This window comes from Hypomesus nipponensis, chromosome 8 (assembly GCF_054491055.1).
Source record: "Hypomesus nipponensis isolate SF chromosome 8, ASM5449105v1, whole genome shotgun sequence".
NCBI lineage: Eukaryota > Metazoa > Chordata > Actinopteri > Osmeriformes > Osmeridae > Hypomesus > Hypomesus nipponensis.
The window spans coordinates 1,265,123-1,326,070 of NC_140368.1; the positions used below are offsets into that span (position 1 = coordinate 1,265,123).

The 60,948-nt window shown below is 48.4% G+C and overlaps 3 protein-coding genes across 7 annotated transcripts in view; 1 reads left to right on the forward strand and 2 right to left on the reverse strand.

Moving 5' to 3' along the window:
- The window catches only part of pkd1l1 (polycystin 1 like 1, transient receptor potential channel interacting), a 17,688-nt gene extending 13,495 nt beyond the window's left edge, over positions 1-4,193 (reverse strand). Inside the window, exons 1-8 of the mRNA XM_084703676.1 lie at positions 4,154-4,193; positions 3,422-3,590; positions 2,763-3,002; positions 1,586-1,718; positions 1,276-1,479; positions 947-1,128; positions 576-779; positions 1-83 (exon numbers count right to left, since the gene is read on the reverse strand). The exon at positions 1-83 is cut by the window's left edge and continues 75 nt beyond it. Of these exons, the coding sequence (XP_084559802.1) occupies positions 1-83; positions 576-779; positions 947-1,128; positions 1,276-1,479; positions 1,586-1,718; positions 2,763-3,002; positions 3,422-3,590; positions 4,154-4,193 (1,255 nt within the window). The remainder of the gene's footprint in view (positions 84-575; positions 780-946; positions 1,129-1,275; positions 1,480-1,585; positions 1,719-2,762; positions 3,003-3,421; positions 3,591-4,153) is intronic.
- An 8,957-nt stretch (positions 4,194-13,150) lies between these two features.
- skida1 (SKI/DACH domain containing 1) lies at positions 13,151-21,217 on the reverse strand. 2 transcript variants are annotated; one of them, XM_084703851.1, is made up of 2 exons: positions 18,991-21,217; positions 13,151-13,279 (listed from the first exon to the last, which is right to left on the reverse strand). In XM_084703851.1, exons 1-2 carry the CDS (start codon positions 21,215-21,217, stop codon positions 13,230-13,232), a joined length of 2,277 nt encoding a protein of 758 aa, XP_084559977.1. In that variant the 3' UTR covers positions 13,151-13,229. The 2 variants fall into 2 exon arrangements, with proteins under 2 accessions (XP_084559977.1, XP_084559976.1); XM_084703850.1 differs by lacking the exon at positions 13,151-13,279 and having other exon boundaries at positions 15,862-21,217.
- A 9,241-nt stretch (positions 21,218-30,458) lies between these two features.
- mllt10 (MLLT10 histone lysine methyltransferase DOT1L cofactor) lies at positions 30,459-59,465 on the forward strand. 4 transcript variants are annotated; one of them, XM_084702919.1, is made up of 19 exons: positions 30,459-30,823; positions 32,132-32,211; positions 33,297-33,351; positions 35,572-35,681; positions 35,782-35,885; positions 36,001-36,094; positions 42,691-42,783; positions 43,131-43,437; positions 44,409-45,017; positions 48,114-48,268; positions 50,005-50,128; positions 50,367-50,439; positions 51,582-51,784; positions 51,946-52,092; positions 52,190-52,218; positions 53,101-53,327; positions 53,648-53,671; positions 53,793-53,871; positions 54,903-59,465. In XM_084702919.1, exons 1-19 carry the CDS (start codon positions 30,661-30,663, stop codon positions 55,137-55,139), a joined length of 2,913 nt encoding a protein of 970 aa, XP_084559045.1. In that variant the 5' UTR covers positions 30,459-30,660; the 3' UTR covers positions 55,140-59,465. The 4 variants fall into 4 exon arrangements, with proteins under 4 accessions (XP_084559045.1, XP_084559046.1, XP_084559047.1 ...); XM_084702920.1 differs by having other exon boundaries at positions 53,651-53,671; XM_084702921.1 differs by lacking the exon at positions 53,648-53,671.
- Positions 59,466-60,948: the final 1,483 nt, after the last annotated feature.

Here is a 60,948-nt window from a genome sequence, read left to right on the forward strand (position 1 = left end):
CTTCACACCCCGCCCGGACAGACAGCGCCTGGTCCCAGTTCAGCCGGTCTCCCTGACGCAGGGAACAGTTCATCCACACTCTCCTGGGAGCAGAGGAACATGTCTGTTCACAACAGTCAGAGTCAGGATCACATTTCTCTAAGAAAAATCCTGTGACAAAATGGTCCAAACTATATTGCAACTTAATATTGCCCTTCTACTGATATTTGTAAGCATTTACTAGTACTCATATTGCATTTCATTAGAAAGAAACTCCTTCCACTTTGTGTGACAAAAATGTTTAGAATTTTTTTTTCGAAAGGTTGAAAAAATGACTTATATTTTATTTACATTTTTTAAGGTTTTGTAAAACACATTTCTAAAGGTTTAAAAAATATTTTTGACAAAAAGTTTCAAAAGGTTGAAAGAAATAGAAAAAGAATCATTGATGAGTACTTGATGAGGACTCTACTAAACTCTACTGTACTAAATCTAATTGTTTTTGGAAAAAAAAATCTAAGATAAGACACAATAACAATAAGACACGAAGGGCTTCAGGATGTGTTCAGGAACATTCTTCTCTGCATCACCCTCACCTGGACAGGTGTGGTGTTACCGTGACGAAGGTGTCCGAGGAGGCAGAGCGTTCCCCGCTGCTAACCGTGAGGGTGAACCGGAACTGGTCAAAGCTTTGCTTCAAAGCTCCGTCCGGCAACAGCAGCACGGGCAAGGAGGTGTCCACCGGTTGGTCGAAACAGGAGCTGTCAATGGAGCTGATTGGCTTACAGCTCCAGCTGTAGCTGAGAAGGCGGGGTTAAGTGACAATGAAGGGTTTATGTTTGAGACATGAACAATATTACTATATTAGAATATTAATGACTAAAATTGGATATAAAATGATATCTTGCAGAAGCTTTTAGTAAAGATGACCAGCAACATAGCAGAAACCGGCCTGCAGGCCCAGTACCTGAGAGGTCCAGCAGGCTGGTCAGGGTCGTAGGAGCGGTGTCCGTCCAGGGCGAGAGCACTGACATTCCCGCGGGCCAGAAAGACGTTGGTGCCCCCCAGGATGAAGGCCACTGGGGGGGAGGGCAGCACCTCCACACGCACGCTGTAGTTGCTGTACACCACGCTGCCCACAACACTCACCTACCAGGCTCACAGGAGGAGGCCAATTTTGTTTGGGGAATTTGACCCTCCAACCTCTTGACCTGCAGTCAAATGTTCGAACCACTAAGCTGTACCCATCCCCATGTATAAAGCTCATGAATTGTGACTGGTAAAGCTCTGTCTCACCCTCGCTACAGCGGTGTAGGTGCCGTACAGCAGGGTGTGTGTGGGCAGCGTCAGACTCTGCCGGTGAGTGTCCACGCCTGGCAGGGGGACGACCAGCCCCCGGGGGTCACGCACCGTCCAGTGGTACCCGAGACCCCGGGACACGTCACACTGCACCTCCGTCTCCAACGTCACACTCAGACGCAACTTCTGATCCCTCCTCACCTGGGCGGCGGAGAGGAGAGAGGGAGAGATAGAGGGGGGGGGGGGGGAGAATATATATAATCCCCTTTGTGTCCCTCTCTCCTCCATCCCTCAGGTAGAGTCTCACCTGTGTGTTGAGAGGACCCATGTTCTTCACAGGCGGGGGCTGGCAGGGCCGGACCACCACGAACACCTCCCCCAGCAGGGAGGTGGAGCTGACCAGGTTGGACAGGGTCAGCTCCACCCTGAACACTCCCGTCCTGCACGGACACGCAACACACGGAGCTCTGTCAGTTTTTTAATGTCTTAACCTGTTCATTAGTAGCGTCACACATATGTGATCGTTTGAAAGCGGGCCCCACAGAGTACCGTCACACGTGTGATCCTGAACATTCCAACTGACTATTTTCCGATGGACAAAAACTACATGACAAACGCCATGGTATGGCTTCAAAATTTACAATTAGAAGGCTGACAAGTAACACTAGCAGGTAGTAGCATTGCTACGAGTATTATGCTAGGTTGCTAGGTTGCTAGGTAATGGAAGCTAACTAAAGCTAGCTAGCTTCCGTTTTGAAAAAAATAACTCACTCTGGTGGAAGCGTCGGTAATATTTAGAACTCAATTTAACATTTAAATATGCACAACTCAACGTTTCATTTAGCTGTCACTTTCATAGGTGTGCTGTTCGACCTGTTCTACCCTCTCACCTGTAGAAGGTGTGCTGTGTTATACCCTCTCACCTGTAGAAGGTGTGCTGTGTTCTACCCTCTCACCTGTAGAAGGTGTGCTGTGTTCTACCCTCTCACCTGTAGAAGGTGTGCTGTGTTCTACCCTCTCACCTGTAGAAGGTGTGCTGTGTTCTACCCTCTCACCTGTAGAAGGTGTGCTGTGTTCTACCCTCTCACCTGTAGAAGGTGTGCTGTGTTCTACCCTCTCACCTGTAGAAGGTGTGCTGTGTTCTACCCTCTCACCTGTAGAAGGTGTGCTGTGTTCTACCCTCTCACCTGTAGAAGGTGTGCTGTGTCCTACCCTCTCACCTGTAGAAGGTGTGCTGTGTTCTACCCTCTCACCTGTAGAAGGTGTGCTGTGTCCTACCCTCTCACCTGTAGAAGGTGTGCTGTGTTCTACCCTCTCACCTGTAGAAGGTGTGCTGTGTTCTACCCTCTCACCTGTAGAAGGTGTGCTGTGTTCTACCCTCTCACCTGTAGAAGGTGTGCTGTGTTCTACCCTCTCACCTGTAGAAGGTGTGCTGTGTTCTACCCTCTCACCTGTAGAAGGTGTGCTGTGTTCTACCCTCTCACCTGTAGAAGGTGTGCTGTTCTGTGCTCTGTCCCGTCCTGCTCTCCCCGTCCCCGAAGCTCCAGCTGTAGGTGATGTTGGTGCCGGCGCGGGTCCTGCAGCTGAAGACCAGGCTGTGGTTCTGGACCACCGAGGGCAGATGCACCAGCCTGCTGGGACTCACGGCTGTCTGGACCACCAGGTGGAGAGGCTCAGAGGTCACGGAGGTCACACCGTCGCTTGCCGTCACCACCACGATGTACCTGCACACAGGTGAGGGAGAGGAGAGGGCCATGATGGAGAGAAGCCATGAGGGTCACGATAGGTGTGTTGATTGAAGACGAGAACAAACACTCGCAAATGCAGTAATACTACAACAGTGCAGTCTTAATCTTCAGTGTGATTACTGTACGAAGTGTTGTGTATGTGCTGTCACTAGCTTTACCTTCTCTATGATTAAGAAGTAAGTGCTTTAATATCACTGGGAACAGAAATGGTTGTGTTGATTATTTGGTTTAAATCTTGCTTGTGTCATACATTGATATTATTTACCCTTTCTCCAGCCTCTTCACACCCCCTGCTGTGTGACATGTGTGGATGTTACCTGCCAGGTGTACTGCTTTGTGACGTGTGTAGATGTTACCTGCCAGGTGTACTGCTTTGTGACGTGTGTAGATGTTACCTGCCAGGTGTGCGGTATCTCCTGGAGACGGTAGGCGAGGTCGTTCTGATGGGGCGAGAATCTCCGAAGCGCCACAGGAACTCCCGAGGACCACCCTCCGACGGCAGGGCCAGGAACGTGACAACCTCGTCCGTGGGATACGCTTCCTTATCCGTGTGAATCCTCACCACTGGGAAACACAGGATAGACGGCACCGTAAACACACGGCTAAACTCTGACATACCACACACAAGACCACAGTTTAACTCTGACATAGCCCTACCACACACAAGACTGCAAGTAGGGTAGGCTACATGTGTTACATGTGGTTAGTAGTTTACATTAGTCAAACATACACAAGTTCTTACCTCTGCCCCAAAACGTAAGCGGGACTACACAGATCAATAGGTTGATATAAGACTAAATGTTAACTTCTAAATTAACACAATGTTATAAATCTTTATACCATCAGGCCTGAAGACTGGCTCGTGACGCCTTCGCTGGGTTACAGTTGCAACGTTACCCCTGTGTTCCCTGTCAGAAATCCTTAGAAAAATAAAATAAACCACATCATTAAGAAACATTTACGAAACATTGACAAAATACTAAACTTTAATTTACATTAAAGTTTTTACATTGACGACGCCTACGTGCAAAAAATATTTACAGGAAGTGATACAAAGTCTAACAAGTATATACCCGCGAATGTTAATAAAAAAGGGAAAGTAAAATGACCGGTGACCGGCAGCTCACCTCTGCCCGGCGGGGTCTGACCCAACAAGGACGGTGCCATGAAGACACTTCCTCGTCACCAGTCGGTCAACCAGTTCACTGCAGTTAGGCCTACGCCTCCGCCTGGATAACGCTCCAGTCTGGGATCTTTGACGTAAAAGCGCCCAACAACAGGAATTGTCCCTTTCGTTATCTATTACTGACAAAACACCTACCAGGCTGTGGTTTTAAGCACATAGGTGAATATTTTAGTGGATAAAACGCCAAGTTCCCCATAGGCTCTAAAAGGGAATATAGGTCGAGCAATCGAGTTTATTAACAGAATGCGGCTTTACAAATTATGTGTGAGGGTCTGTGTTTTTTCGCCAAGAGCACCGTAGTTGTAGTTAGATTAGAAGTTCCATGAATACACCCCCCCCCCCACACACACACACACACACACAAAAAATTGTAAGCATTAAATAATTGTCTAGAAAATCTTCCCATTTGGCTGTAGGCTATTGCCTCGGAAGGCGTATTTAGGCGTATATCGCACAACTATTACCCCAACAGCATCTTAAACACCTTTCTTCTTCTTTCAAACAGCTTCATTTGAACACTCACCCCTGAGCGAGACACGGGAGACAGCGGGCGGCAGGGGTCACTTCTTCAGCATACGGTGTTTTGTAAAAACGGTCCCAAACCGGGGTCGCGTAAACGCACAGACAACCCCACGTCGACCCTGTGAAACCCAGAGTACATTTTGGATTTTTTATGTAGCCTTTTATTAGAACTTTTTTTTATGATTATATTTTGTTCAATTTGCGATTGTTAGCCGAAAGGGGTAGCCTAGTCCATGCCACCGATAGCCTAATAGACTATAGTCTAAATTGAATAAACTGGTTACAAACCGATCAGCATGCCTGTTCCTGAAGAGCGTTTTCTAGCAGCGCTGCAGATGTCGACCATCACAAGACTCACGAGTAGTAGTCTTAGCGAACACGAACGATGCATTTGTCTGGTTAAATTGCACCGTAGAACACAGTCGACTCCAATGCAGTGTTACAAGCGACGTAGTGGCTATGAATATTAGAGGCAGGCAGGTTTCAAGGGACAATCTGATGAGGGAGAGTGGTGTTTTCAAAATATCACACCATCACCCCCCGAAAAGGTGGAATACGTCGGCAGACTATAGGCTACTGTATGCAAAGCCGGACTTCAATTCACTTGAGAAGAATGGGGTAATAACATGCCCCATGCACACACACCTACGCGCACACGCAGACCCTATAGCCTATGATAGGTCTATGGAAAGATGTTTTATTTTATTTATTTTATAGGCCAATAGCCTGTCTACAGCTTGCATGGCTGTTTGAGTAACCAATGACCTAAAGTGAAATTAAATTGAATTAAAATTAAAACATAAATAAATGGGACAGGTCTAAACTACGTTCATTTTATGACCTTGGGAAGAATCCAAACAATGGTGACTTGAGCAGGGAGAGAGCAGAGGTGACGACATGGTCACACTGGACCCGAACGCGTCACATATGGGTGGTCAACACGCGACACGTTCTGGTTTAAGATAGACTATAACATGGCTTTAGGCCTACGTTTTTCCATTAATTCCATTTGTTTTCACAGTCTGACCTCATTTTCAGATATCATCCCAAAAATGTCCCAGAAAATCAAATAGGCTATCTTAAATGCCAGTCGTCAGGCTAATCACAATCGTTACAACAATAAATACGTGCATCCTCTTGAGATATGGGCAGACTGCAATAAAGATGTTTCGCCAATCCATTCTCTTTTTGTAAATAAAGTAGGCCTAAGAGCGCACCACAAGTCACAGCCTATTTAAACGCTAAAGATCTTTAAATTCAACTCGGTCAACTTGTTATACTGTATTCCACCAATCTCATTTAGTTGCTTAGCTTTTTTTTAAGGATATAGCACTTCATTGAAAACATTGTGATATGGTATGAAGTTAATTATGTTGTTTTATGGCACTGGCTATAATATTTTTTACCTATACTTATTAGCAACAGTAGGAAAATAAACGGTTAACCGGCCATGAAATATTCCTACATAAGAATGTAGCCTAATGGTTGGACAATTGTCCACCCCAACTTAGAAAGAAAAATGAATGATTCTCTTTATAATCATCATATTTTTCTGATTAATTACCCCGTAGCCAAGCTTACTTTTTATTATATATTTGCCACTGACCTTTACTAAAGATGAGGGGAGAAAGTATAGCCTGCTGCAGGCATTAGGCTATACTGTTCCACTAGCAGTTTATTATTTATTAGAGGTTATGCTAATCTTATTATAGAGAAGCCATAATTTGCTTGTAGCGTTCAGGCTAAATATAGAAGCGTAATTAGACTTAAACCTCAAGGATGTTATTGGAGAGATATACAACTACGTATCGTTTCAAATGAAAAGAGATATGGATTGGCTGGTCAGTGAAGTAGCCTAAACTATGCATATTTGCCGTATTTATAGCCTGCCTAACCATTAACCATAAAGCAAAACATTCATATCCCAACCACAACATGAAAAATTAATAAATCCCGTTTCTGCATAGCTTTTCGGTTACGTCGTGTTAACTGATGACTCCATCGTGAGTGATCTACTGCTGCAGTAGGCAACGTCCTCATCGTTCTCATCGTCTTTAATGTTTAACAGGGGTTTAGGCTACTGTGTTGTTTCTGAATGAGAGTAAGGAACCAAATTAAAAGCAGGCAAACATACCTGCTACATGTTGGGTTTATAGCCTACACGTTTCTGAAATAAAAATCACATCTTGTAATGTAGCCTATAGACCAAAGGGAAAACGGTTTCTTTTTGTAGGCTACGTCTTACTTTTTCTATTTCTATATCTATTTCATTCAATTTCCATACATTTCCATAATTCCAACATAGTTTACCGTAGCACATTAGGTTATTATCAGCTATAGGGCAGTTAGCCCCTGAGACGAAAATGAAATGTCAACATAGTGATATTTTATGACCAATAATATCGTTAAAACATTACAAACTGACATGGCTTTCAAACAGGCCAGGCGCGTGCCCCATGGGTCACTTCTAAGTTCTAGGATGCTGCCTCAGTATCTCTGTAGATCCACCTTAAATTTTCTTTCCGGTTTCCTTGACATCCCCTTTAAGACCGCTCATCACTACTCTAAGTGACCGGAGGACGGCGACAATAGACTGCAAAATCGCTTAGAGGCTTTGACCAGGAGCTGAAAGACGAACAAGCGTCCGTATTTTTTTTAGTTCATCTCTGTCTTTCAGTGTGCTAGCCTAAGCTAGCCTACTCTTAACTCTTAACATGGACATTTTCCAAGTTTAGTTGTTTAGCATGGGATATTATAAAGGGCGAAATCGTCGCCTAAATCTTGATAGGACCGGCATTGGCCATCAGCGTTGAAAGCTGTTGGAGAAGGCAACATAGTCTCCAAATTCGTTGGCTTCATGTCATTTAGCCTAATTCCACAAATGGAAAAAGTTATACAAATCCTCGATGATGATCCATACACGGCCATCATATAGCCTAGTAAAAGCAATATAGTGCTGCATAAACACCTCTGAATAATTAATTCACACCGATATGCTAGGCCTATTGCAATTCAACAGCCGATTCCTGCAGAAAATGTTACAGTGGATGTTAGCCTACCTATTATGTAAGCATATGATTTACGCCAAACTAGGCACGCACATCTAGCCAACCAACCAATATCCAACAACAGATGTTTTCGAGATTTTTATTTACGAATTTAAAACATATTTGAACATTAATTTTATTCCCGCGATGTTTGTCATTTTAGAATGATGTTTTGTGTATAGAGGCTACACATTGTCTTTCAGTCGTCTTGATAGACGGGCCACCGTTAAGATTAGGCTACCTTTGACTTTGTTTTAGGAAAAGAGTTAACAGATATTTTAATAAACTATACTCTACAGTATTGGTCGCCTTTGTTTTTTCAACTTAGGCTCTACATGGTCAGATTTCTAATTATAATGTGGCCTAACTTTCTTTATTTTTATTTTTTTTTGTCCTTCGAAACGCAAAACAAACGTTTAATATCCATCTTATATTGTTGGTTTCCCTCCGCGATTTGTTGATTTCGATTGCCATGACTGCTTATTAACCCATAAATGTTTTTTTAGGCTATTAAACATAGGTCCATAATCATTCTAAAGATAAGACCAAGACCATCACCATGTCTTAATACAAACTCCACACTATTAAAGTTTGTTAGGTCTCAAATAAGTTGTTTATTGGGAAATGATTACTATAGTTAATGTATACCTACGCAGTTTATCTTAATACAGATAGGCCGACAATTTAGGCTCGCCCCAAATTGCGCAATTGGACACAAGATTAATTATAAATTTAACGACTGGTGGGTGCAATAAAGTCACCTATTACATTTAAGTGTCGGATAGTCCGTCCAATTAGATAAAATAAATAAAATAAAATAATGAGCATTGGCCCAACTCAGCGTTGACCACAGCTCTCATTTGCCAGACGATTTATACTTTTCCAATTAATCCTCGAGGTGCTTTCGGTGTAGCTGAGGAACAAAACGGACAACACAATTTTAAACACTGTATGCCATAGAATTAGCTACACATCTATTTAATTGTAATTATTTATGGTGTAAAGGGCTCGCAATTTAAAGCCAATTGAAGTAACATTTAAGTCATATCTGAAGGTCAAAGGGCTCACAATGCAAAAATCTGTGCTTTAGACTAACACATTCAGGCCTCTTAGGCTAATTATACAGAAGGGTTGACTGAAGAAATGACTATAGCTTTGACTAATTATCTACTTACTGAAATTGTTGGAGACAGTTTCCATGTTGGTGTGAATATTCACACCAAACACCAACATGGACACTTTTCAGAGAATATTCTCTGACCATGAAGAAGAGAGATACTTCATAAACATTCAACTCACACCAACGCAACGAGCATCAACTGTTGCATCCTGCAGCGATGGATGAATTTTCAGCTTCTATAAAATAACTCAATGGATGCGTCGAAATATACAGACCTTTGCCTACAGGAAAAGGTCGAGCAGTCTATGAAGAATGGTGTTATTTAGACTAATGATGTATTCCTAAAATACTTAATGCTTGCTTAACAAACAAAAGGACATCTGAACGCCAAAATGTCAAAGTGTGAAGAACATGTTTCCATAAAAGGCAACATTGGTAAAAAGATATATAGGCCCGTGCCCTAATGATAAGTTCACACTGGTCTACCATGTAGGCTGTGTGATTGTAGAGTGATAGTGACAAGTTACAACGTGATAGTCTAGTTAGAAGGTTAGGCTATATATTTGTTCTCCTTAATTGCACCCGGAACCCCTGCTGACACGAATAGAAGACCATTTAACGCATTATCGTAGTAAACCCACCAAATAATTTGCTCGACCACCCCCCTAAAATATTTTAACATTTGACAGTTTACAATCTTAAATCCCAAAGTCACAAACGAGCAATAGACTATCACTTATTTTATAGCTTCAAGTAGGAATCATTCAACAGCATACTTTGAGTCTTATTCCCAGGGGAATTGTGTGGATCCAATTACTTTGCAAACAAGCTTCACTCCAACTAAACTAGAAACGAACAGACAGCGTAACGTAAAGATCTGATTAAAACCGGAAATCCGGGCACGGGATGGGGGGTCATTTTATATATAAGGGTTTTATTAATAATTTTTGATTTTGTGAAGCGTAAATTAGATGGTCGTCTAAAGGGAAAAAAAACGTTCCATGGCTTATTGAAGGCTTGACATAGCCGCGAGGGGTTGGAACAATGATGCTTGAATCTCTTTGCTTTTACCTTTTGTCCCTTTAGATGAATGCCCAATTTAAAGAAGTGGTCGAAAAAATTGTCTGAAACCTGAGTTGGAGATGTTCCAGACGGCCAAGTGCCCTATTATATTTCTAACTGCAATTTACGAAAGAAAAAGGTCTTCTAATAACAATCGACTCGTCTCCATTGTTATATCCTGCAGGTATGGGAATTATTGTAGCTGAACTGACGTTACAGGCATATATAAAAGCATTGAAAAAATGTGAATATTAGACCCTTCATTTGTTCTGTATCTGATGACGTGCAGACTGGAGGCTTTCAAAAGTTTCTCGTCAAACGTTTTCCCGGAGACATCACCCCATATAAACCTCAGACAATACATTCCTATAATAACAGCGCTTATAGACCTACCGATGTATCTAGCCTATAGATTATACTTCACAATTTCATATAGATTACGTGTAGATCAATGAACGTCTACGCCGTCAGGCTACACGTTAAAAGGTGTGTGTGGCGATTTCGTGTTTCAGTTTGAGATTTAAAATGAAATTAATATGTTGGTCCCATGTTGAGAGGTATTTAAACGTTAGACTGTTGTTTTTGTTCCGTGGCTTCCATCCAGCTTCCGCAGCGCCATAAGCCTGTTTCTGTGGTATGAGAGGGCAAAGGTCAACCCAGGACCCGATTGTTCCTAAATGCCCGTAGGCGGGCACGCGGACGCGGACACGTCCCTCCCTTCAAACAATGGCGTGTACGCTATTAATTGATGAGAACTCAGGCGTTGGAGCTATTACAATGAACCACAACCCTGATAACCGAAATATAGTAGAAGAAGCCCACGTTTTCTTCTAGAATATTTCTTAAAATACACATTGAATAGTTTTGAAAAAAAACGGTCTGGTCTATGTAGGGGAGAGAGGGGTTTATAAATCCTGTACAATTGAGGCTACCTTGGTCTGCACCTCTCTGTATCACCAACCGTCTCTGAGGAGGGGAGCTCTTGTTGAACTGATCCTCCCAAGTATCTTTTTTTTGTTTCCTTGAGGGTTTAGGTTGGTTTCGGTGCTCCGTGTTCTATGGGTGTATGTGATACAGCTTGTAAAAAATGTTTGATTTAATTTTGATTTGATATGCAATAATGTGCCATGTTGGAAATTTGCCTACATGCACAGATTGTAGGTCTAGTCGCCTCTACAATGTCCTCCAGAGACATTGTATAAACTTCTATGTTAAGTCAACACAGCAGAGTCTGAGGTTATTTACGTAAGCCTATTAGTAACATTTTGCATTTTTATTAAATTACCAGACGCTTTTATCCAAAGACATTGCAGAAGATCAATGGTCAGAAGTGCATATCTATCCCTTTACCACTCTGACCACCATTTCAGTACAAAGTAACGACTTCACAACTATGCAACACTAACAAAAGCAACCTATTTTAACTAGATTGCATCAATAACTTAGAGGAAGCATTTTAAGAGACGTTTTTAATTTTGTGAAATAAAAAATAAAAAATGACAGACAAATATTCTACACTTCCAGCTGTTTCTAGATACCAATCCTTTATGCTTCACGAGACTGTTTCAGAATAACTTCTTTCAAATTGCTTTCAAAGAAGAATTAAACATAAAAAATAAAAAATGAATACCCCAAATATAAGATAGTATTATAATAATAAATAGTATTTATCGTCAAATAATTTTCTATGATTATTCAAATAAACTCCACTTATATTAATATTAATAATCATACAGCAAAAACAATTGCTCCAGCCAGTATAGTGCTACCTTTTCAGAGCTAGCTCGAGTCCCTTAAACTTTAGGTCACTCATAACTCCAAGATGTTGACTGATTCAGAAATGCAACTGTTGGAAAGTTATTGAAGATATCTACACTTAAGTAAAGTGAACTGCGACTGCAACCTGAACTTTGGCCGTGTGGTAGGCTACAGATTGAATAGTGTCTCATGACAAGCAACACAAATAATATTTCACAGCTATGGCCATTTCACCAGCCTAAAGCACTTCATCAGTTACAATGTCGGCCTGTATGAATAAAATCGATTTAATTGTTATTTGTCAGTAAATGTTAAATAAGCACACATAACACATATTAAATCCTGTCCATGTTCCTTCAGATCATCTCCAAAATCGCGCTGAGCTCCGTGACGAGCCGCGAGTACTCGACTAGGCTACATGGTTTGCTCCCTCAGGCCGCATTGAAGAGCGACCTCCCGCAACCACCCAACGTAGCCCACGTGACTTCTTCTTAATCCACTATAGCATATTTGCAGATTTGTCTGAAAGTTATTCATTGGATCTGTAGTCTGGACACAATCTGAGACAAAATATGAAAATGCACATTGACCAAAATAAACATTTTATTCCTCAGCTTCAGTTGTCGCCAAAACTTCTTCCACGATGTTGTATTCAACTCCTATGAGCGAATTACAATTTATGTTCTTCCATACAAGATTTCTCATTAGTTTGCAACTGCAACTCTCATCTGTCTTCCATGCAATAAACCTGCACGTTCTTGATCACTCGTGCACGCTGTGGGGTTTTCTATAACACCAGATGTTACATCACTCATGTTTTGATGGATATTTAAACGTAAATTTGGAATTATGTTGCTCTATCGATCTAACGATTCATCTGGCTTTTCGGGCATTTGATCTAATCAGGGGGCACTTTTACAACTGATAGGAGAGTGTTTAGAGCTCGCGCAGTAGCTTATTGTTTTTTTGGGTTCCGTGCAGGGCTGTTCCACGGGCACATCCCCCTTCATCTATCCGGCCCAACAACCGCCAATCTCGGCAGAATAGTCCCAGGACAAGACGGAGCGACAGGTCTATCCAAGGACTGAACTAAGGACACTGCATGAAGAAACTGCCGGATAGTTATGGGCCTATAGGCCTATTGGTTTTGATTAAGATTACATTTTATAGATTAAATGCCTATTTATGGAATTTACATATATTTTAAGTTTACAGGTCCAACCTACACAATATATATATTCTAACAATCTATGGTTTATAACCGGTGATGATGTAATAATTCAGCATAAGTCTCCATTAATCGTAAACTCAAAAACAATAAACACACTGATTATGCACTTTCAAATAAAACAACTAGGCCTGTCCCATATGGGAATTATATAAACATTTTAATAATTCATGAAATGTAAAATGAGTTGGCCTTCTCTGAGGCCTATGATGCGGTCGCCTTTAACTTCTTCCTCCACACCAAAAAACAGAACATGTCGAAATCAGCACCAAACCCTTGTTCAGTGGTAGTGTTCGCAGAAGACGTTATCGCCATCAGCAGAAGTTGTTTCTGTAAAACACACATCAGTGATCAACGCCACGAGGTACATTAGGCTAAATTGCAAGAAGGTACTTTTTAACGATATTTACGTTCTCTGTCACAACGCAGCGCATGCGGCAAAAGAGAGGTGCTGGACTGCGAGCGCTGGGCCTCTTTGCTTCCGCGTGGGGTAAATATAGGTCACACGCGGCTGCCGGATACCCTCGCGCACACATAATAAAGACTGTTTCTGTCTTTGTCTCTCTCTCTCTCTCTCTCTCTCTCTCTCTCTCTCTCTCTCTCTCTCTCTCTCTCTCTCTCTCTCTCTCTCTCTGTCTCTCTCTCTCTCTGTCTATGTCTCTCTCTCTCTATGTCGCTCTCTCTCTCTCTCTCTCTCTCTCCCCCTTTCTCTCTCTCAAACACACACACACTTCCTGACCTAATATCCACACCATCATAAAAGTAATACGATTACCCCATTACATTAGTAAAGATATATTTATCCCCAAACTATTTATTTTATGTTTTTACGTATAGGCACATTTTTGTAAATAGACAGATTGTCTGTTAGCTACATAACGTTATAGAATGTAAAGTGCCTGTAGCCTATATCGTTTAATATTGTTCTTTGAACAGTTATATTACTTTAAGCATGTTTTACAATTTAGGGAACACTTGAGCAATGGACGAGATATTAAATGCATGATGAATAAATAAATTACCATAGTCTATAAGCAGAGAGTTAAAAATTGAATAATACATTTAGATAACTGGCAACTGGATTTATCGTGAAACAAAGTAATAAAGAAATAAAAAGAAATAAGATGACGCAAAACGCGTTGTTGGTCAGATTGGTAAAAATCTGCAATGTGGCCAATCAATTTCAAGTATAGTCATCAGTCATATGGACAAAGGTTCAAGTTAACAGGTGGGTTATAGACAATACGTGTATTTATCTTCTCAATGACACATTGACACGACCAAGATTCAAATCCATTGTGTTTTTATAAATATATGGCCTAAGGTATATTTGTTGGTATGGCAATGATATAGCATTCAACTTGAACATGACTTAGTCATTGTTATGTGCCACATAAAAGACCAATGCAACTGTAATCACACGAGCGTGCGTGTGTGAAATGCTTGCGCTTCTGTGTGTGGGTTTTGAGGGCGTGCGCGTCCACGTGCACTCGTGTGTTGGTTACTAAAACCACAGGCCAAAACTTCGTTTAAGGTTCAACAATCAAATATGTTTTGCGGACAAGAGAGTTTGAGTGGTCGTTGTCAGCCCAAATTCATACGTTTTATACCCATACATGAAAACGTTCAGGGATTTTTTATAGACTGTAAAATAGACCTTTTAAATAGGCTAACGGAGGCGAATACTGTCCTCTTCACTGTTGAGAGATTGGAAATAAAAATGTCCTGACAGCCTTTTACGGCCACCGTATTTAATGGTCTCAAAGATCAATGCAATGTGCTGACCTAGGCAGACAGTGTCCGTCAGCATGAATCCTAACTAAGTTTACCAAACAAGGACGTGGTGGAAAAACTGTATGAAGTGCCTCGCTTGTGATGTCAGACCACGGGGCTATTGTGACTGATTGAATAGCCAAACTCTTTAGGAAATTGCCGAAGTATTTTCTTTAATCCAACTTGTGATTAAACTGGTTCGGGCCCTCGCTGTGTAGCCTGTCTATCGGTATTCTATAGAAGTTACACTCTGTTGGTTCGCAATCCGCACCGGAATTTAACCCCGCATCGGCCTTCTCTGGAACATCTCATTAGCATGTGGCCACGGCACTATCGCCAAGCCAGCTCCTTACCGCGGGGAGGCTAGGAGCTGGTTGACACTGCGTCAGCCCTGGGCCCTACACCCACCTCTGGTTTTTAGCCTACCAGAAAACCTCATTAATCAATAAGGGAAACAGTCAGAGGTACACACATGCACTAGGCTTATATGGCGATGTCTACTAATATTAGAACCTGAACTGCCATGATCGGAGGTGAAAGGTTTTCCATTACGCAGATGATGTGGTTAGCGGTGTGGTTATATTTTCACAATGTGCTGGGTCTAACATTGTCTAGCGTGTGAAACCCCACAAAGTCTACCATTATTGATAATGTATGGTGGTTGGAAATGTGTGCACAATGCGTGTTTTGGTGGCTAAATAAATACGATTCACTATAAATGTTTTGGACGGTCTAGTTGGGTCCATGCATATACCACTCTGTTCTCCAGAGTTACTCATACATAATCTCTCCTTGAGCTAAAGAGATACAATTTCTCTTTTAAATCACAAACAGGATAGCCTTACATATTCCCATCTGAAAATATCGCTGCCAGTTGTCCCCCAGTTAAGAAACTGAATTTAACCTCAGATTATCAGTCCCAATGTGAAAGCTATGATAATACTGTATTTATACGCAACGTGTAGGCAACGTGTGACGGAATTAGCGCTTGTATAGATCATTAGGCCATATGAATGCTCTGTCAACAGGTCTCGTGTTTGGGCCACTTCATCGCAGTCACAGCCATGTAGTGCACCATCAAAATGAATGATGTGTGATGGTCCTTACAACAATGAATACGCAGCGTATGTCACACTCAATCGCCTTTAATGAATACTTCATAACTCAAAACAAAGGGAAAGTGCTTAAGAAATCCGTCATTCAAGTTCTCATTTCGAGTGCATTTGTCCTATATACAACAATGACAATAAGAAAAAGAAAAAAAAATCACAAAAATAAATATTAAGTTTGTATATAAACAACCAGTGACTTCAAATGTTCATGTCAAAACCCTGACCTCAAGTAGAGTATAAAAAAAGAAGCTATAGCTGAAGGAGGTAAAGAGCAGGAGATGGAGGGGAGGGGCCTGGAGCCGCAACACGATGCAATTGTTTACATTGATAGCGTCACTGTCAGAGAGCTATTTGTCTTTATGGTGGAAGGCCCCTCCCTCCCAACCCTCCATTTCCAACATCCCCTTCCCTTCGTGAGGCATTTTGAATTCGGCGTGAGAACTGCCGAGTCCAGCCGGGTGGTACACATGAGAAACGTGGATCTGTGTATCCCTCTTCGTCGAATGCGCTACACTTTTGACACGCGGATTAGGAGGTGAAAGCTTCTCTCGTGCAAAGCATGAAATCCCCCCAACCCCCATTTCCCCCCTACCACCATTAAGGATGCAAGCATCAACTCGTATTGTAATGTAGAACTAGTTTAAAATACTTATATTTTGCAGCCAGAATTGTCGGCTATAACCTCTCAAAAGGAGAATGTGGGCCACATATAGACTGAAGGCCGCAGAAAAGAAAAGAGAGAGGGTAGAGGTGCAATTTATACAGACAATCACAGACACACTCTAAGCAAAGAGCAAAACAGAGTTTGCGAACAATTTTCTACAATCACCAATTCTATGGTTTCTTTGTTTATGGATGCTGTATTTGCTGTTACATAGCCTACTTCTGGCGATCCGTGACATCATCACCGGCTTTGCGTTTGTTTTGATCTGACAGGCTTAAAGCTGGGCCTCTCTTTGTGACTGACAGAAAAGGCTTTCAGCGCGCTGTGCATGAGAGAAACCTACACGTCCACGCTAAACTACTGCAGTTTAGGTAGCCTATAACTTCGTTTTTTCCCCCTTTTATTTTTTATTTTTATTTTTTTGGGTTGACTGCGTTTTCATATTGAATATTATGGTAGAAACGAAGCTATATAGGTTGGCCTACATTCATTTAACAACCACGATTCAAAGGCTATATTTACAAAGTTCACGTGGCTCGACAAAAGTAGTATGTTGTGGACCTGCGTATGTATTTCCAAAACACGTAGGCCTATTTGTTATTGTGGTGGTTTACAGCCTACTTGGAAAAGGGCTGACACGCAGTCTAGCCATAGGTCTAATCATGACTAAGGGGAATACCATATCTGGCATGCCAATTAGGCTAGCCTATTTCTTATAAACATAACTTTGTTATTTTAAATGATGAAGATTTATTTGAGTCTATTACGTTTTGACAGACTACCTGTTGTAAACAATTACACAGTAATCTAATTGGTTATCCCTGCTTTCATATTCGTCAGTTTAGTATGTATGCAGGTGTGCTGGTCCATTTTGTATTCTTGCAGATAGACTACAAGAAGTATAGGAATAACTAAACGTAAGCTAAATAGCAATCGTAGCCAGCTGGTTTCACCCATAGACTACATCATATCGGCAGAGTATTTTAAGCGAAATATTTCAGTGGACATTAGCACACATTTCCTCCCCAGACATCCATTTTAAACCACCCTATACTGACTATACCTTGAATTGTATCAAAGTGCAAGGCATGTGAGCCTCTACCCACTTGTGCTTTTGTCTATTTCTAAATAACATTAGGCTGTAAGGTTTGAATTAAGACATCGTTTTGGTGTTTGTATTCTGAGTAGCGTGACCTCTTGCCAATCCCAATCCAACACATTGGACAGATTCTTCTTTTTTTAAGATTAAGAAAAGTCAGTTGTTACAAGAACGTTGTTTTCACTATTTAGGCGTTCGAGGCTTATCCCTGTCCCTCTGATTGTCGGCACACATATAGGCATTGTGTTCTGGCCTGTTCTAAACTCTTGGCTGCGTGTTCTGCCTGTGCACAATCCAACAGAAGCACCCCAGGAAATACTTTTAATAGCCTAAATAAAAACAGGGGAAAGCTGACCACAGCCACTCAGAAGCATCTGCAGGTCCTCCGTCCCAATCCCAGTCCACAGACTCCCTCAACATGCATAGGCTGATTTGATTAGGTTCTTCAAAGTAATTCCCATTTAAAAAAGGATTTAACGTATGTTGAGAAGTAGCCTAACTAAGCGAGTAGCTATTCCCATCAAAAAATAGAATCATTGCAAATCATGAAAACAACCACACGTTTTGGAAAATGACCTATGAAATGTAAAGAAGTGGGTGGCACTGAGTAGCGAAACCTGATTGTGTTTGATGGTGGAGACCAACCGTTTCCGCTAGTGTTTGAACAAGAGCAGGCCTAAATACCAACATGGGGTGTTATTTTTACGACAGAGGTTACCCTTTCCCTCTCACTGACAAAGCACAAATTAATGTTTACTTCACTGAAACCAAGGTAGGCCTATCATGGTATAATCCATCGTTTTTGAGCTAGACGTGAGAAACAATAGTTTTCGTGAATTAGGTAAAACACCTTTTGAAAGGCTAAATGTGTGTAGAACTAGCCTATTTTTACATCTTATTTTGAGTTTCCCAGCATAAACCCAAGAGGTTGTGACAGATGCTTGGCGTTTACACGCTTGCAGAGTGCATCAAGAATACCCAAACTTCATAAAAACGTCGAATGTTTAAAATCCATCCAATGAAGAAAATAAATCCCAAAATGCTACACGTTGCTAAGCACCCCGGGCTTATTTAGGACTCTTGAAACACTTTTGCAGACCGTTTAAACAGGCTCGCCTGCACGCGGTGTTTTACTCTGTATTTGTAAGAAGAAAACAAACACCTTAACATTTCCTGAATTTTGGTGCTGGTAGGGGAGACACGGGCCGGCCACCGGGCTGCCAGTGCCACACCGGGTGTGAGCGCGGGGGCGGCCGGTTGTCCCTCAGAGAGTTCAAAGAAAAAGCGGGGCTCAAATCCCCGTCGCTGCCAACGACCAGAGACGGAGGAGAAGGGAAATTCGCCATGAAACTAAAAGACCTCTTTAGAGATGACGCTACATTGTTGAACGTACGTTTTCGTTTACTCGCTCCTGTTAACTCCTCTGTATATCCCTCGGAATTATCCGCTTTACCTGCGGGACGAGAACACGGAGTCTTGTCAACTTTAGACGCATTCGGTTTAGTTTGCGTCCTCGAAATCCCTGTTTTCTCCCCCAGCACCAAAGTCCTGTAGTTTTTCCTGACCCTTGCGCCATTCTTGTACTCCCCCTCCTCGGGACAAGGAGTGTCTTGAGTGCTCCTACATTCCTGAAGGGAGGGAGACTTTGGAGCCCCGGCGGAGCTCTCAATGGCTTTAGTCTTATAGTTGAAATAGTCCGCGTGTTTGATGTCACCGCCGGGGTACCGGGCATTGTTGACATCCGCCTCGTCTCCTTTGCATTGAAATCTAGATGCCTGGCTCGAGTATTCATATTCCTTACTGCTCTCCTCCACCTTAATTTTCACATTCTGCAGGACTGATGGGAGTGTCTTAGCCGCCTTGCTGTTCTCAGAGTGGGGCCCCATAGACACCAGGGATTCCTCCGGCTCGGTTTTGATGGTTTTCAGTGGAGATGGTAATTTCAAGAAAGGCCCCGTTTTTGTCTCTGTTTTTAGATTCATGGCTAATGAAAGGTGGCTGTCTGTCGATTTGAGGAACTTCGTTTCTTTGAGATGAGTGCAGTGTGACCCTGGTCCAGGTGGGCACCCGCCCGCCACACCCGGAGTCCTGCATGGGGGAAATACCTTACTTCTACTCGCGCTGGGTGAGAGGCCTTGTGCGTAAAAGCCTGTTTTCACTGGACCAGCACTCTTTGGGTCACAGTGCACGTCTGCAACGTCCCCCCCTACGGTCTCTGTAAAAAGGCTCCCTCGTCCAGGAGACACAAATTTGGGGGTTTGCTGTACTTCCGTGTCTTGCTTAGCTTCCCTGTTGACTGAGTCATGTCTCTGGTGTTTCCTCAGCCTGTCCGCGTCCGCTTTCCCTACCTGGTCGGGGGTCCTGGGTGGCGGCAACTGCTGGTTGTAGTGGAAGGTCGGCTGCAGAACCAAAGTTTTAGAGTTGAGGGTTTTTGTTTTGGGGAGAGAAGCGAACCTGGCCCGTCTGAAGCGGATACTCTGGACAGAGACCAGGCTGGACACGGAGCTAGAGTCGGACTGAGACGAGCTCTCCTCGTCCGTGCTGATGTCCGAACTCTCAGACGGACTGTCCTCCAGCTCTTCATCAGAAGTCCCTGAGTTGCTACTACTGGACAAACTCGAGCCGAAATCTGAGTCGTTGTTGACCCTCTCCGAGTAGGAACTTGATTCCGTGTCGCTGCTGCAGCTCTCCTGGAAACCATGATGTTGGTGGTGAGACCCGTGGTTCAGGTAAAATTCGTGGCCGAGGTGAAATGCCCCCAAACTCTCGTTATTGTGTCTTTTTGGCTTGCTGCAGCACTTTGGCTGCACAAGGACGACCGGGGGTTGATGTGTGTGTCTGTTCCTACTCCACGACCGCCTAGCGCTGTCCCTGCAGCCGCCCTCCTCGCGTCTCCTCTTCCTTTTGTGAAGTAGGTCGGTAGCTGCGCCCGAGAGTTTAGACTGAGCAATGGCGGACTGAAAGAACACCGGCTGCCGATTCACTACCGTCCTGAAAAACGAATGTCTCTGGTTATATGAAACACAATTTCCGGTTATTTGAGCTGTTTCATAGTTTTTAAAGGGTTTGTAATCGGGCTCCGAGACCGAAGAGTATTCCTGATTGTGTTTTTTATTGTAAATTTGAGGTAGATTGGAGTCGGGAAGCTGAGGGATCTCTCGGCTGCCGGCTTTGTTGTTAAGGGGCAGCGTCTGAGGAACGCTGTGCAAACTGAACCAAACTTTCTCCTTCCATGACCTGGCGCGTGTGTCCTTGTGGAGCAATTCCTCTCGCGCATCCCCCGGGGAACTCCCTTTTACCTTCCTTTTGTTGGATTTTAACACGCGCTCTGTTTTACATGAAAAGTAGAGAGCCTCTACATCCTCCCGCGATATCAGAGTGCATTTAGCCGCATGGAAGGCAATAGAATTTATTGCTTTGAGCTTTCGCAGTTCCTCCAGATCACAGTGATGCTTTTTAACGTTTAAATGATCCATCCGCTTGTGAACAGTGGTCCGAGGAATATTCTTGAGAAGGTCAGTGAAGACCTGAGAAAGAGCAAACATTTGTTTGCCTTTGATAAGCAGGTATCCCAGTTTGACTCCCTGCATTTCCTCAAAACCACACTTCAAGTCTCCCATGTTTCTCTCTCTCTATTGTATCAATCCCTGCATTTCACTCGGTGGGCTGTCTCCTAGTAGAAAATGAATAAACTTCATGTGTAGTTGTCAAGTCATGATGAGTCGGCAGTACAGTCTCCTATATCTCCACGCCGCTGCGTTATGAAGAACCAAACTTTGACATTAGTAGAGTTAAATGGAGTTGGTGTTGAATGGCTTGCATAAGCCGACTATCCGTGCCTTGAGTGTGGTCCGGACCCAGCATGGTAGAGACAAGCGCCTGATGTGTCCACCAGGCAGGCCGGCTGCTGTCTGTTTGCTCTCCCCTACCTGCCTCTGCCGGCTCCACTCCCCTCTGGCCGAGAGCAGGGCGAGGGGAAGGTGTACGCCACTTCCACAGCGAGAGGGATAAAAAAAGAGAAGAGAGAGGGGTAGAGAGAGCAGGAGCGAGCAAGGGTGAGAGAGAGGGAGGGAGAGAGAGAAAGAGAGAGAGAGAGAGAGAGAGAGAGAGAGAGAGAGAGGGAGAGAGAGAATAAGAGACTAAATGCAGCTGCTATTCTGGCTGCTGGGTTAACCACAAATAAAATGACAGAGGGGTGGTACAAGAACCCGGGGACACCTTCATCAATTAATGCCCTAGCGGTGGAAGCCGATTGGACGACGCTGACAGGTGATGCAATAAAAATGGATATTCCACCCACTGACCACCCCCACCCCCCTTATTACCATCGCTTACTATTGTACCCTCCACCTCCGTTGTTTAAGTAAATAACACCGAATTGACATGTTCATATTTCAGTATTGGTATGGGATTTAAGAAAAAAATGTTCCTTGACTTGGGCTGTGGGATAGGCTTAGACGTTTTCATCTATAGCCTATGAGCTTTGTTAACGGGACCAATAGTGAATATTGGTGAACATGTCCCCAAAATGTAGCTTTCTGTCTGCATGTTAAAGAAAAAGCACGATTGTTTCCAAGAATTCTTGAATAAAAAGCACATATTATTGTTTGAGTTTTTACATTTAAAATGTTTTGCTTCTCCCGAAATGTATCGGTCTTCATGTAGCCTAGGCTAGCCCAAGTAAATTATTTGCATAAACACAGTTATTTTTGTATTTGATTAATTAATGTAATAAGCCTGTCCATTGATTTAGTCTACATTGTTATAATTTCTGGAGCGACGAAAGAATTGGCAAAACATTGCGTGTTGTGTTTGGTTGTGTGAGCGTGTATCTGTGTGTGTGTGTGTGTGTGTGTGTGTGTGTGTGTGTACTTACGTGTGTGTGTACGTACGTGTGTGTGTGTGTGTGTGTATATACGGTGTGCTATACTAAGTGGACGACCAAAGGGAAAAGGAATTTTTGCTAATGCGTTTGTGGGAGCTTCTTATAGGAGTCAACATGCCGAGTCTATAGCTATCCATGAACGTTGATAAGCATGTAAAATTAGCGTTAGATAAGTCTTATAGAATCTATCACCATGGCCCAATCGTTGTCGACAGAATATTGAAGCTTTAGTCTACAGGTCCCGGTGTCCATGTATTTTACGATGTCAAAACATACACAACGTGACGGGTGAATAGACAGGGAAAAGCTCGTGCTTTCACGTGCTGTGAAAGTGAGCAGTCATGGTAGCTATTCCCAGGCGTTCTGCCGTAAACTTCATAAGAATGATTAGCTTACAGCGTCATAACACTTGCAACTTGCTTACGTAACCACGCTTGGAGCTTGTGTTTGTATGTGTGCGCACTTGTTTGTGTAATGTTGGATGTAGTTGCGTTTTTTTTTGAGGGACCATTGGGCAAAATTGGTGTAGGCCAAGACTGCATACCCTAGTCAATACAGAAAAGAAGTCTGTATGAACGCGCTCGCGCACATACACACACATTCACTCGCGCGCGCGCACACACACACACACACAATCCTCCATGGACTGTAGCCTATGCATAAAAGGGTCTACAGGAGGAAGGGAGATAAGGACTGACAGGAGAAACGTCACGCTGTGTAGCCTAATATTATCACTCAACACCCTCTTTAAAATATAAAATAGTCAGTAGGCCTAATGCATTTTTAATTGTTGGTTGTGTCTTGTATGTTATGATATTGGATGGTTGTCGTGTTGTAGTGACTTAGCCAGTAGCATCGTTCGATGTCACCCGTGATTTTTGCCTTTTGCTTGTGTGGATATGAGAAGAGTCTAGCCCGGTACGACACCAGAACTAAGAACTAAGATAACGAGGAAGAGAAAGCATCGTGGTCGCGTGGTTAAATATGAAATATGGCGAATCACCGCCAGGTTACGATGAAAGCTTTACAATTTGCCAATACGTTATTGTGCGTCTCTTTCTCTTTTTCTCTCTCTCTTTCTCTCTCTCTTTCTCTCTCTCTTTCTCTTTCCCCCTCTCTCTCTGTCTCTCTCTGTCTCTCTCTCTCTCTCTCTCTCTCTCTCTCTCTCTCTCTCTCTCTCTCTCTCTCTGTGTGTGTGTGTGAGTGTGTAGGGGCCCAGTGGGAGAGAGGCATTGTCGATAGACGAGGGGTCCAAATGGCAGCCATATAGGTGCCCTTCTCCATACCCGATAGACATTAAGCTCATACAATACTTTATTTATAAATTGCTTTAGGCCTGTCTGGCCAAGCCTGAGATGGGATTGGCGGGGGGAGGGAAAAGGATTTTAAAATAGGCATCCTGGATGGACCCTTAAGTCTTCCATAATGACATTAAAACACGCGCTGTTAGCACACACTTGTTGGAGTACACTCGTGCATCTTTCAGTGCATTCATGAGTTCAGATACTGCAACGTCATAGGTTTTGTTAAAACTGTAGTCAATACAAGTAAAAAAACAAACATACAGATCTCTCTCCATATACATAAATATAATAAGTAGGCTATATGATATATATATATATATATACGCCTATAATGATATACATCTCTATAGAATAGCCTTTAGTAAAATCTAAACCAGCGGTAATAACAATACTACAAGTTGTTACAAATTGTAGCAATTATGTTGGTAATTTAATATAATACAAATAAACGAAATTGTATAACCTATATATATATATATATATATATATATATATATATATATATATATATATATATATATATACATACACTGTTTATGCAAATATGTATACTATTATTTAGCCTAGATAGTACATAGTCTTGGTTATCTAATTGACATTATCAACCATATGTATTATGATCTTGTTAATAAATCATGAGTAATTTTATTGTTGGACATTGTCTGTATTGTTACACACTGTATGAATATTTCTCTCATGAACGTTGAACGTGGAAGAACAAAAGACCACTGTGCTTTATGCATTTTTATTTAAACAATTCTTAGGATACTAACAAGAGACTGCAAACGACCCTCCTGTCTTTCCTCCAGCCCTCTGCGTGTCTGGCCCTCTCCTGCAAGGAGAGACACCAGCCTGGGCCCCAGCCCCACCAGCCCCCCCAGCCCCACCAGCCCCACCAGCCCCACCAGCCCCCCCAGCCCCACCAGCCCCACCAGCCCCACCAGCCCGGGCCCCAGCCCCACCAGCCCCCCCAGCCCCACCAGCCCGGGCCCCAGCCCCACCAGCCCCCCCAGCCCCACCAGCCCCCCCAGCCCCACCAGCCCCACCAGCCCCACCAGCCCCCCCAGCCCCACCAGCCCCACCAGCCCCACCAGCCCCCCCAGCCCCACCAGCCCCACCAGCCCCACCAGCCCCCCCAGCCCCACCAGCCCCCCCAGCCCCACCAGCGTCTGTTGGTTGTCCACCAGGCAGGCAGTAGACCTGCACCTCACTGACCCAGGGCTCACTAACTTTTGCATGTTCGCAAGCATGCAACTTTAGGCATTTGACCACACTGGAAATCCTATTCCTAAGCCTATTTGTCAATATATACAGGAGGCAACAATCCCTTTAACACACTTCATGAAAAAGGAATAAACGGCATCCCTGTGGAGGACAGCAACTTTGACCTGATCAGTCCTGAGCTAATAGGCCTTCTGGTCTGAGTGAGTCGACTACAGGGACCATGAGAAGCAGCCAACATATCTTCTCCTGGTAGGGCAGAGAAAAGGAGGGGAGAGGAGGAGAGGGTTGCCCCCCTCCAGCCTACAGCATGCTAGGGGATCAGCCTGGGTCTCTCCCTGCCCGGCTGCAGCCTCCTGGCCTTGTCAGAGAGGGTCTGAGGGTGCCCCTTCAGGTCCGGAGCCTGTGGTCTGACCCGCCACGCCGCCTGTCTTTCCAGTAACCAAGGCAGGTGGGTTGTAGCTTCGACCATCAGTCTACTCACACTCACCAGGATAATGGGTTTGGAAGTGTGCAATACATGAAGAGGAATGGGCCCAAAGCACACACTCACTGTACAACAATAGCTAAATACCACAATCCCTTTGCCTAATAGATGAATCTATAATCAACCTTGCAATGAGATGATTTTCAGGCAATGCCATTATGCCAATATATGACCACACTTGGTGATTTATGTTTGTTTGATCTAGTTTTGTAGTCAACCCTGAAATAGAAGATACATTAAGATGTTTTTTAATGAGCGTTGTTTTGTATTTTACACACACGCAATACACGCACACACAAACACAAACACAGAGAGAGTATCATAACTACCTTAACTTTTACCAACTAATACAGGCCTAAAGTTGAACAAAAAATGAATACAAAAGGCCTAGCTTAGCTAACTACCAAAGTTAGGAATTGTTAAATTCCCAAGGCTTTTATTACTTTAACATAATGGAATAGAACTATATCCCATATTTCGGTCTTATAAAAAAGTTTATGTTAAGGCAAAGTTAAATCCACGCGGGATTGTTGATCCACCTAAAGTCTACTGTGAAAACCTTGTATCTTCTCTCGCTTTATACACAGGGAATTCTGCACGAGGCTAAGGGGGAGACCGGGTGTCCCGCAGGGTCCCCATAGCGGGGACTAGCGCGTGCTCAGAGTAAGTTAGTCGTAGGCAATGGGAAACACCGTAACCTGAAAATCGTTTATTTCCCAAAGCGCACGTTAACTTTTGCGGCCAGATTGTTGGATTTATGGCAAAGATAGCTGTGCGAAAAGTGATGGACAGAAAAAACGCGAGGTTGAGGTAAGAGACACACTCACACACACTCTTTCTCTCCCCTCCCTCTGTCTCTCTCTCACTCACACACACACACACACACACACACCCTCTCTCTCGCCTCCCTCTCTCTTACTCTCACACACACACTCGCAAACACACACGCACATTCTTAAACACATTAGCGTTCTCCCGCAAAACAATAGCAGAACAATTGGGCATGTGTTCCTCTTTCTTCCAGTTTTCTTGAAGGCTACTTTTGTTGTTGAAGGTTTTTCCTGTTCTAAACCATTTAGGAGAATATTTTTTATCTATGTAAATAGAAGTTACAGCCCATTTCATGTTAATGGCCGCTGATCATAATCAATTTCTCCGAATCCTAGTCGTACGGGTCAAATAACCAGATAGCATGCTTTAAACGGACTGTAAACAACCCAAATCTTCTATTTAAAAGTCAAAACACTCTTGTTTTTCCCACGTGTGGAAACAGAACCGCAAAACGGATATCCGTCAACAATGGCTTAATAATTTAATGCTAACACTTATGTTATGGAGGATTTCTCAATTACTTAGGGAGGTGCTGCGCTTGCCAAAGCCTAAACTTTATTCAAATAGTACTTTAACTCTCACTGCAGCCGTCTATTGTCATCTCTTTTTTCAAACCGGTCATTTCTATGGGATTGAGTTTTATTGGGACATGCTCGTTCTCTTGTAGACTAGCATTTTAATGACACAACCTCACTGCCCGTAGCCTACCTAAACGGAACTAGCCCACCACAGTCTTTAAGCTAAGAATGTGATTTTACCAGCAATCCAACCCTGAGGAGAGTGAGATGTGTGTGTGTGTGTGTGTGTGTGTGCGCGCGCGCGTGTGTGAGGGGGAGGGGGAGGGGAGAGGGAGGGGGAGGGGGGAGGGGGGGAGGGGGAGGGGGAGGGGGGGGGGGAGGGGGGGGGGTTCTGGTCACCTTTCACCCCGTGCTGATGAGTCTGTGCCCCCATAGCTTACCCGCGTGGAGCAGAGAAAAGCGTTTCGCCAAGGGAGAACAGTAGACCAACAGGTAGAGCAGAACAGCTCTCTGCATAGTTTATTGTTTTCACGCCCATATTATGTTCTACATCCACCAGCCAAATATTACGTAAATTACACTAAAATGGCGTGAGCGATAGACAACAGAATCCAATTAAATGTTGTTGTTACATTGTTGATTATGAATTCACTTTTATGTATTGGCCTCCCCACAACCTTGTATCAATGAAACATATGTTGATCAAAACACGTCTAATGTGTAACAGATTAATCATATAAAGGCTATTACATTCATTATAATAGCCTAGTAGTAGTTATTTACAGTCAGCTGCATAAATAACGAGATAATATAGTAGGGCTATAAAATATGATTTGAATCCCATCCACAAAATAATAGTAAATTTGTAGTGTGTTTTTTTATTTATTTTTGTATTTTCTATAGCTTAGGCTAATTAAAGAAATGTTTATGAAGCTCAGCGTTCGACCTCGTCAAACAGGCCACGTGCACGCACGTGCATTCCCAAACACACACCACACACACATTAAGTTAATGGTATGGCACGGTCCACTATGTTTATGTTTAGTGTGGTCATGTCACCATGATTTAGGAAATGTGGGTTTGGTGAAGCACAGCTAATCTTCTAATGATAACCCAGACAGTAGATGAATTGGTCTGTAAAACGTACATTACTTCCTTGCACATGACGAGCAAAAAAAAATATTATCAGAAATTAAACTAAGAAACGGTCATAATGAATAGGAGCGAATATTTTTTTAATTAAGACCCCTCACCCCCACCGTTGTTGGTAAATGACAAGCTCATTTTGAATGAAAGGACTCAACTGGCATATGTTAAACACGCCATGTACCCATAAAGTTTCTTATATTAACAAGCTATAGGTAGGCTATATTTCTCACTCTCTCTCTCTCACTCACACACACACAGAGACACACACACCGCGCTAATCAGTAATTACACACTGTGTAATTATACGTTTCCGGTATTGTTAGAACCATCAGCAGTTGATAGAATGAAGTATAGGCTATGGACGCTGCCAGGCTGTGTCAGATATGTGACAGATATACAAGAACATATTGATGTCAATGTTGGCTTGGAGGAGAAGTGTTAAGCGGGAGTTAGCGGGAAAAAGCCTATTAGCTAGGCCCTATATATGTTGACACAGTGTTTACACGAATAACAAGTCAATGTGCAGCCAAACCGGGTAGCTGTATGATCAGACAGTGTGAAGGTCCACAGCCATCTACAGGCCTGTTTTTCATGCTTTTTCGAACTGTTCCGCCATTTTTCATAGGCTGCACAAGTTTTTTTGTTGTTGTGTAAGAATGGCAATGTGACAGACCGGAGATGACGTATCATGAAGAATAGCCACCAAAAAGACGTTCTTCGTATTTCTTATGCAAGATAAAGGCTGAACAATTTACGCTATCACGAATAGGCCTATAGCCTATCCTTCACACAGCAGTTGCGATGTTGAATTATACGTCAACCTTAATCCTTAGATACTTTACTGCCTTTCCTCAGATTAGACTTTAACCTAGCCTATTCTGGAATTGTGTTTTTGAAAGTGCAGCCTCCGACTTCTGAAAAGTGAAACCATTAAGGTTCCAGATTTTTGTAAGAATTCGACAAAGTTAAATAACAGACAATAACATGTTATCACTGATAATTCAGGAAAGGAAACCAAGGACCACCAAACCGATTCGCCCCTTTGCACTTTGAGAGGGCTTTTAATCATGCAAGAAAATCACTGTTCGATATTAGAAATTTTTACACGAGTGTGGACGGTGCTTTTTTTCGTAAACCTGTTTAGACTATACGTGACGGTTGTAATGCCACGTTGTTAGGCTATAGATTTGTGCATGTCTAAAATAACCCAATTCAACTATTTCTCCAACTGCAGACAGACTGTAAGCCTGTGAACAAAATGTGAGCTTTCCTTATGAAATCCCGTAAAATGGCTCTAATTAGTTTATAAACGATAATGATGGGAGGCAGCGTTAATGTCATTTTGCCCCCCACCACCCCCACACTAGACTGTCTTGTCTCCAACAACCGACCGCACATGTAGGCTACGGGTAAACTTAGACTTAATCAAGTGCAAGTTGTAAAAAATCATTTGCTATTTCAGTGTTTCAGTAGCTACGGCCCCTTCAACAGCTGCCCCGCCTTTGCTCGCCTTTGTTCTCTCGTGCTCTAATAGGTTCTCCCCTGCCACACAATTCACTTTTTTTCCCCTTTTCTTTTTTTTGTGCTCCCTTTCCCTTTTCCCCTCTTTTTGTAGAGCGTCGACTGGAGCGTTTGAGCAATTTGAAATTAAAGCAAACAATGGCCAGGCACTCCCAGGGACCTCTCCCTCACCATATTACACGGAGGACGCTCGTGTGCTCTCACGCATTATTGGCAAGTCATTATGTTTCTCTGGAAACCAAGAGCTTGCAGGCGCGCTCAGAGGAATAGGCGATGCACGCTGCTGCTGTTCAAGAGTAACCATGAACGTGCAGTAGCATCCTTATGATATTAGGCTACAACATATAGGAAAATTAAAACAATTTTGCGTATAGAGAAATAATAAGCCTACAATACGTCTCTTTAAGATGTTTCGTGTTGTTCTGAATCGCAGATTAAAATAGACTGATTCTTCAGTGGGAGAAACCCAATGCCATGCGCAGGCCCACAGTTATAATAGTAATATTTATAAACTAATCTATATTTCCTTCTGTTGCTGTGTCACTTTCTGACCTCGCTCCACACACTATCACATATACACGTAGTGCGCGCGCTCATAGGTCTATATTTCTTCTATAATGTTCTACAAACAATTAAATGTAGCCTATTTAATACCACTGTATCAATATCATATTCGTCTTGAACCTCAGGCTATTATTTTATCTCTCACTGTGCATTGGTGTTCCGTGTTGCACGCCATTATTCTGAAAATACTCACATCAACGATTTGTTACAAAGTTCCTTGTTATGATTCGGAACCTCAAAGTGCTACAAAGTTTACAAAGCATCGCCATGTGGAACCAAAATGGCCCAACTTTTTTCACGAACCAATCACAACCTATCGCCGCAGCGCTGTCAGGCACGTACACAGGAACCTTACGTGCTACGCACTTCCGCTTTCCGACGACGAGGTCGCCTCTTCTGGATCGCGCCATGAAGTGGACATTGTGCTGAGAAAAAAACGCTACCGAGAAGGAATGTAAACACGACTAAAACATGATCCTTCGCCCAACAGGGACTTAAAGCAGTGTCGCGGGGGAAAGATTAGAATATTCTACTTAGGTTTTGGGCCATCTTCAGAGCAGTTGCATGTTCGCTTTCTCCGTAGATGGTCTCCGGCGAGAGGTGTCTGGCAGCGGACGACGATATCTTGGTGAATAATATGAAGGAGATGATTGGAGGTTGCTGTGTATGCTCAGACGAGAGAGGCTGGGCAGAGAACCCACTCGTCTACTGCGATGGTCATGGTTGCAATGTTGCTGTTCACCAAGGTATGCACCCCCTAAGATGACAACTTATAGCCTAGATACCTAGCTAGTTTCATATTGCCCCTTTGGTGTTCCACAACGGGCTATGATAGCTAATGCTAACCCCGATAGCTGTGTTATCCTTGTCACTTACGAGCTAGCACCACTACTAGGCTAGCTATCTAGGTTACTGCTGCTTTTACGTTGACGTTAGCTACCTTGTTGGTTAGCTTGCTAGTTTATGGCTGAACATATTTAAGCAACATTACTACAACCTTGCGAGCCTGGGTCATTTCAGTTGCGGTCACATTTATGTCAGGGCCCGGGTCAGCAAGCTAGCTGCATACTCTCGCCGCCTGTCAGAAGCAGAAAGGTTCAGTGTATTTGCTGCAAAGTTTCTTAAGAGAGAAGAGACCAGGCTTGAGTTCATGACGTGCAACAATTCTCCGTTGCGTCCGTGAGCTAGCCTAGTTGTAGGAGCTAGGCTATCTTGATGAGTAACACATTTTGTATATGACTGACGCGTCCGTCGTAAGCTATGTTAGGTATTTTGATGGAGAATGTACCATATCTTGTGGCCTAGCCAGCAGTGGCTAGCAGCAGTTGCTAGCTCTAGCAGTTAAATTAGAAAATAAACACCAGTCGCCAGATGGCTTGTGTAGGCTACGTTGAACTTTAGCGTCAAACTGTAATTAGCATCGATTTTTACGAAGCTTACTATCATATTACCGAATATTAACTGTTAGCACTATATACTGGAATAGGTAGCAAAGTAGCCAACCTTCATCTAAACATGCAAACTTGTTTTCTGTCAACAGTACCACGTGGTATAGTTACCGCTTTATCCTGCTGCTGCAACATTTCTTCAGGAAACGTGTACTGTTATTGTGTCACTGTCAATCTTGTTTATATCGCAAGAACAGCCACTTATTCAAGGAGGTGGCAGAAGATTTGTACATTAACACGATTTGTAGTACAGTAGCAAGGTTATCAGTCAGTTGAACAAGACACCCCCCCCCCCCCCCCCAACTGTCACCTGTATCATACTTTACTATCAACTGTAGTTTATAAACCGTATTGAATAACATTCCCGTGTATTTGGGCTGTTGGTGGATGATGTAGAGAGATCGCAGATGATCTGAGCACGTTGTAGGCTATGTGTAAATTCCTCCCTTCCTCTGGTTAAGTAGCTTGTGTTTGCTTGAGGTTGACGTATGTGCGCATGTTTGAGTTATTTGTGCTCCGAAGTGTTTATTAGTGTCACAGTTACTTAATGTGTGAGTGTAATAAGCGGTGTGTGTGACTGACCCCGGTCCCTCCCTCCTCCCCCAGCTTGCTACGGCATCGTGCAGGTGCCCACAGGACCGTGGTTCTGCAGGAAGTGTGAGTCTCAAGAACGGGCAGCCAGAGTGGTGAGTTAACCTGGACTCTGACATGTACTATGTAACCTTAGTAACCTTAGAATGTACTCGTGTGACTCTGACCACCCAAACATCAGCAACGCCTTAGAATGTACTCGTGTATCAGGTGGGGGTTTGAACTAGCCGCCTCTCCATCTGCAGTGAAGCGCTCTAACTAACCCTGCTGTTGGAACTCCACTCTGCTGAGGATAGGTTTCCCTGCTGCCCTTCACTCACCTGTGTTACCTGCTGTGTAGCTCACCTACCTGTCTACAGGGTCTTCAGTCATATCTCTGATCTGGAAACTGACCTGTGAAGTTGTAAACCATGCAATGGCCTCGTGCACGAGAGCATTGGTCTCGTGCACTAGCATACAGCCTTGCCTAGCATAGGCCTCATGCATTTACATGTATTCATTTAGCAGATGCTTTTAAAAGTCATGAACAAAGAGAGAGACCCTAAAACATTGTGGGTAGCCAAAACATGAAGCACACATTATGAAAAGCAAATAAGTGCCAATGGGAAGAAACATAAGAGCATGTTGTTAAACGAATTACAATTAAACAACATGAACCTCAAAAGTACAAGTGTACCTGTAGGAAAGCAAGCAACAATAATATAATTCAATTTAAACCCAACTCTCACACACACACACACACACACACACACACACACACACAGAGTAGAAAGGGAAGCAGCCCTAACAGAGTGATAGTGAAGACAGTTGGGGGAGTGCCTAGCTGATCTCTCTCTGTAGAGATACAACCCTCGTTGATCTCTCTCTGTAGAGATACAAGCCTAGCTGATCTCTCTCCATAGAGATACAAGCCTAGCTGATTTATCTCAGAGATACAAGCCTAGCTGATTTCTTTCAGAGATACAAGCCTAGCTGATCTCTCTCAATAGAGATACAAGCCTAGCTGATCTCTCTCAATAGAGATACAAGCCTAGCTGATCTCTCTCTGTAGAGATACAAGCTTAGCTGATGTCTCTCCGTAGAGATACAAGCCTAGCTGATCTCTCTCAGAGATACAAGCCTAGCTGATCTCGCTCTATAGAGATATAAGCCTAGCTGATCTCTCTGCTGGTCTCTCTAGAGGTGTGAGCTGTGTCCCCACAAAGATGGCGCCCTGAAGAGGACAGACAACGGCGGTAAGAAGACTTCCTGTCTCTGACACACACACACACACACACACAAGTATACATACTTACACACAGACACATGCATGTATACACACACAGGTTGAATCTGTGGTGATTCTTAGTTATTGGGTGGTTTTGGAATACCTACACAGTGAGCTTCTCTGTGTGTGTGTGTGTGTGTGTGTGTGTGTGTGTGTTTACTGCTCATCCTCTCCTCTCGAGCTCGTGTGTGTGTGTTGGGGCCAGGGCTCTGTGTGAGGTTGGGTCATGTGTGTGTGTTGGGGCCAGGGCTCTGTGTGAGGTTGGGTCATGTGTGTGTGTTGGGGCCAGGGCTCTGTGTGAGGTTGGGTCATGTGTGTGTGTTGGGGCCAGGGCTCTGTGTGAGGTTGGGTCATGTGTGTGTGTTGGGGCCAGGGCTCTGTGTGAGGTTGGGTCATGTGTGTGTGTTGGGGCCAGGGCTCTGTGTGAGGTTGGGTCATGTGTGTGTGTTGGGGCCAGGGCTCTGTGTGAGGTTGGGTCATGTGTGTGTGTTGGGGCCAGGGCTCTGTGTGAGGTTGGGTCATGTGTGTGTGTTGGGGCCAGGGCTCTGTGTGAGGTTGGGTCATGTGTGTGTGTTGGGGCCAGGGCTCTGTGTGAGGTTGGGTCATGTGTGTGTGTTGGGGCCAGGGCTCTGTGTGAGGTTGGGTCATGTGTGTGTGTTGGGGCCAGGGCTCTGTGTGAGGTTGGGTCATGTGTGTGTGTTGGGGCCAGGGCTCTGTGTGAGGTTGGGTCATGTGTGTGTGTTGGGGCCAGGGCTCTGTGTGAGGTTGGGTCATGTGTGTGTGTTGGGGCCAGGGCTCTGTGTGAGGTTGGGTCATGTGTGTGTGTTGGGGCCAGGGCTCTGTGTGAGGTTGGGTCATGTGTGTGTGTTGGGGCCAGGGCTCTGTGTGAGGTTGGGTCATGTGTGTGTGTTGGGGATCCTTTAGGTTCATCTGGAGGTCACAGTGGAGACTGTTAACATGCTGTGTGTGAGAGAGAGACACACTCTCTCTACCTCCTTCCTTCTGTCTCTCTTTCCTTCCCACATTCTCCCCCCCCCCCCCTTCTTCTAATCTTAGAGTTAAGATTAATTATAATCTTAACTCTATTCCACACACGACACAGTGTCTTGTTTTCTTTGGAAACGTTTTTTCTTATTTTTTTCAAACTTTCCAAAAAAACAACATTGACACAAAAACGTGTCTAGTAATTATTTTATTCTTAACTCAACCTTTCTTGCACAAACAGTGAAAGGAGAGTAAACATTTTGCCATCACATCTGATTAAAACTAAAGCAATGACACTGGCTTGAAAATGTAAGAAGTAGAAAGTACAGATATTTGTGTAAATTTAAGTAGTGAAAAGTTGTCAGAAAAAGAAATAGTACTAATACCAGAAAAAGTATTTGTACTTTGTTACTTCTCATCTCTCACCAAGGCAGAACAAACAGATACATGTGTATAAGGGTCACACAGTAGCAGCAGTTGGAGTGTGTGTGTGTGCGTGTGTGTAGATTAGATCATGTACAGACAGAGTTATGTGCTCATGTTTTTATCGACACCCTGCTTGTTCTCGCCTGTAGCATTTATGTGGGGTTGTATAATGTATCGAACACCAAGGAGGTGTGTATGTGAGAGAGTGTGTGAGTGTGTGTAGCCCCTTGTGGAATCAACCCTGGTTTTATAGCCCTGTTTTATTAGCCCTTGCCAAATTCTTGGAGGGACTTCAAAACAACAACATCCCCCTTTCACACCCTCCCCTGGTTTCCCCGCCTCCTGCCCCCCCTGCAGGGTCAAAGACAGGTCAGAGGGTCAACTGTAAGTTTAAGCCTGTTTTTGTTCCTGCGATGAGAATAACAGACACCCCAACGTGAAGAAGCTTCCATCACCATCTGACCTCTTTTTCACCTCAAACCCCTCCCTCCCTCCCTCCCTCCCTCCCTCCCTCCCTCCCTCCCTCCCTCCCTCCCTCCCTCCCTCCCTCCCTCCCTCCCTCCCTCCCTCCCTCCCTCCCTCCCTCCCTCCCTCCCTCCCTCCCTCCCTCCCTCCCTCCCTCCCTCCCTCCCTCCCTCCCTCCCTCCCTCCCTCCCTCCCTCCCTCCCTCCCTCCCTCCCTCCCCACATGCTTGTGTGTATGCACTCATCTGCATTATCAAATATTAAACCTTTAGTGGTGTGTGTACTCAGATTTTAAAGTGTGTGTGTGTGTTTAGGCTGGGCCCATGTGGTGTGTGCTCTCTATATTCCGGAGGTGGAGTTTGCCAACGTGTCCACTATGGAACCCATTGTGCTCCAGTCTGTACCCCACGAACGCTACAACAAGGTATCTACACACACCACACACACCACACACACACACCACATGCTCTTTGCCTGTATGTTTTAATGTCTCTTTTATTCTTTGTGTGTGTGTGTGTGTGTAGACGTGCTACATCTGTGAAGACCAGGGTAGAGAGAGCAAAGCAGCCTCGGGTGCCTGTATGACCTGTAATAAACATGGCTGCCGACAGGCCTTCCACGTCACATGGTGAGACCCAGTCAATCCCTCCCAACTTTATTAGTAGCTTATGTTGACAAGACGGTGTCTTTGCCCGCAGACGGCACTGTCGGTAAACTAAGCTGTCTCTCTCTCTGTCCTGCAGTGCCCAGTTTGCTGGGTTGCTGTGTGAGGAGCAAGGATCGGATGCAGACAATGTGAAGTACTGTGGATACTGCAAATACCACTACAGCAAACTGGTGCGTCACACACACACACACACCAGTCCTACCCACTGTTTAGATCCCAAACATGGCTACGGTAGTCATACAAACATGTATACACTTAAGTGTCTGAATGATGGTAGCTACTACAGGAGACAACACCCTCTCCAACCTCTGAACCTTGGGTTGACCTCTGGACCCTGGGTTGACCTCTGAACCCCAACCCTGGGCCTCTTGTGTGGGTCTGAAAATGCCACTCAACTGGTGTTAGGGTTTGCGGTCTGATATGAACACTGATGATGTCATTGAGTGTTGCTGTGGCGAGTGTCTGATGTTCCACATGAGATCTGCATCTTCTGGCTCAGTTAACGTGTGTGTGTCTGAGATCTGCATCTTCTGGCTCAGTTAACGTGTGTGTGTCCAAGGTGAGACTAGGATTACATCAGAAAACAGATTCTCTGTTTCTCTTTCTTTAGCTCTCTCCCCCCTCTCTCTGTCACCCTCTTGCTCTCTCCCTCTTCCCCTCTGTCATTCCTTCTCTCTCGCTCTGTCTCTCCCCCTCCCCCATTTCACAGGGGGAACATCTTTACCTTTCATCTCCTGAATGACTTGATCCTTACAGCTGAAAGAAGAGCCATCACACAATCTTCCTGCTCTCCACCCCCCCCCCCTCTCTTCCACCTCTCTTCCCCCTTTTCGGTCTCTCTTTCTCTCTCCTCCCTCCCTCTCCCCCTCTCATCACCCCCTCCCCCCTGCCGTCACCCCTCCTCCCCTCTGATCTCTAATCTCTTTGGCAATCAGCAGAGCCTCTGTCCGGCACGCTGGCCCCTCCCCCGTTGCCCCCCTGCTGCCTGTGTGTTAAGCCCAGGCGGGGTGCAGGGGTTTGGGTTACAGCGGCCGGGGAGGGGCCCCTAGGGCCCCTGAGCTCAGCGCTGACACTGGAGCACTGAACCGGACAAGGGCAGAGAGACTTCCTGTCTGGGACTGGGAGGGGGGGGGGTTAGTACATTAGTAGAGGTTCCTTTGGTGTCCTAAGATAGAACCAGGGTGTTCTTGTCTTGAAGTGGTAGTCTGGTCGCTCCTGGTAGTCTGGTCGCTCCTGGTAGACTGGTCTCTTTTGGTAGTCTGGTCTCTCCTGGTAGTCTGGTCTCTCCTGGTACTCTGGTCTCTCCTGGTACTCTGGTCTCTCCTGGTAGTCTGTTCCCTCCTGGTAGTCTGGTCTCTCCTGGTAGACTGGTCTCTTTTGGTAGTCTGGTCTCTTTTGGTAGTCTGGTCTCTCCTGGTAGTCTGGTCTCCCCTGTAACTCTGGTCTCTCCTGGTACTCTGGTCTCTCCTGGTACTCTGTTCCCTCCTGGTAGTCTGGTCTCTTTTGGTAGTCTGGTCTCTCCTGGTAGTCTGGTCTCCCCTGTAACTCTGGTCTCTCCTGGTACTCTGGTCTCTCCTGGTACTCTGTTCCCTCCTGGCAGTCTGTTCCCTCCTGGCAGTCTGTTCCCTCCTGGTAGTCTGGTCTCTCCTGGTAGACTGGTCTCTTTTGGTAGTCTGGTCTCTTTTGGTAGTCTGGTCTCTCCTGGTACTCTGGTCTCTCCTGGTACTCTGGTCTCTCCTGGTAGTCTGGTTTCTCCTGGTAGTCTGGTCTCTCCTGGTAGTCTGGTCTCTCCTGGTAGTCTGTTCCCTCCTGGTAGTCTGGTCTCTCCTGGTAGACTGGTCTCTTTTGGTAGTCTGGTCTCTTTTGGTAGTCTGGTCTCTCCTGGTACTCTGGTCTCTCCTGGTACTCTGGTCTCTCCTGGTAGTCTGGTTTCTCCTGGTAGTCTGGTCTCTCCTGGTAGTCTGGTCTCTCCTGGTAGTCTGGTCGCTCTTGGTAGTCTGGTCTCTACTGGTAGTCTGTTCCCTCCTGGTAGTCTGGTCGTTCCTGGATTGTTTGATCATCCAACCCTAGAAAGATCAAAAGTGTGTCGAGGAACGGTCTGTGTTTCCTGGCCTTATTGGCCTTCATCGCAGCTTATGACCACAGGTCCTGCGTCAGGTGGAACTGGACCGCGGGAGGCCACTCTGCGCTGCAGGAAGCAGCCCTGATACAGGAAGCAGCCCTGATACAGGAAGCAGCCCTGATACAGGAAGCAGCCCTGATACAGCCCTGAAAAATGGGAAATCTGGGAATTGTATACAAATATTTTATTTACTTGTTTTTGTTGATCAGCTCACCAACCTATTTCTTTGTCCAGTTAGTTTGTGGAGCTGTCCCTGCTTAGCTTGAATGCATGTTACCTGTAGAGCAGCTTCTGATGCCAAAACAAACGCACACCTTCACACACACCTGCAACCATGACTCAGTGTGTCAACCAGGAACACAACACCCAAGCTTATCCACAACATCTCTTTTGAAAGAAAGAAAAACATCTTTATGTTTTGCCGCTGCCTTTCGTCTGTCCGTCTCTGTCTCCTGTTGTGTAACCTGGAGTTCCTCTCTTTTAGCGCAGAAGCGGGGGACAAACTAGTAGGGCTCAGAGCTTAAGGGGGGTTTTCGTCTCAAGGCCAATTTATACTTTTGTGTTTTTACGGACACGCACACTGGGAACGCCTTCTCCGTCAAGGAACTCCCTCTCCGAGCCTCTCGCAGATCTCTACGTGCACCTCCTGATTTTCCTGACAATCCGTCCGTCAGTCCGTCATTTTACGGATACCCCTTGGCTGGGATTGGTCTGTATTAAAAATTGCTTGCGTCAGGGGTGGAGGCGGGGTTGCCGTGACCAACAAGAGAACAGAATCCTTTGACCGCCATTGTTGTAAGTTTTTACAATTCATATTTCAGCTAAACAGTACATGTAAATCAGCATCTGAATTAAAATTTGACGAGAAATGGGCAGTGTAGTTGCTGAAAATGTGCTTATTTTATTGATGAAACGGCTAATTTGTACATTTGCTCCGACTTTTTGATAACCTAGCGAGCATCCCAGTGTAGCGCCACCTACTGTTATGGCGGTGAATTGCTTCCAGCACGTAGCGCTGTCGGAGTAGTATAAATTCAACCAATCCGTCCGACTCCGTGCGTGCATCTGTCCGTAACGGAGTCGTAGAACTATAAATCGTCCTTCATGGTCTGGATAGACCCCCGAGCACACCCAGGCAAGGCTGTCTGACCCTCATCACTGTGTCCACACACACACACACACACAGATGTATTCGCACACACGTATTCTCACACACACGTATTCTGTCACACGCGCACTTAAGAGCACAGAAATATATACATACACACACATACATATACAGTACATTCACACATGCACACACACACAGTATGTGCAGATGTGCTGGTCAGAGTCCAGGAAGACTCTGCATTTCCCAGACACAGTGCAGAAGACCCACATGTCAACTACCAGACACAGTGCAACGACAGCAGCATCTCCCTCTCACCAGCGCCGCTGTGGTCGTCTGTCGACAGCAGAAAGAGCGTGTGGTTTATCTGACCAGCCATCAGTCCTCTCCTCTGTTCCCCTCCGACCTGGTTAGCAGCTCTCCTCATGCAGCCTTCTCCCTGGCTGGCTGCCCCACACGTGGACGTGCTGGGGATGCTCTGAGCCAGGGCTGGGGAACCTGCAAAGGGCCATTTGGATATTTATAAAATCATTCGAGGGCCGTATAGAATGATCAACTTCAAAATGTGCCTGCTATATTTGGTCAAACATTTAATTAACTCACCCCTAATGAGATGGCTGGAACTTCTTGTCTTTGGTGAGTTTTGTGATGTTAGCTGGCACGGATGCAGCCTGCTTTGACTGGGGGGGCAGTGAACATTTCTGGGGGGGTATCATGATTACGGAAAGGGATCGTATTATTTTTTATATTGCTACCATTTTTGAGACTGCTTATCGATCCGAGTAAATCAGGCGTGGAGCCAGGCGTTGTAAACATTCGGGGCTTAGCCCAAACCAACAACGTATTCTGGGTTTGATTTGCTAGAAAGGAATTCCACAGTTAATGCGAGCAAAATCTTTTGGTACATTGGTACACAATGCTGCGCGCCTCCACGGTCCTCTTCCACATACTGCTGCCAACCAATGATGCACCCAATAATATGGTTCCTGCATTGCCATGGCGGGCCGGACGTTCCCCACCCCTGGCCTTGTACTCCTCATCCCTCTCCTCTCTTTTCTCGCTCTCGCTCTCGCTCTCTCTCTGGTCTAAGCAGATGGCCAGCCCTCTGCCTGAGACTTGGAGATCTGTGCTTTCACCACAGACGGGGAAATAGAAGACTGGGTTAGGGTTAGGGGGGGATGTTTGGTGCCCAAACAAGAGTCTGGAGTATCCTGGCCTTGTACTCCTCATCCCTCTCCTCCTTCTTCTCTCCTCCCTCCTTCTCTCCCCCCCCTCCTCCCTCCTTCTTCTATCCTCCCTCCTCCTTCTCTCCCCCCTCTCCTCCCTCCTTCTTCTCTCCCCCCTCCCTCCTTCTCTCCCCCCTCCCTCCTTCTTCTCTCCCCCCTCCCCTCCCTCCTTCTCTCAGAAGCTTGTATCTGTTGTTTGTTTCCGTCACCCGATTGGTCTTCCCCCTAATTCCACCTCCCTCATTGGATGATGCGCTTGTGCTCTGATTGGATATTGTGCTAGTTCTAAATCCTCTTCTCTTCACATTCCAATTTTTAAATTTTATTTATTATTATATTTTCTTTTCTTCTCTCTGTACGTTGTTGTTTAGCCACTACATGTGATTTATTTTTGGTACATTTTTGGTATGTTCATCAGTCCTCCTGTCAGTAAACCTAAATCTTCTCCTGGTGAGTGTGTGTGCATGCGTACGTGTGTAGGTGTGTGTGTGGTATGCCAAGGTTTCCCTCTCTGTCTTGCCTTTTGTTAGTGCTGCCTGATTTGCATTACCCAACGAGCCCATCCCCCCTCCACACACACACTCCCTCTCCTCTGCATTCCAGAGTCAGAGGTCAGAAGACTCAGATGTGTGTGTGTGTGTGTGTGTGTACGAGAGAGAGAGAGGTTAAGAAGCCTAGATGGATACCTAGCTAATGTTCAACCCTGCAGCCAAACAGCAACGGGATGAAAACACCAACCAGCCGCTTAGAACTAGCCTACACACACACACCAACACACACACACACACACACTTTCCTGGTCAGAGAGCCTGCAGGATGCTGCCCAGGGGAGTTCCTGCCGGGATAGGGAGGATTATTTTCCCCCACCTCCCCCCTCCTCTCTCTCTCTCTTTCCTTCGTTTTTTGCTCCCCATGTCCCCTGACCTGGGCAGCAGGCTTTAGTCTAAGGCCTAGTCTTTCCCTCTCCTCTCCCTCTGTCCCCTCTTCTCTCCCTCTGTCCCCTCTCACCCTCTTCCTCTTTCCCTCCTCTGCTCTCCAAAAGCCAGTGCAGCTAAGAGGTTTATTCACCCACCAGATACCATATTTTTATAGTTTTAAACAGTGTGTAAAAGAGAGAGGTTTCTTTTACTCATGTGTAAAAGAGAGAGGTTGTTGTGGCAACTGGTTGGACAGTGGGTTTTTACCTGAAAAAGTTTGGGAGTGTTCTCTTTGGGGTGTGCGTGCATGTGTGTGTGTGTGCGTGTGTGTGTGTGTGTGTGTGTGTGTGTGTGCGTGTTACCCGACCCTCTCAGCCTAGCCACTGTCCATCAACACCTTCACTAAGGAATGGTGGTGTGGAGAAGCTGAGACAGGAAGCTTGACTTAGCCAGCGTCTCCTGATTGGCTACTGGGATGTTGTGGTTATTCCCTCACAGGAAGTGGCTAAACAGCCACCGGCACCCGCCCAATCATCATCCAGCTCGGGGGGGGGGGGGCTCTCATGCTCTCAGGAGCGCTGCATATTTTCACAGCTTCACCCTAAGGTGTGTGAGGGGGTGTCGAGAAGGAGGGTGTGTGTGTGTGAGAGAGAGAGGTGTAAATGTGTCTGTGCCCTGACGCCCCTCAGGGTGACAAGGTGCTGGAACCAGGGTGCAAATGAAGCTGTGTTCTCCAAGACCAGGGACCTGATTGGATCAAGACAGACACACATACGTACACACACACACACACACACTCTCAGACATACACACTTGTTCGACACCTTCTCACCCTCACACACACTCTGAATTCCCGATGTCGTGCTCTGTGCTACTGTGGTATCTCGGTGTGCCAGTTTAGTGAGAGACTGTTTGAGATGGATGAGGACTCTCTCTCCTCTCTCTCTTGTTCTCTCTTCATCCTAAGTATTTAATCTTTCAGTTGTTTCAGTCTTTCAAACATTTTCTTGTCTTCCACTTCTTATTTTGGCAGGAGGTACAGAAATATTGTCTTTTGGTCAAACTCATCCCTTTCATCTCCTCTCTCCCCCCTCCTCTCTCCCTCTCTCCCCCCTCCTCTCTCCCCCCCCCCCCCTCTCTCCCCCCCCCCTCCCTCTCTCGCTCCCCCCTCCTCTCTCCCCCCCCCCCTCCCTCTCTCGCTCCCCCCTCCTCTCTCCCCCCCCCCTCCCTCTCTCCCCCCCCCCCTCCCTCTCTCCCCCCTCCCTCTCTCGCTCCCCCCCCTCCCTCTCTCGCTCCCCCCTCCTCTCTCCCCCCCTCCCTCTCTCCCCCCCCCCCCTCCCTCTCTCCCCCTCCCTCTCTCGCTCCCCCCTCCCTCCCCCTCCTCCCTGTACAGAAGCATAAAGAGAGGGACAGGCACAAACCCAAACACAGGAAGAGTCTGGAGCTGGGCACCTCTCTCATCACCTCCATTGCCTCCGCAGACAAGGTGAGGGCACTCCTCCTCCCCTCCTTTGTCTTCCTCTGCCCCACCTCCTCCCCTCTCTCCCCCTCCCTCTCTCCCTCCTCCCGTCTCTATCCTCCTCCACCTCTAGTAGAACATTGACTTAAGTACTGTAAAGAGTTACAGCCTGAGTGCTGACCTCTCTCATGCTCTACCCTCCCTCATCCCTCCTCATCCCTCCCTCCACCCTCATCCTTCTCCTCCCTCCCCCTTTCTTCTACTCCCTTTCTCTCATCTCTCCTGCCATCTTCCTCTTACCACTCTTTATCTCTCCCTCACCCTCCCTCTCCTCCTCCTCCCTGCCCCTACTCCCCCCCCTCTCCTCCCTCCAGAGTTTCACCCCCAGCAGCAGTGCAGGAGGGCCGGTCACAGTGCCCGCCTCCTCTCAGAAGCGATTGGACGACAGCGCCGCCGCCCGTTTCACCACTGCCAACTTCCAGGAAGTGGCCCCCCACCCCGGGGGCCCCAAGGACGGCCCCCCCGCCCCCCCGGTCCCCGAGGCCAAGAAGAAGAACCATCTGGCCGGCCAGCGGGCCCGCAAGCCCCTCCCCCCGGGGAAGCCCCTCCCCTCCACAGTGGTCACCATGGCAACCTCCTCCACTGCCGCCTCCTCTTCTTCCACGGGGCCGTTTCATCAAGGTGAGAGAGAGAGAGAGAGAGAGAGAGAGAGAGTGTGTGTGTGTGTGTGTGTGTGTGTGTGTGTGTGTGTGTGTGTGTGTGTGTGTGTGGATGCTGTCCACAGATGGTGTCTCGTCTTTATATTTAGTCATTTAGCAGACGCTCTTATCCAAAGGCACTTACAGTGAGTACAGGGACATTCCCCTGAGGCAAGTAGGGTGAAGTGCCTTCCACAAGGATACAACGTCATTTGGCATGGCCGGCAATTGAACTGGCAACCATCTGATTAATAGCCCGATCCCCTAACCGCTCAGCCATCTGACCTCCCGCAGTCTTGGTGGGGTGGTGATGACAGCATCGGCTGAAGAACCTGGGAAAGAGCACAAATACACGCACACTGTGCAGGGTGTGTGTGTGTGTCAGGTATCTGTGACTTGGGCTGCCAGGATGTCTGACTCTTCAAGGAGTGCTGCTGTGTCTGGCTCCTTAGCCAGAGTTATCTCTGCTGCTCACTCCTCTCTGTCTCTGTCTCTGTCTCTCTCTCTCTCTCTCTCTCTCTCTCTCTCTCTCTCCCTCTCTCTCTCCCTCTCTCTCTCCCTCTCTCTCTCTCTCTCTCTCTCTCTCTCTCTCTCTCTCTCTCTCTCTCCCTCTCTCTCCTCTCTCTCTCTCTCTCTCTCTCTCTCTCTCTCTCTCTCTCTCTCTCTCTCTCTCTCTCTCTCTCTCTCTCTCTCTCTCTCTCTCTCTCTCTCCCTCTCCCTCTCCCTCTCCCTCTCCCTCTCCCTCTCCCTCTCTCTCTCTCTCTCTCTCTCTCTCTCTCTCTCTCTCTCGCTCTCTCTGTCTCTCTCTCTGTCTCTCTCTCTCTCTCTCGCTCTCTCTGTCTCTCTCTCTGTCTCTCTCTCTCTCTCTCTGTCTCTCTCTCTCTGTCTCTCTGTCTCTCTCTCTGTCTCTCTCTCTCTCTCTCTCTCTCTCTCTCTCTCTCTCCCTCCCCCCAGGTCTGTTGACCAGCAGCACCAAAACCACCTCCTCAGACTTCCTGGCCTTCTCTGATTCGTCCTTGCGCCCCGGGGACACCTTCTCCCCGCCCCCCTTCAGCCGCGTCCTGGTGAAGGAGGGGGGCGTGGCCTCCGACAGCAAGCCCACCCACGCATCCTTTGGTTCTCTCCTCTCCCTCCCTAGCCCCGCCCCCGTGGGAGGGAAGCTTTACGAGACCTCCGTCTCCTCCGGAGACACGCCCCTCTCCGCCCCCGGCGCCCTTCTGGCAGGGTACAAGCGCCCCCTGCCCTCCTCCTCTGCTGCCCCGGTGGGTGGGGGGGGCGGGGAGGAGGGGCTGAAAGGGAAGAAGAGGAGGGGCAACTGGAGGAACCGCTACGGGCCGTGTTACAGCGGGAAGACCCAGGAGGGGGCGGAGCCTCAACCCACTGCCCCGCTGGCCCCGCCCCCCTCCGCCTCGCCTGCTCCGCCCACCTCCGGATCAGCCCTGTCGGGCAGGGGGGGCCCCGGGGGCGGGGGGCCTGGGGGAGGGGGCCCCGCGGGGGGGCAGAAATCCTCCCTGCTCAGGAACGGAGCTCTGCAGAGTCACAGCATCACTCCCAGCGGCCCAGGTAGAACACACACACACACACACACTCATTCATACATGTGCTGAAGTGGTCGCTGTCTCTTTTCATCTGTGATCTGTTGCTTGGCAACCGTTTGTGTGCTTTCGAGTTGCCTTCAGTGGAGGGTAATGTGTGTTACCTCTCTCTCCTCTTCCTCTTCCTCTTTCTCTTTCTCTCCTCTCCCTCTCTCTCTTTGTCTCTCCTCTTCCTCTCTCTCTTTGTCTCTCCTCTTCCTCTCTCTCTTTGTCTCTCCTCTTCCTCTCTCTCTTTGTCTCTCTTCCTCTCTCTTTGTCTCTCCTCTTCCTCTCTCTTTGTCTCTCCTCTTCCTCTCTCTCTTTGTCTCTCCTCTTCCTCTCTCTTTGTCTCTCCTCTTCCTCTCTCTCTTTGTCTCTCTTCCTCTCTCTTTGTCTCTCCTCTTCCTCTCTCTTTGTCTCTCCTCTTCCTCTCTCTCTTTGTCTCTCCTCTTCCTCTCTCTTTGTCTCTCCTCTTCCTCTCTCTCTTTGTCTCTCTTCCTCTCTCTTTGTCTCTCCTCTTCCTCTCTCTTTGTCTCTCCTCTTCCTCTCTCTCTTTGTCTCTCCTCTTCCTCTCTCTTGCCATAGTTCACCCTGAATATTCTACCTTTGCCCTCCCTCACCTCCCCTCCCTCTTCCCCCGTGTGTGCGCTTGCGTGTTCACATCTGTCACTACTGTAAATATTTAGCTGGGGGTCAATGCAGGGCAGCATGGCAGGATCATCATGCAGGGCAGCAGTGCAGGATCATCATGCAGGGCAGCAGTGCAGGATCATCATGCAGGGCAGCAGTGCAGGATCATCATGCAGGGCAGCATGGCAGGATCATCATGCAGGGCAGCATGGCAGGATCATCATGCAGGGCAGCAGTGCAGGATCATCATGCAGGGCAGCATGGCAGGATCATCATGCAGGGCAGCAGTGCAGGATCATCATGCAGGGCAGCAGGGCAGCAGTGCAGGATCATCATGCAGGGCAGCAGTGCAGGATCATCATGCAGGGCAGCAGTGCAGGATCATCATGCAGGGCAGCAGTGCAGGATCATCATGCAGGGCAGCAGTGCAGGATCATCATGCAGGGCAGCAGTGCAGGATCATCATGCAGGGCAGCAGTGCAGGATCATCATGCAGGGCAGCATGGCAGGATCATCATGCAGGGCAGCAGTGCAGGATCATCATGCAGGGCAGCAGTGCAGGATCATCATGCAGGGCAGCAGTGCAGGATCATCATGCAGGGCAGCAGGGCAGCAGTGCAGGATCATCATGCAGGGCAGCAGTGCAGGATCATCATGCAGGGCAGCAGTGCAGGATCATCATGCAGGGCAGCAGTGCAGGATCATCATGCAGGGCAGCATGGCAGGATCATCATGCAGGGCAGCATGGCAGGATCATCATGCAGGGCAGCATGGCAGGATCATCATGCAGGGCAGCATGGCAGGATCATCATGCAGGGCAGCAGTGCAGGATCATCATGCAGGGCAGCATGGCAGGATCATCATGCATGGCAGGATCATCATGCAGGGCAGCATGGCAGGATCATCATGCAGGGCAGCATGGCAGGATCATCATGCAGGGCAGCATGGCAGGATCATCATGCAGGGCAGCAGTGCAGGATCATCATGCAGGGCAGCATGGCAGGATCATCATGCAGGGCAGCAGTGCAGGATCATCATGCAGGGCAGGATCATCATGCAGGGCAGCAGTGCAGGATCATCATGCAGGGCAGCAGTGCAGGATCATCATGCAGGGCAGCAGTGCAGGATCATCATGCAGGGCAGCAGGGCAGCAGTGCAGGATCATCATGCAGGGCAGCAGTGCAGGATCATCATGCAGGGCAGCAGTGCAGGATCATCATGCAGGGCAGCATGGCAGGATCATCATGCAGGGCAGCAGTGCAGGATCATCATGCAGGGCAGCAGTGCAGGATCATCATGCAGGGCAGCAGTGCAGGATCATCATGCAGGGCAGCATGGCAGGATCATCATGCAGGGCAGCATGGCAGGATCCTCCTCCCATCCTGTCTCCTGATGGATGGACAGACTGTCTGAGAGATGGTGTTGTTGTGTGTGGGTGTGTGTGTGCATGCCGATGGTAGAATAGTGTGTGTGTGAGGTAGTAAATGTTTGTCAGGTCCATGAAGGAGGTTGTGACTCCAGTGAGACAGGAGAGATCTCTCCATGCAGCAGCTGCACCACCTCATATCACCACCTGATTACCTAGTCCACCTGGTATTACTAGTCCATTACTAGGGAGAGAGGAGAGGGAAGGGGGAGAGTGGAGGAGGAGGAGGAGAGGGTGGGGGGAGAGAGGAAAGGGAGGAAGAGGAGGAGCACTGCGCCATATCTGTTTTATGGATCAAATAATGTCAGGCTTGTGTGTCTGACATCATAGTGCTAGCTCTGACATCTCAGCTTGCTGCTACGCAGGGAGAAAGCTGTGCTTTCTTACTTTAACTAGCGCTTCATTTCTTTCTTTGTTTCTTTTACTCTTTCTTCTCTCTCTCCTTCTGTCTCTACTGTCTGTCTCTGTTTCTCTCTGTTTCTCCCTCTGTCTCTCCCTCTGTCTCTCCCTCTGTCTCTCTCTCTGTTTCTCTCTCTGTCTCTCCCTCTCTCTGTGTATCTCTCTTGTTTCTCTCTCTCTCTCCATCTATCTCTCTGCCAGGCACAAAGCACTCTTGTTCCCCTGGTGAATGTGTACTGCCCAGAGCCATTGAGTCTATTGTAGGGAGGGCCCCCCGCCCCCATCTGCCCCTGTCCTGCCCCCCTCTCGTCCTGGGGTCAGGGGGGGCGGGGGGGGGGGGGGGTTGATCAATAAGGGGGAGGGGAAAGGGAGGGAGGGGGGGCACTACATGAATATGAATACTACCCCCCCTTCACTCCAAGGATAAAAAGGTCTGATGGGAGGAGTCTATGACTCATCAGATTTCTGCTATTGACTCTGGGTCAGTGGCAGGCCAGGCTAGCATGTACTGACACCTGCTGTGTGTGTGTGTATAGATCTATGATCTATTGACATGTGTTCCCCTGCTATGTGTTGCTGTGTTGGAGGAAAGCTGGTTGCCGTGGTGATCAGACGGTTTGTTGTCCGCAGGTTCCTTCTCCAGTGGTGACGGGTCGTCAGGGAGCATTGCTATGGGCGGAGCCAACGCCGATATGTCGCAACCCCCACAAGCCACGCCCCCCTTAGCCCCGCCCCCTACACCTTTCGCTGCAAACACTCCCCTTTCCAGCCCTGCCTCCACCCATGTAAGTAACATTCAACACACATGCAACCATACACACATACACACACACTTTTGCATGTACACTCACTCACACACATTTCCTGATTTGATAAGGGAGGGAAGTTCAAGTCTCACTACTGAATCTATCTATCCCCCCCACCCCACCTTAGGACTGAGCCCCACCCCCTCCTCTGTGGCCCTCCCTGGTTCCTGGCCATTCTCTCTTTATACTCATTCAATCCCTCACCCTCATCCCTCTCTCTCCATATCTCTCCCCCTCTCTCCACATCTCTCCCTACCCCCCCCTCCCTCTCTCTCCCCCTCTCTCCACATCTCTCCCTCTCCCCCCCCCTCCCTCTCTCTCCCCCTCTCTCCACATCTCTCCCTCTCCCCCCTCCCCCTCTCTCCACATCTCTCCCTCTCCCCCCCTCCCTCTCTCTCCCCCTCTCTCCACATCTCTCCCTCTCCCCCCCCTCCCTCTCTCTCCCCCTCTCTCCACATCTCTCCCTCTCCCCCCCTCCCTCTCTCTCCACATCTCTCCCTCCCTCTCTCTCCCCCTCTCTCCACATCTCTCCCTGTCCCCCCCTCCCTCTCTCTCCCTCTCTCTCCACATCTCTCCCCCTCTGTCTCCCTCTCTCTGATGTGATGTGATGTGATGTGACAGTCACCACAGTGGGACTCTGGGATGAGTGTGTTCACACTCCAGTTCCCTGAGCCCAGTCCTCTCCCCCCTCCCTCCCTCCTCTCTCTCTCCCCCCTCTCTCTCCCCCTCCCTCCTCTCCCTCCCTCCTCTCCCCCTCCCTCTCCCCCCTTCCATCCCTCCCTCTCCCTCTCTCCCCCCTGCTCCATACATATTATAGAAAGGAGGATGGGCACAGGATATCACGCCTATTTACACAATGTATAGAGGACTTAGTGCCACAACAGAGTGTGTCAGAGTGTGTGTGTTCACCACAAGTTTCCACTGTCTCTGCCTTACTGTGATTGGCTGAGAGCCCAGTCAGAGAGAGGGGGGAAGCTAGAAAGAGAGACAGGGAAAGAGTTCAAATGAGAAATGCATGTAGAGTAAGAGAGTGGGGTTTCGGGTGAAAGGGCCTTCAACGAGAGCTGAAGTCACAGAGAGAGATGGAGGAGAGATGGAGGAGAGATGCAGGAGAGAGATGGAGGAGAGGAGGAGAGAGATGCAGGAGAGAGATGGAGGAGAGGAGGAGAGAGATGCAGGAGAGAGATGCAGGAGAGAGATGCAGGAGAGAGATGCAGGAGAGAGATGCAGGAGAGAGATGCAGGAGAGAGATGCAGGAGAGAGATGCAGGAGAGAGATGCAGGAGAGAGATGCAGGAGAGAGATGCAGGAGAGAGATGCAGGAGAGAGATGCAGGAGAGAGATGGAGGAGAGATGGAGAAGTTGGAGGTTTCATTCCAAACTTTCCTCTCCTCTCCACCTCTTTTCCTTCTCTCCTCCTCCCCTCTCCACGGTCCTAACTGGTGGAAATGCCATAATTGGATTAAAGAGCATCAAAGACAGCCTGTCAGTGTAGGCTTGGAACAGCAAAGCTCCGGAACCTTCAACAGCCATGTGCTGAGAAGCCTGCGTGTGTGTGTGTGTGTGTGTCAAAGGTAGTAAAAAAGGGTTCCTTCCCCCCCCCCCCCCCCACGTGTAGAAATGCAAGATGACCTGTAGAACCAGTGTGGATTGCTGTGTGTGTTTTCCATGATCCAGTCTTGCAGGACATAAACACAGCTGTGTGTGTGTGTGCAGACTGGGTTACCAGGGTTACAGGGGTCCGTGTTCAACCTGGCTCCCTCACACATGTTCGGGAACAGACTCAACCCCAACTCTGCCATGGCTGCACTTATCGCCCAATCAGAAGCTTCGCCCGCAGGTAAGCCCACGATTCTGTGTTCGAGGTGTGTGTGGGTTTGAGTTGTGTGTGTGTGTGTGTTCGGTGTGTAGGTGTGTGTCCCAGGTGTGTGTCCCAGGTGTGTTTGTTTGTTGGGGAGGGGAGGGAGGTGCATAAATTAAGATTCCCAAGAAAACGTGGAGAGAATGAAGAAGAGAAGGTTACTGAGCTTGCCGTCTGTATGGGACTGTTATTGACGTGTGTGTGTGTGTGTGTGTAGACCAGGATATGGGGGACTGCAGCAGCAGTGTTCAGGGTTTCCCTGTACGAGCATCTCCCAAGACCACCCCACGGTGAGTACACGCTCACACACACACACACACTCACACACACACACTCGCTCACACACACACACACACACGCTCACACACACGCTCACACACACGCTCACACACACGCTCACACACACACGCTCACACACACACACTCCATTTCATCAAGCCACAGGAACTGTATCAACAGACTGAGGTCGTGTTCTCTGCGCCAGCCTCTGTCTCAGTCTCCTCCCCTCTGAGGTCGTGTTCTCTGCGCCAGCCTCTGTCTCAGTCTCCTCTCCTCTGAGGTCGTGTTCTCTGCGCCAGCCTCTGTCTCAGTCTCCTCCCCTCTGAGGTTGTGTTCTCTGCGCCAGCCTCTGTCTCAGTCTCCTCCCCTCTGAGGTTGTGTTCTCTGCGCCAGCCTCTGTCTCAGTCTCCTCCCCTCTGAGGTCGTGTTCTCTGCGCCAGCCTCTGTCTCAGTCTCCTCCCCTCTGAGGTTGTGTTCTCTGCGCCAGCCTCTGTCTCAGTCTCCTCCCCTCTGAGGTTGTGTTCTCTGCGCCAGCCTCTGTCTCAGTCTCCTCCCCTCTGAGGTCGTGTTCTCTGCGCCAGCCTCTGTCTCAGTCTCCTCCCCTCTGAGGTTGTGTTCTCTGCGCCAGCCTCTGTCTCAGTCTCCTCCCCTCTGAGGTTGTGTTCTCTGCGCCAGCCTCTGTCTCAGTCTCCTCCCCTCTGAGGTCGTGTTCTCTGCGCCAGCCTCTGTCTCAGTCTCCTCCCCTCTGAGGTTGTGTTCTCTGCGCCAGCCTCTGTCTCAGTCTCCTCCCCTCTGAGGTCGTGTTCTCTGCGCCAGCCTCTGTCTCAGTCTCCTCCCCTCTGAGGTTGTGTTCTCTGCGCCAGCCTCTGTCTCAGTCTCCTCCCCTCTGAGGTTGTGTTCTCTGCGCCAGCCTCTGTCTCAGTCTCCTCCCCTCTGAGGTCGTGTTCTCTGCGCCAGCCTCTGTCTCAGTCTCCTCCCCTCTGAGGTTGTGTTCTCTGCGCCAGCCTCTGTCTCAGTCTCCTCCCCTCTGAGGTCGTGTTCTCTGCGCCAGCCTCTGTCTCAGTCTCCTCCCCTCTGAGGTTGTGTTCTCTGCGCCAGCCTCTGTCTCAGTCTCCTCCCCTCTGAGGTGTGTTTCCTCTCTCTCTCCGTCCAGCTCTCCTATTGGTGGGCTGCAGATCCGGTATGACCCCTCGGGGTCGTTGCCGGGGCTGGGGTTGCTAGGCGCGGGGGCTGGGGGGGCCGGGGGGGCTGGGGGGGAGACGCCCCTCCCACTGGCCACCAGTATAGAGCAGCTCCTGGAGAGACAGTGGAGCGAGGGCCAGAACTTCCTGCTGCAGCACGGAGCCCAGAACGATGGTGAGGACTCACACACACTACCACTCTCCACACACACACACACACACACACACACAAACACTACCACACTCCACATACACACACACACACACACACTACCACACACACACTGCCACTCTCTCTCTCCACACTCACCCCTCCCTCCTCCCTGGTGTCTCCAGTGCTGGCCCTGCTGAGGTCTCTGCACCAGCTGCAGGAGGAGAACCACCGTCTGGAGCAGCACATCCAGACCCTCTCCCTGAAGAAGGAGAGACTGCAGCTGCTCAGCGCCCAGCTGGCTGTCCCCTTCACCCCCTCCTCTGGCCCAGGTACACACAGCACACCTCCGGGCCAGGTACACCCCCCCCCCCCCCCTGTATACACATTCCCATGCTCCCAGGCTCTGACTGTGTGTGTGTGTTTCAGATGTGAAGAGAGATGTGGCCTCTGCTCAGGTAAGCAGACTGTCCCTGCTCATCACATCTCAGCAGCTTCTAACACGAACACACGCATGCACGGATGCAGATATGTATTATATAAATTATACATAGTATCATAATTATATGTATTATATAGATTATATATAGATTCTATAAAGATTATATATAGGATAATAATTAGGGCTGTGAAAAATAACGCGTTAACGCTTTATGATTAAATTATAGGATTTGTTTTTTTATTTTTGTTTAACGCATTTAACGTAATATACCCACAATTCCACCTCTGCAACTTCTGGATGAGAAGTTTGTGTTCCAAAAAAACTAAGATGGAACATCCAATAAAACCAAAGTGATATGCACACTCTGCGGGAAGACGTTATCGCTCTGGATAAGAGCGTCTGCTAAATGACTGAATGCTAAATGACTGAATGTTATAGTTTCACCGAAGCAATACCAGCCTAAAGTAACCTATACCACCTCAACATGAAGCATGCGTTGGTTGGCGAGGAGAGTTCGAGTAGAATGCGCCAAACCACCCTCACTGAACAGCGTAGGGCCCTCACTAAGTCTGCCTGTGACAAGGTGACTAGCACAGTTGCCAAATGTATTGCAAAAAACTGTAGAGCGATTGATATTGCTGAGGACGAGGGGTTCACCAAAGTTTTGCCAGTGGCAACGGGTGACTCGAGCATCAAGGAACCGCAAAATCAAAGACGCACACTAATGACAAAAATTCGCAAAATCGGTAATATGTAATTAATCATGATTAATCCACAGAAACCTGCGATTAATTGATTAAAAAAAAAAAATCATTTCACAGCCCTAATATACAGTAAGAGTGACAGGACTGAGAGCGTGTTGCCATGACAGCGACGGTAACAGGATTCTCTCTCTTAGGACAGTGTGTCGTGCGGCCATAGCAGCAGTGGGTCCGCCTCCTCCCTGTCCACCCCCCCCTCCCTGTCTCAGAGCCCCCCCCAGCCTCTGGTCAACGGGGGCCCGCTGGGGGGCGCTGCAGGCCTGGGGGCCCCGGCGCTGGTGGCCCTGGGGGGGGGCGTGATTCAGAGCAGCTCCGCTCCCCACACACACACAGGGTCCAGTCTGTCACTGCCTGGGAACAACAGGTACCTGTCTGCCTGTCTGTCTCTTTACCTGTCTGTCTGTCTCCTCTCTCCCTCTGCCTGTTTATGCCAACCTGCCTGTCTGTCTCTCTAACTGTGTGTCAGTATTGACTCTCTCTCTCTGTCTCTCTCTCTTCTATCTCTCTCTGTCTCTCTCTCTGTCTCTGTCTCTCTCTCTCTCTCTCTCTCTCTCTCTCTCTCTCTCTCTTTCTCTCTCTCTGTCTCTGTCTCTCTCCTCTCTCTCTCTCTCTCTCTCTCTCTCTCTCTCTCTGTGTCTCTCTCTCTTCTCTCTCTTCTCTCTCTCTCTCTCTGCTGGGATGCAGCAGGTCAGGGCCCTCTAAGGGCAGGTGAGAATGACGCTCAACTACCTGGACTGCTGCACGTGTGTGTGTGTGTATGTGTGTGTGTAATATATGTGTGTGTAATGTGTGTGTGTGTGTGTGTGTGTGTGTGTGTGTGTGCGCTCAGCGTGGCTCGTCTGGATCTCTTCTCAGAGCAGCAGAAACTCCTCTTCCACCAGAACCTGCTGTCAACACAGCCTTCAGTGGTACATATATATACATATATACACACATATATCCACATACACATATTTCTCTTTTATAAACTTCCATTAAACTACCACTTATCTCCCTCCCTCCTCCCCCCCTCTCCCTCCCTCCCCCCCTGCCCCCTCACTCTACCCCCCCTGCCCCCTCACTCTCCCCCTCCCTGCCCCCTCCCTCTCCCCCCCCTGCCCCCTCCCTCTCCCCCCCTGCCCCCTCCCTCTCCCCCCCCTGCCCCCTCACTCTCCCCCCCCTGCCCCCTCACTCTCCCCCCCTGCCCCCTCCCTCTCCCCCCCCTGCCCCCTCACTCTCCCCCCCTGCCCCCTCCCTCTCCCCCCCCTGCCCCCTCACTCTCCCCCTCCCTGCCCCCTCCCTCTCCCCCCCCTGCCCCCTCCCTCTCCCCCCCCTGCCCCCTCCCTCTCCCCCCCTGCCCCCTCACTCTCCCCTCCCTGCCCCCTCACTCCCCCCCCCCCTGCCCCCTCACTCTCCCCCCCCTGCCCCCTCACTCTCCCCTCCCTGCCCCCTCCCTCTCCCCCCCCTGCCCCCTCACTCTCCCCCTCCCTGCCCCCTCACTCTCCCCCCCCTGCCCCCTCACTCTCCCCCTCCCTGCCCCCTCACTCTCCCCCCCCTGCCCCCTCCCTCTCCCCCCCCTGCCCCCTCACTCTCCCCCCCTGCCCCCTCACTCTCCCCTCCCTGCCCCCTCACTCTCCCCCTCCCTGCCCCCTCACTCTCCCCCCCCTGCCCCCTCACTCTCCCCCCCTGCCCCCTCACTATCCCCCCCTGCCCCCTCACTCTCCCCTCCCTGCCCCCTCACTCTCCCCCTCCCTGCCCCCTCCCTCTCCCCTCCCTGCCCCCTCACTCTCCCCCTCCCTGCCCCCTCCCTCTCCCCCTCCCTGCCCCCTCCCTCTCCCCCCCCTGCCCCCTCCCTCTCCCCCTCCCTGCCCCCTCCCTCTCCCCCCCCTGCCCCCTCCCTCTCCCCCCCCTGCCCCCTCCCTCTCCCCCCCCTGCCCCCTCCCTCTCCCCCTCCCTCCAGGATCAGCAGCAGATGTTGTTCTACCAGCTCATGCAGCAGCAGCAGGACCTGCATCAGCTCCAGTCTCTGTCCTCCACCCAGCTCACCTCCATCTCCCTCTCCTCCTCCTCTTCCCAGCCCCCCAGGGCCTCCAACCCCTTCTTAGCGCTGCACACGCACACCAACCCCGACATGCTTGTTGCCGGGCAGAAAGCTCGTCTGGCCGACAAGGCCCTGGGGGGACAGGAGAAAACCTGAGGGAACTTTCCACCTCTCTCTGTATCTCTCTCTCTGTCTGTCTGTCTGTCTCTGTCTCTCTCTGTCTCTCTCTCTGTCTGTCTGTCTGTCTCTGTCTCTCTCTGTCTCTCTCTCTGTCTCTCTCTCTCTGTCTCTCTCTGGCTGTGTCTCTCTGTCTATCTCTTTCATCCATGTCTTTCTTTCTCACTCAGTCTCTCAGGGGTCTACATATTTTGACAGATCAGAGCAGTGCATTTACCACATAAGCTAGCATACAACTCCCCCCTTTAAGAACTTCCCTTAAAAATGACAACTCCCCCACCACAAGGAAATAAAACTACAACTCCCAGCAGGAGTCAAAGGTAGCCATCGCTGGACACTGGCCTCCCCAGGGGGGACCATCTGACTATGCAGCTCCCAGGGGAGTATGGGGGAGGGGCCTAGGATTGCATTTCCTTTCTGTTACCGCGCCGAAGTCTGACCACACACTTCTCTCTCTGCGTGCGCTCGTTGACCTCAGCTGACCACTCGTTTGAAGCCAAGCGCTTATCATCATCATCACCCCCCCCCAGAGGAGAAGTGTGGTTGTCATTTATCACTTCGCTCGCCTGATTTCTTTGATGGGGGAGGCAGGAAGTAGGTGTTTCAGACTTCCTGCTGAGTCCCAAGCCTGGTCTGCTTGGCCTCTCTCCTCTGCAGGTGTACACTCTGGTACTACAGTGTGTGACACAATGCTGTGGTTCATCACCAGACAGGAAGTCGTTTTCAGGAAGTGCTTTGTGACGTTGCTCATCGCTGCTCAAGCCCCTCCCACACCAAGCTACCTCTTACGCAATACAGAACCAGCCTATCAGGGCCTAGGGCCGGTCTGGCGAGGACCAGTCAGAATGCACCGTCGTCAGGACTGACCTGTCAGGGATACAAACCCAAGTGCCTGAAGGGGGCAGGGTTATGTGATGCTACTCTACCTGTCAGTCACCCTACCTCACAGCATGATTGGTCGTCAGGCTGTGTTTCCGTGCGAACGCTTCTTGGATAGGGGGGCAACATCTCTCTCATTTCCTCTGTCTCTCCCCCACACTTCCTCCCTTACCTTTCCTCACCCTCTCACCCCCTCCCTCTCTCTCACCCTCTCACTCCTTCCCATTCTCCCTCACCCCTTCCTCTCTCTCGCCCTCTCTCACTCCTCACCCTCTCTAACCCCCTCTCTCTCACTGTCTCTCACCCCCTCTCTCCCTCACCCCCTCCCTGTCTCTCACCCTCTCTCTTACTCCCTCACCCTCTCTAACCCTCTCTCCCTCACCCTTTCTCCCTCTCTCACCCCTTCCCTCTCTCACTCCTCACCCTCTCTCTCCCTCTCTCCCCCCTCTCCAGAGGTGACCCCTTCCCTCTCTCACTCCCTCACCCTCTCTCCCTCTCTCTCACCCTCTCTCTCCCCTCTCCAGAGGTGACCCCTTCCCTCTCCCTCTCTCCTCACTGTCTCTCACCCTCTCTCTCCCCCCTCTCCAGAGGTGACCCCTTCCCTCTCTCACTCCTCACCCTCTCTCTCCCTCTCTCACCCTCTCTCCCTCTCTCCTCACTCTCTCTCACCCTCTCTCTCCCCCCTCTCCAGAGGTGACCCCTTCCCTCTCTCACTCCTCACCCTCTCTCTCCCTCTCTCACCCTCTCTCCCTCTCTCCTCACTCTCTCTCACCCTCTCTCTCCCCCCTCTCCAGAGGTGACCCCTTCCCTCTCTCTCACTCCTCACTCTCTCTCACTGTCTCTCACCCTCTCTCCCTCTCTCCTCACTCTCTCTCACCCTCTCTCTCCCCCCTCTCCAGAGGTGACCCCTTCCCCCTCACTCCTCACCCTCTCTCCCTCTCTCCTCACTGTCTCTCACCCTCTCTCTCCCCCCTCTCCAGAGGTGACCCCTTCCCTCTCACTCCTCACCCTCTCTCCCTCTCTCCTCACTGTCTCTCACCCTCTCTCTCCCTCTCTCCCCCCTCTCCAGAGGTGACCCCTTCCCTCTCACTCCTCACCCTCTCTCCCTCTCTCCTCACTGTCTCTCACCCTCTCTCTCCCCCCTCTCCAGAGGTGACCCCTTCCCTCTCACTCCTCACCCTCTCTCCCTCTCTCCTCACTGTCTCTCACCCTCTCTCTCCCTCTCTCCCCCCTCTCCAGAGGTGACCCCTTCCCTCTCACTCCTCACCCTCTCTCCCTCTCTCCTCACTGTCTCTCACCCTCTCTCTCCCCCCTCTCCAGAGGTGACCCCTTCCCTCTCACTCCTCACCCTCTCTCCCTCTCTCCTCACTGTCTCTCACCCTCTCTCTCCCTCTCTCCCCCCTCTCCAGAGGTGACCCCTTCCCTCTCACTCCTCACCCTCTCTCCCTCTCTCCTCACTGTCTCTCACCCTCTCTCTCCCCCCTCTCCAGAGGTGACCCCTTCCCTCTCACTCCTCACCCTCTCTCCCTCTCTCCTCACTGTCTCTCACCCTCTCTCTCCCCCCTCTCCAGAGGTGACCCCTTCCCTCTCACTCCTCACCCTCTCTCCCTCTCTCCTCACTGTCTCTCACCCTCTCTCTCCCTCTCTCCCCCCTCTCCAGAGGTGACCCCTTCCCTCTCACTCCTCACCCTCTCTCCCTCTCTCCTCACTGTCTCTCACCCTCTCTCTCCCTCTCTCCCCCCTCTCCAGAGGTGACCCCTTCCCTCTCACTCCTCACCCTCTCTCCCTCTCTCCTCACTCTCTCTCACCCTCTCTCTCCCCCCTCTCCAGAGGTGACCCCTTCCCTCTCACTCCTCACCCTCTCTCCCTCTCTCCTCACTGTCTCTCACCCTCTCTCTCCCTCTCTCCCCCCTCTCCAGAGGTGACCCCTTCCCTCTCACTCCTCACCCTCTCTCCCTCTCTCCTCACTGTCTCTCACCCTCTCTCTCCCTCTCTCCCCCCTCTCCAGAGGTGACCCCTTCCCTCTCACTCCTCACCCTCTCTCCCTCTCTCCTCACTGTCTCTCACCCTCTCTCTCCCCCCTCTCCAGAGGTGACCCCTTCCCTCTCACTCCTCACCCTCTCTCCCTCTCTCCTCACTGTCTCTCACCCTCTCTCTCCCTCTCTCCCCCCTCTCCAGAGGTGACCCCTTCCCTCTCACTCCTCACCCTCTCTTCCTCTCTCCTCACTGTCTCTCACCCTCTCTCTCCCCCCTCTCCAGAGGTGACCCCTTCCCTCTCACTCCTCACCCTCTCTCCCTCTCTCCTCACTGTCTCTCACCCTCTCTCTCCCTCTCTCCCCCCTCTCCAGAGGTGACCCCTTCCCTCTCACTCCTCACCCTCTCTCCCTCTCTCCTCACTGTCTCTCACCCTCTCTCTCCCCCTCTCCAGAGGTGACCCCTTCCCTCTCCCTCTCTCCTCACTGTCTCTCACCTTCCCTCTCCCTCTCTCCTCACTGTCTCTCACCCTCTCTCTCCCCCCTCTCCAGAGGTGACCCCTTCCCTCTCACTCCTCACCCTCTCTCCCTCTCTCCTCACTGTCTCTCACCCTCTCTCTCCCTCTCTCCCCCCTCTCCAGAGGTGACCCCTTCCCTCTCACTCCTCACCCTCTCTCCCTCTCTCCTCACTGTCTCTCACCCTCTCTCTCCCCCCTCTCCAGAGGTGACCCCTTCCCTCTCCCTCTCTCCTCACTGTCTCTCACCTTCCCTCTCCCTCTCTCCTCACTGTCTCTCAACCTCTCTCTCCCCCCTCTCCAGAGGTGACCCCTTCCCTCTCACTCCTCACCCTCTCTCCCTCTCTCCTCACTGTCTCTCACCCTCTCTCTCCCTCTCTCCTCACTGTCTCTCACCCTCTCTCTCCCCCCTCTCCAGAGGTGACCCCTTCCCTCTCACTCCTCACCCTCTCTCCCTCTCTCCTCACTGTCTCTCACCCTCTCTCTCCCTCTCTCCTCACTGTCTCTCACCCTCTCTCTCCCCCCTCTCCAGAGGTGACCCCTTCCCTCTCACTCCTCACCCTCTCTCCCTCTCTCCTCACTGTCTCTCACCCTCTCTCTCCCCCCTCTCCAGAGGTGACCCCTTCCCTCTCACTCCTCACCCTCTGTCCCTCTCTCCTCACTGTCTCTCACCCTCTCTCCCTCTCTCCTCACTGTCTCTCACCCTCTCTCTCCCCCCTCTCCAGAGGTGACCCCTGCTGTGTTCACCAAACCCTCTCAGTTGTTTTCCTCTGTATTTATTTTCCATGTGTTTATGTAACGGGCGTGAGATAATATATTTTATGAGCCCAGTGGTTTCAGGTGATTTATACTACTGTATAAAGTTTGTCCACATAGTCAGATCTTGCTGTCAACTTTGTTGGGGAGGAATAAATAAATAAAAGAAAGTTTGTCCCGTATTTGAAAAGCTATAATAAGTACTTGGGTTGAGGATGTGTGATGTTACTGTCTGGGTGGGGGGGGGGGGGGGGGGGTAAGGAGGGGGGGGGGGTGTTCACTGGCACAGTCTGTACCTCACTCTTGTACATGTGTCTTTTTCATTGGCCGTGGTTTGTATATAAGTCATTGTGATTGGCCATGCTGGTGTGAAGGATAGCCAATGAAGCCTCAGTGTGTTTGATTCTTAGGACCAGACAGGTTAAAAGTGACTGGACAAGAGAAAATTAATTTATTTTTATATGTGCAGGGATATTGTGTTTTTGTGTTTTTTTTTTTTTTTTTCACAATTTTCTTGGTATTAAGTGATTTTATACAGTTTGGGCACTGTTTTCATCTGTGCACACATGAATATGTTTGGATCAATTTTGTACAATGGAAAATTGAAAAAATCTCAAAATAAAAATATGCTGTGGATTAAGAACACAAACTTATGCTGTCAGTGATGTTACAGTTTTAAATATCGACACTTCTAGCCAACACAACAGAACTTGAGAAAGGACACCAGATCATGGATCAGAAGGGAACATTTCCAACAGTTTTTCGGTGGTCAGATTTAAGGATCAGGTTTTATCTACCAGACACAGTGTGAAGTTACCATCTCAACCCACCAAGCTACGGTGGCCTTGAAGTGTCAAATCACCCCCCCTAATATGAGGGATGTACTCATAGGGCCACTGTACCAAGCACTCAACTATAATACCTCAATTACAGTGCAGCAGTACCATCTTCTGTCCCCTGGTGTTGGGGAGATTTGAACCTGCCAACCTCTTGATCTGCAGTGAAAATGCTGGAGTTAGCTGTCCAAGTGAGTGTCTGGACACACATACATACACACACACACACACACACACACTGGGCAGCTGGAAGTCATCAGAGAATGGGGGCACGGGGTGTGTGTGTGTGTGTGTGTAGAGGTGGGGGTACCATTGTGCTACATCTGCTTCTGCTTGGGTAATTAAAAGCTCACTTTCCTCCTACATGTCAGCCCCCCAGGACTGTCCCCCCCACACCCCAATACACCCCCCCCCCCCATCTACCTACCCCCCTCCAGCAGAGCACTCACCCCCCCCCCCGCCCCCATCTACCTACCCCCCTCCAGCAGAGCACTCACCCCCCCCCATCAGTCTTGTCAATCACAGCCTGTTTAAACATGCCTCCTCCCCCTATGGAACCTTCTCCTTTATAAACCTCTGACATAAGGCCCTCCCCCCCCCCCCCCCCCTCAGCAGAGCCTGCATGTCCATCATCGATCACCTCCCAGAAAGCCTTGCACCTCCCTGTGGGGTTTATCAGCTGAGTGAGGACCCCTGTGCTGCCCGACAAGGTGCCTGATTAGAAGTCAAGCACTAAGCCGTAGTGTGTGAGCGGTGTTAGCTGGATGATACACGTATTTCCATGCACACACACACACACACACACACACACACAGAGCCAGCTCCGGGG

Excerpts from the sequence above, each read along its gene's own strand:
- mllt10 (XM_084702919.1), top strand. The coding sequence starts at position 30,661 with ATGGTCTCCGGCGAGAGGTGTCTGGCAGCGGACGACGATATCTTGGTG. Across the intron at positions 50,129-50,366 it reads ATCAGAAGCTTCGCCCGCAG|ACCAGGATATGGGGGACTGC; the intron begins GTAAGCCCACGA and ends GTGTGTGTGTAG. Across the intron at positions 53,672-53,792 it reads TCAGGGCCCTCTAAGGGCAG|CGTGGCTCGTCTGGATCTCT; the intron begins GTGAGAATGACG and ends GTGTGCGCTCAG.
- skida1 (XM_084703850.1), bottom strand. The coding sequence starts at position 21,217 with ATGGGAGACTTGAAGTGTGGTTTTGAGGAAATGCAGGGAGTCAAACTG.